The 72,089-nt window shown below is 34.6% G+C and overlaps 1 protein-coding gene across 1 annotated transcript; it reads left to right on the plus strand.

Annotated features, from left to right (window-relative positions):
* Window positions 1-11,402: 11,402 nt before the first annotated feature.
* On the plus strand, window positions 11,403-52,596 carry LOC149792145 (uncharacterized). Its single transcript, XM_089969351.1, has 9 exons — window positions 11,403-11,529; window positions 19,017-19,208; window positions 21,491-21,598; window positions 28,032-28,217; window positions 32,285-32,374; window positions 41,466-41,558; window positions 47,744-47,890; window positions 49,792-49,885; window positions 52,314-52,596. Exons 1-9 carry the CDS (start codon window positions 11,460-11,462, stop codon window positions 52,450-52,452), a joined length of 1,119 nt encoding a protein of 372 aa, XP_089825477.1. The 5' UTR covers window positions 11,403-11,459; the 3' UTR covers window positions 52,453-52,596.
* Window positions 52,597-72,089: the final 19,493 nt, after the last annotated feature.

Genomic DNA, 72,089 nt, shown 5'->3' on the forward strand with positions numbered 1-72,089 from the left:
AGGTGTCAATATTCGTTCCTTCTTAAAATTGGATCAAAATGCCTCAACAGATAGCTTAAGGACATTTGTCTCCTAAGAGGACGTTCCTTTTAAAAGAAGAGCAGTTGTTTTACGGCCAGGTCACATCTCCAGAAAGAGAAGTCCCCGGAAGCAATCGCTTACAACCTTCGCTGACCGTGTGTCTAGTAGCTTCTTTGACTTAGCCGACGGTCGTGATACCGTCCAAACCAGATTTTCCGCGTGTCTTTTAAATTCGATGAAAAATGGAAACCCGTTTCTAAAGGAAATTATTTCAGGCGATTCGCTTCAGTTGTTTCTGCTAATGAAAGAAAACTATGTCACCCAAAAGAAGTCCACATCACCGGTACACACCTGCCTAAGAAAAATAATAGAAAGGGACTGCCTACTCGTTTAGAGAAATATTGGAGCGTGTAGTTTGCCAAATAGTCCAAAACAAACTACCCATCAATGCAAAATAACAGCTGCAATGCTGATAGAGCCCACCCTCAAAAGTCTGGCCGTACCTTTGTAATTCATGGAAGGACAAAAGCTGACTTAGTGCGCTACAATGGATAGATGGAATCTACTAAAAAGATTCCAAAACCATGACATAAAATGCCAATTATCACTGATCCCCGTAACCAAGAATAACGCAACTACACTACCATCTGTTCCTACTCCTGTGGCACGTCAAGAAGTTTCTAAACGCCACAAATCCATAGGTAGCATCAGTAATCAGCGGGTAACGTTTTGAAGAGAATACTGATGGATATTTTTTTATCCAGCATGTACCACAGTCTTACCAATCGTGTAGGAGGTGTTCAAAAATTGTATCGTATTGCCAAAAGCCAACTTTTACCCCAGATATAACGATGGTTGCAATAGGAAGCCACGTAGATGTTACACAAATCTATTCGAAAAGTTTTCAAACGTGGAAGCAAGGTGAAGGGATCGATTATCAATAGCAAGCCGATTTAGACGATTTCTCTAATTTGGCTACCTACAATCGCTGTATTTTGTGTGGTCAACTTCTCTTCCAAATTTGTCTGGTTTGTATTTCCAAAACATGCTCCAAGTTAGTGCTAGCCTTACAATTGGTGTGGAAACAAAGCGGCCTTCACCATCAGACCATCACAAACAGACAAAAACACATAGTTTCTGAACCAATCGGTGCAAAAAGAATTGAAGAAAAAAAGACATGCAAAGTTTTCACCATCAAGTATCCCGAAACGCACTTTCAAAGAACTCATATATAAATACTTCATGCTGCAAGTACATTGACATCTTACTTCTCCTGGTCAGACCTTAAAATCAATCTAACCATCTGAGTATCGGATACGACCCCGAAGGAGTGGTTCCCAACAATTAAAAAATCGTTTTTGGGCTGCTGTTTGGTACGTTCCATACTGATATAACCAAGAAACGTGGACTGGTAACGGAACAGTGAAGCGCACCTTAGACAAAGGATATTTACCAATCTGGACCACCCAATTATTTCGTGTATCTGGAATAGTATGTGGGGACATCCTTTCATATATAGGTCAGAAGACATAAACCGTGAAGTGCTAAAAGGAATTGCAAATGGTCCGAGTTACAATGAATGACCAAAACAGAAGCCGTTGAAAACATTCTCGACCGAAGTTTCTGAACCAATCGGTGCAAAAAGAATTGAAGAAAAAAAAGACATGCAAAGTTTTCACCATCAAGTATCCCGAAACGCACTTTCAAAGAACTCATGTATAAATACTTCATGCTGCAAGTACATTGACATCTTACTTCTCCTGGTCAGACCTTAAAATCAATCTAACCATCTGAGTATCGGATACGACCCCGAAGGAGTGGTTCCCAACAATTAAAAGATCGTTTTTGGGCTACTGTTTGGTACGTTCCATACTGATATAACCAAGAAACGTGGACTGGTAACGGAACAGTGAAGCGCACCTTAGACAAAGGATATTTACCAATCTGGACCACCCAATTATTTCGTGTATCTGGAATAGTATGTGGGGACATCCTTTCATATATAGGTCAGAAGACATAAACCGTGAAGTGCTAAAAGGAATTGCAAATGGTCCGAGTTACAATGAATGACCAAAACAGAAGCCGTTGAAAACATTCTCGACCGAAGAATCCGGAAAATATGCTAACGCCAAAAGAAAGAATTCAAAGTTGGCTGGAAAGGATATTCCCCGAATTTTGATTCTTGGATTTCGATAGCAAGTCATCAACTATACAAAGAAATGACCATCTGCCGTACAACAAAGCAGCGGCGAACTCTCCTTCTCAGAGTTATTATCTTCAAGATCTACAAAGCATTCCCTGCGGATGTGGTGCCGGAAACGTGTGCCTAAAACACAAGTTGTTTTTCTCTGGCATTATGTGTGTTGTATTTAAGTTTCCAACAAAAGCAATTATGGACCATTTCGTCAGCAACTACATCAGTACCTTTTTCCCACTTCTTCTCTGAAATAGCCAGGTAACAACGTGAGCCTTGTTGCCAACGCCAGTCATCCCCAAAACAATACCAACAGTCATAGTTTGGAAACTTCTGCGACCTCAAAAAGCTAATCTGAACGCTGAACCCTGAAATTATCAATAACCAATTTTACTTAACTTTACCCAGTGGAAGTTCCATGGATGTATTTTCTAAGAATACTTTGTGCTGTTTAACGACAAAAATACTTCACTCCATCCAGTGTATAACGAAGTGTATTGGGAAGTTGCTTAGGTTTAAGTCATTCATCCCACTGAAGTCCAGAATGATATTGAGAATCAAACGAATTTAACCCTGGAAATCCTGAACGAACGAATGAAAAAATACATAAATGAAAACCATCCAGTTTGTATGAATTCAAAAGACCAGCCTCAATCAAGCCTCAATTGAACATTTGTACCATGAAGCTTCCTACAGGCTATTATTTAACACTCAACATTTGGTGGAAGCCATTGCGGCTCTTTCCGAAGTCACGTATCGTGTGTACAGGGGAGTCGCTCGACAACGATGACATGGTTTAGGAGAGATGCTGAAAGCTGCGTCTCGTTCGGTGGTTCTCTTCTTAAAACCAATGGCGACACAATGCTTGCACACTTGCAAAGATGCCCCTTTGACGCAAGGAAATATATTCAATTAAACGTCATCATCGACAAAGAAAATTCCAAAGTAGCCTTTTTACGAGGAGACAAAACTGTGTTGCTTAACGCAGGCAAAACGATTTTGGCTCGCCGAGAAGAACCTATAAATACACTGCACACTTCTGAATAAGACATTCTATCCCCATTCTCGCCCCAGCAAGGACAAAGACGAAGGGACGACAAACAGGCTGCAAATTTCATAAATACGTTTCGAGAAAGACAAAGAAAAGAAGATACGCCAGATAATTAGAATGCACTGAGATTCTTGCGAATGTTCCAAATCATATCAGATCTGTCTTCCATGCCACACACCATCATAACAATGAAAATTTTCAATTGATACAATTTCATCCCGTCCCGTTTCTGAATGCCTCAGTCTCCATAAATTGTAAATCAAAGAAAGCCAAAGATCTCGATACCGGCAACTTTCACATGGATACTTACACTTAACGAGTTTAATTAAATAATCTCTTCTACAGAAAAGAAGTCAAAAACACCCACTTGGATGATAGCGTGCATGGGAACGTTACACACCAGGAAGGTTAGCTGACAAACGAAGAAAGACAAAAAATACAATAAGGAATTCAACGAAAAGATAAACGATTAGCGCAGTATAGAATTGATGGATCGTTTGCATTAGGGCATGTGGTTGCAAGACAAGTATCTGTTGAGCAGAGTGGATGTGCGCCTGAGACTATATTGAAGCACAGGCACTCTTCATTTGGCTGATGCTGCCAATTAGAAAACCTTCACTGAGGATGTCCAACTCTACGTGCATCTCGTAGATGTCCTACCTAAAGTGGAAGCGACATAAGTCACACTTTGAGCAGAAAGTCCGCCAAGTATCCGATATGACGATTGGAAGTATAAACTTTCACTATTGCCACTGGATTCCGATCCTAGATCGAAGATCATTTGTTTCTAGGACAATTTCCCGAAAGTGTAATCATTAGCATCGTCAAGAATACAGTCTTCAAAGGATATAGTACTGAAAATCCTTACGAGTTTCGTCACTACGAGGAGTTCCAGATCGAAGTCACCGAGATGGCAAGATCTTGTTTAGTAAATCTTTCGAACAAAAACTGTTTCAACAATAATTATTTGATGTCGCACTTCTCCCTTTCTGAAGCAACGGGACCGTTAGATACAAAAATAGTCACGGCACTTCGTACAACGATTACGTGAAAGGGTACGCGTTGTGGGTCTTTAATTTCATTCCAGACCAAGGCAGGGAGGAAGGGAATCTCCACCCATTCATACCGTCCAACTTCTCGTGGAACTTCAGTTTGCAGAAGCTCCATATTACTCAATGAATGTCATACTGTTGCAGAATTTGATAATACTTTGGAGATCAACAGCCTGAGAGAAGTGGTTCTAAAATATTACAAGCTATGCGAAATATGGAGCTCCTTTGCAGATGGGGGCAAAATGTCTTTGAACCAGAACAGAAAGAAAAAGAAAATATTACAGAAGAAAAACATAATGTGATGTGATGTGATTTTGATTTTTAACTTAGCTTTAACAATTTTTCAGTCATATCGCTACGATGTCTTCAATGTTCAGTTCATAGTGATGTTTAGTGCTGGGACATCATGCCGCAAAAATGTAGCATGATGTCTCACCCAGTCACATTAGTGTTAGGACTGGTCGGCCTGGTGTCAGAAGAAAAAGACAAAGAGGCCTTCATGATGTCCTGATATCCAGAACGAAAATACCATGTAGTCTCCTGTTTTGCTAATCACGTGGCTGAAATAATTACATCGTTGACCCACGAAAATTGGTATGGATGTCAACACGATAATCCCAGTAAGATAAAACACGAAAACGGCTCGATGACGAGCTAAAAAGACAAATTGGGATAGTATGTAAAAGACTCGTTGGGTCTCATATAGGGAGAAAACAATGTTGCATCACTGGTATGGAGACTTGTGCAATTATTCATTACCTAAAATTCCAATGCATTAAAGCTATATTTCCACAGAGTAAGGAGATTCTACGTAGAGCTACTTACGTAACTGGTAAATAGCCAAAGATAAGGTCAGATTTGAATTGACGCCTTTTTAGCGTGTAGAAAGAAAACACGGATGCCTTGAAACTTCATTACGCACAGTACATGCACAGCTTCCTGAAATTCTTTCGTATTCTCTAAAGATGAACTTCCTCATTGGAAACCAAAATATATTCAAGCCTATGTCATCAACACCTAGGATACGTAGTGTCCATCGATGGCAAGAGGCGTAGATAAGTGGGGCCAAATCTTACTCAACAACTTTGTCAACCATGCAAATGTGTTAACGTTTGAAAAATTGTTGACTTCTTGATTTATATTTGAGAGGTTTCTTGCTGTAATTAAAAGTGTTTAATTTCGAAAATTATTGTATGTCATTTTTCACAGACACGGTATGGATATATGCTATTTCACAACTCTCATTATCCCTCAGGGTCAAATTAGCAATTTCGTTCCGAAAACCACAATAATGTATTCCTGTGCTTCCACGATTGAGGAATAGAAAGCGGTCAGCTCTCCAGTCTGTTCGCAAAGTCTGCAGCGAACAGAGGAACGAGCAGAACAATAATAAACAATTGTGCTAGCGACGGGGATTATTTCCGCGCAGTCGTTGAACGCACATATATGCCTTAGACTCGCAGTAACCTCTGGCTGGAGAATGAGAGCACAAGAGAAGAGACGACAACTTTGCTCCTGATTTGGGACAATAAGCCTAATGAATTAAGAAGAACGTCACGTTAACGAATGCCTCACCATAAACAAATAAAATAAACACGGAGAACCCAAATCCAGTTTTACTGGATGGAACAAGAGTCTCACTACCTGAGGGACATAATAAACCAACTATAAAAGAGGAGAACTGGTGATGGAGTGTCCATTACCCCTACTAGCGGTCATATGGAAAATCACTCCTTTGTAAGGTCACCTATGACTAACCAGCAGTCACTTAGCCAAAGGACGGTTGTTGATATGGTGAATTCTTTACCCTTGAAGCAACGCTTAAGAACAGTCTACGATCCAGCGCCACATCTCTGTCACGTCAGTCGGACCTGCAAGTGTTAACTAGCCTATTTAGGGGCTAATACGACACTCTATATTGTTATATACACATTCTCTATCTGGAGAACCTTCGATATCAGTTTGTATTGATCTTTCAAATTTGACACTTTTTACTCCCTTCAAAATTATTCTAAAATGCACCCATGATCTTAAAGTAGTAATAAGTCACTTACATTTCATTTTGGAGAGTTTATCGGAAGTGGTATGTCCACCTTGTACTCACAGTTTATATATTATCCTTGTAGAAAGAATATTTACAAATATAATATTTGACTATTATTGCGAAGGTGGCTTACAATAAATTGGCTAGTAGGAATATCCCAAAATATAGAACGTGCTGCGATTTGACCTTAAGTGATATGCTTGACTTCTGAGATTGTATTTGATTGTTTGTGTATGTCATTTTTGTTTAAAAAAGAGGGTTTCCGTTCCCCAATATTTGTGGTATGGAGTATAGTGTGCTTTGTTTGCAATATTGTTTTGTTTCTAAATGAGTGGAAAGTGTATTTTACGTCTGCGCATTGCTATCTCTTTTCCATGATATATGATGTGTAGTTTGTGTTATATGCATGTTTTCTTGAACGCTAGTGCTTCAAGCATGCAATGCGGTGCGTTCGCCAATCACAATCAAATTTAACCCTTCGATATCGTTAAATAAGAAATCTTTTATATAATTTGGTTGAACGTTATTTAAAAAATATTCATTTAATAATTAGGACATGTAATTTATACTCTGCACATAACATTCCAAAGAGCGTGTACGCACAGAACCGGGGTAGTGTCTTAAGTAGAGTTTTAATCAAGCGTTTTATGGCGATACTTACTGTATCAACATGATTGTACGTGTAGGTCAAATCCCACTCATAGTATGCACCGTGTAGCATATATGTCATGAAATCGGACACAACTGACCCGCATACTATGTGTACATAAACGCGTGAGGAGTGTGGCTCCTGCTCCACAAGCACACAATCATGTAATTAGCACAATTTGTAGGCTTACACTATTCGCACATGCCTTGTTGGCAAAAGAGACGTTAGTCCAGGAATAGATGGATATATTGTCCACCTACTCTCGCGGACCCGCCAACATACAACAATAAGCCCCTTTAACATTTTGATGAAAGACGCATGGTGGAGTTATGCAGCTACATTACTTTGTGTGACAAGTCAAATGTCATCCCAAAGTGGGGAGGGGACATGTCAAAGACGTGAAGGATGAGGAAGAACAGAACATGAAAGGGATATTCACCTTTTAACATTGTAGAAGGTGGAAAAATGATAGAGGCTGTTAATTGGATGGTAGGGACAAGGTATTGTTTTAAAGAAGATAGATTCCATTCTTGATTAGCTATGTAAGACGGGAACAACATAGTCTTTAGACACCTACAGAGGCTTGTAAGGACATTCGTGGATTAAGACGTTGTGATAATCATGGCTACCTAGGCACAGGAAATAAAAGAAAGGACAATAATAAGATAAAAGGGAAACCTTGGTTGAGTAAAAAGTGGAACAAGTTGCAAGAAAACTTCAGAGCTATAAGTCATCCAGACTGAATGCCTGAGAATGAAGAAAAGAAGAAGGTAAAAGCGACGTTGGTAGAAAAAGGAAAGAACATATTGAAGATTCGGTGATCACATAGAATGTACAAACTGAGAAAGCAACGATTGTTTCAGGGCCACTTCCGTGCCTCAAAGCGAATATGATCATTGTCAAAATGTTGTCGTTGTGTTACATATATATGTTTCTTTGTGTAAGTTTTGTTGGTCCCCATAAACCCTATCTTCCTTATATGAAACATTTTGTCCCTATAAACCATTTTGTTTCCATACACATTTCACATATCATTTACCATGCTTACATAGAGTAGCATGCATTGAGGTTAACGCAAATAAAGTTACTAAGCTTTTCCCCAAATGTCCTTCCTATGATAAATTCCCATTGTTCCTATAAATCTGTTCTGCCATTTCAATGATTAATCCCATGGTCTCCAAGTGGCCACACTATACTACTTGTAATCAAGCAACATCAACCTCTACCTTGATGATCTCTCTTTTTCATCTTGCCAATGACAGTAAGGAGCTGTGATCATTAAACACAATAATCGGAGAAGGAGCTGAGCTAATATACACTTCAAAGTGTTGCAAAGACAATGTCAGGACCAAACGTTATTTCTCAATTGTGAAATAATTTCTTAGAAAAATAGCACACTGGATGCTTTACGCTATTTTGGTCTACTTGAATCTATATTCCACCAACATAACATCACTTGCATAAATATATATTTAAAATGATTGACTGAAATTGGGATCTGAAAGAACTGATGTACACTAATGCCTGGCCTTTAATTTATCAAGCGGCTTCTGACAATTTTCAGACCAAATGAATCATAGTTTCTTACTCAACAAATTTGACACCGGTTAAGCAATTATGGAAAAATTGAAACAAAATTTCCGACACTATACAGCCTCACCCAAACATCGCATCAGTTCTTTTGCTAATAGACACAGGGAATTCAATGTCACACAATATGTCCTAGAAATGTGACACAAGTACGCATAACTCACTTTTGGATAAAATAATTGTCAATTTTATATATATGAGTCTGTCAAGGAATTTCTGAATTATTTTTAAGTAATATTTCTATGTGACTTTGTAGATGATGACATCATCCGTTTTAATCATCGCAGCTATCTACCCAAGAGGCAATCATGTTTATTATACTTTGAAAAGCACAAGGCGGACCTTTTATTTCAAACGGCAACAGTTTATCTTGAAAAAGACCATTTGGAGGTCAGAATGTCGAAATTTCCCTTGCTCTTTCCATTTGTGGTTTATGTCAGAATCTTTTCAAAAGTCGAAATTGTTTAGATATGTAGCATTTTCAATTGTATCAATGCAGTGTTCGCACCTGGCAATGGAAACAATTCAGGTTTGGTTGCTATGTAGGCCATTTTATAATCAGTGCACATGAAGGAAGCATGATCTGGTTTCGCTAAAAGAATTCATGGTGACCTACAATCGCATTTAATTGGTTCTCTGAAATCAATCCCCAAAATGCTGAATTTCTTATCTCAAACAAGAGGTTTCATCATGTAAGGACATAGGTTTACAGGCATGGAATCTACAATTTCAACGTCATGGTAAATTCTACTTGTTCATGTAGGAATATCTCGAAACAAGTGCTTATATTTAAGTGAGATCTGTTTTAGTACATTCTTTTCTTGTGGCTGTAGACCGTAAAGTTCCTTGTTCAGATCATTCATACTTTCTGAAGGTTTTTTATTCCTAAATCACTACGGTCCGATTTCATTCCGTTACTTTAATCATATAATGTTGGACAGGTGTACCTAAACTGATTGCATAATTAATCTGGCTATCCTATCATCATACTTCTTTAACATATGTACATGCCAGGTTGTCGTGGGGTTTCTTCTCAACCAAGAAGTATTAATGATGTAATTTAAAGTATTTTCTTACCATAGTACTTAACCAGGAGGTGATTTCGTGGTATGTTCAAGAGAGACAGGAAATTCCGTTCGTTTACATTTTAGCATTTCTTAAACTCTTTATCGAATGAATAGAAAGTAGATACGTTTTTGCAACTTCTCAAGCTTTTGTCAACTTGTATTCAAAGGCAGAAACGTAGTCCATATGATTTATCATGTATCTTAATTTAAAAATATTTTTCTTTAATAACGTCATTGCTCCACGGACTGTGTATCAAAAATCCAGTACATAAAGGATTGAATCCTAAAGATGTTCCAACTGATAAACTAACAGCATAAAAGAGTAAATGAACACTGTCGAGCCAATTTTTTCCAGTATCAAAATAATATGACCAAATCATATTTTGCAAACTTTTATAAAATCTTTTAAAAGTATCTTGGCTTTTATGGTAATAGTAGAAGACTTGAATTGCAAGATACCTAAGTTATGCATTGCTAACAAAGAATTCCATATATTAAATTTGACCTTGATGAGATTGGACAGATTTGACAGGCTTAATTTAGTAAAACAAATGTCATCAAAGACTTTACTGTTGTTTAAGTTTTTATATTCCTCAAATATGCACTATGGTCACGCGCTCGGTCGGCAGGAGTTAGGGAAGTGCACACTGTCACCGTGGTACTAGGCTGGCTTTGGGTATTCAGGATACATTAACTGAGGTTCAAGATAGAATAATTGATGAAATTGGGAGTAATGACAATTTTGGAAGATAGTAATTGTGGTGTTTTAAAATATCTTGAATATTACTGACCAATGGTCTGTTGATTTTCAAACAATTTTCTTCAGTGATGATGAGTAAATAATTTTGATGACCAGTGGAGAATTGAACAGATGTTTCTGATGACAAATGGATATAAGTTTCCGGTACAAAGATTTGCTCACTAAACCTATCTTAAAACATTTTAAAACAACCGTCTGAGAAAATCCAATTGTTATTATTTAAACACTAAACGTTAGAATTTTGGGGGGAATGATTGTAAATAGATTATTGTATGTTTAAATATATTTTACTGGCATAGCTATTAACAGTTGAGATCTTACTACAATAACGTAGCATACATGAATTTTGGATTCTAGTCAATTAAAAAGAGGGTCATGTAATATGTTTAGAAATTAATGCAAACATTATGATTTCAGGGTGCAAAGTAGAAGTTAAGTATTTTAAACATTGTTTTCTTACCAAAGTTTTTAATCTCGCTCTGGAAGATCAAAACGTGGGTCAAAAAGAGGAATTGAGTCAGATGGCCCAATAATTAGGTTTGCCATGCTATTTATGATATCTAGTATGCATCAACAAGAAATATTGCAACAGTTAAGTTTTTGCATTAGATTTTCATAATAAAGGAGAGTGTTTAGAATGACATACTATGTTTTGATGCATCAGACTATGTATTTACAAAGAACAAACAGTACAGTTGTGTTTTAAAATGCCACTTTTCTCCGTTAAAAAAGAATTAGATTAAAAATAGTATGCCTAGAGTTGTTACACATTCAACAAATGCTATTGCAACATAAATGTATATATGTCTACTTTTGAGACTACCTGCATGCATACACTGAATTTTTCGTCATCCTACAATCGATAAGTTATGTTCAAGGAAGTACTCTAGAGTAGTCACTTGATAAAGGTGATATCAATGTCGTTATGACTGCGCGGGCATCATACTTTATACAAGTCCGTTCCCGTCGAGTAAAGAACATCCTGTTTTGGTTTAATACTAAGTTCGCTCGCCATTTTAGACTGCGTTGAAATGACATGTCAGACAATATTAACAATTATAACCGTCTTATGCTCTTTGGAATATAGTGCGTTTATCAAGGGTAAGTAAGATTTTATTTTCATTCCTTACATTTTCTGCTATGTGTAAGTCAATATTCTCTTGTTATTGTACTGTACTACAATGACGAATCCAGCACTGTTTACAAGTGTTCGTATCCTATACTGTTCCTTTTATGTTACATCTATCATTCGTTTAATTACCTGCGTGAAATAGAATTTAATTTCCAGTTAGCACACATTATCATTAAAAATCTCAGTACCTAGAACCGATTATGACTAGATTATACATATATGTATGTATGTATGTATGTATGTATGTATGTATGTATGTATGTATGTATGTATGTATATATATATATATATATATATATATATATATATATATATATATATATATATATATATATATATATATGTATATATATATATAATAATAATAATAATAATGAGGACTTTGTATAGCGCCTAATCCTTAGAAGCTCTAAGCGCTTTACAACTTTAGACAACACCTATAAGATAAGAAACATAATAATATTATTACAAAAACAAACAACAAACAACATGAAATTAGAAAAACATTACAAAAATGAAAAACATGCTGATAATATTTCAGGTAGGAAACATTATTAGGTCTTTAAGTTTTCTCTTGCTGTCGAAATAAGTGAGTTTTGAGAGCCCTCTTGAATGTGATCACGGTGTCTTTGTGTCTAAGTTCAGTGGGCAATTCATTCCACGTTGCTGGGCCCTGGTATGCAAAAGAACGCTGTCCATATGACTTTGTTTTCATACTTGGAATAAAGAGTATACGATTGTCAGAAGAGGAGCGTAAGTATCTTGCTGGTGTGTACACATGAGTGAGGTCAAATAGGTATGTTGGACTAGAGTCCGACAGTGAAATGTAGCACAGAGAACAAATGTTGTGTTTGATTCTGGATCGAATGGATATCCAGTGTATGGTACAGAGCAGCGGGGAGGTGTGCTCTGATCGTGGTACTCTAAGTATGATCTGAGCAGCTGTGTTTTGAACTTTTTGAAGTTTCTGGAGTAGATATTGAGATGAACCAGACAGAATTGAGTTACAATAGTTCAGTCTTGAAAGTACTAATGAACACACAAGTATATACAGATAGACATACATACATATACACACATATATGCACATATACATACACATATATATATATACATATACATATACACACATACATATAAGAAAGTATATAAATATAAATACACACACACACACACACACACATATATATATATATATATATATATATATATATATATATATATAATGGGGATCATCACGTTGACTCTTACTTAGAACACGTGGAAATTATTTATATGATAGACATTAAATGGGTCCGTTTCCCTAATTTGCAGAACAAGCATAATATCAGGTATTGTTCTCAATTTCATGTGTTCCTCTGTATAATGTGTCTATTCAACCAGCCACAACGAATAGGTGTCTGCCATGATTGATCATTCATAAAATCTAAAATGTCTTCTCTCTTGCTCAATAGGATATGAAGTAATGAGTCATTGTCCTGACATAAAAGCTAGTATGAGTCTAAAATATATATTGCATCTATTATTTGTTTTCAAACACGATATTACGTTTATCGTTTATGGCTTGGCAGTATAGTTATATATGTTTGACTCTAACTGTAGTCAATCTTTTGCAGAGTTTACAGTTATATACCATTCTCTTTTGAAACTGAACACATAGTTAAATAGGCAATGTTTACTAAGGTCCAAGTTTTATTGAGAAAATGTTTACCAAGCTTCCAGACAGAAACTGGTTGGAGTGTAGTAAGGACAATTGCATTATGCAAAAGCTCAGGTCTCATTTCAAGTTTAGATGTGCACAATGATTCTTCGCAGCACTGAACTGCCGTTTTAATAGTCCTAGACTGGTTTTGGGATAGAGTGTTCACGTATAGGTGGAAGAAGCCTCCAAGCTGGTTTTTCAAAAGAATACATTGTATGTATGTATGTATGTATGTATGTATGTATGTATGTATGTATGTATGTATGTATGTATGTATGTATGTATGTATGTATGTATGTATGTATGTATGTATGTATGTATGTATGTATGTTTGTATATGTATGATTGTATCCATTCGCTTGCATGGCTATGTATATAGCTAACAATCTGTTGATACAAACGTTCGTAACGGCTCTAATACAAAAGAGTATTGCAGTTTTTTTGGGTCGTTCGGCTCTCCACCAGAAAATGAAATAACGTCCATCTAAAAAATCAAACAAACAAGTAAGGCACACATTGTTTATAAAATATCATTGGGTCCTCTGTGTTTTGCTGATGGGAAAGTCTGCAACTAAGATTTAACAAGAATGAAGTGGAAATGAAGAAATATCCCAAGAGAGGCCTTAAACTAAGTAAACAACTTAGTATTATGAGTGTGCTGTCGGATTAACGTAGTTTTCGAAAATAAATATGGGACGATCACGTAACGCAATTACAATAATCTCTAACAGGTCGCATGTACAAAGGAAATCAGTATACGAAATAAGATCATGCATATACTGGTGAAAAGTGAAACAAAGATTATTATCACATTTGCCAACATCCAAGTCAAGAATATAAATTTTAATTTAAGTTTAACTAATTTCAGTTTTAGCTTTGGACAATAGAGCATAGATAGGTCACATGAATCAGATACGAAGGTTCTTTTCTTGAAATAAAGTTTCGATAACAATTGTTTGACATGCCTGTATTCGTGTCCATTATATTTTTTGTTTAAACTTAAATGTAATAAATATTTACTAAGACAAACGTCCAAAAGAGACACAACATACATTGTAAAATTGCTAATATGCTGCAGGTTACGGCAAAGTGTAAAACTGACATTTAATGCTTAAATGGACATGTCTTTTAAATCTGAAATAAACCTTAACCAAATTAAGGCTACATTTCCTTTTTATCTACTACAATAAGATGTAGACTTCGATCGTCCTTGGATAGATTACTCTTTCTCGTAACCAATCTTTGTTTTAAAATTAGATCTGTACAAGATCAAAAACTAACTTTAATATCAGTCATGCTGAGTTTAATGTAATAATTACTAGAGACTAAAATAGACGAATATTGTGAATACAAATAACGCTAATACAAAAGATGATATATTTATATTTTAATTCGATGAGTGTTTTTCTCGTATTACCAGCATTTAGTGAGGTAAAAGATTTTAAGGAACTAATGTTACGAAATAAACTATGAAAAGGTTTATAAAATTAAATTGAAAACTTGTTGTATCGGATGCATTAATCATGACTGATTTCATTTGCGTTATCTACATTGAATGTTATATTATTAAAGGTGATCACCTGACCTGTGAATATTTTAGAAAATCAAAACTATGTGTATTTAGTCGGAGATAATATAGTTTGATGTCGGTTATTATAATTTTTGAAATGATGGGAAATAGGATGTTGCTATTTTGTTAACTATACCAACGAAACATAATCTTTTTTGAATTAAAGTATTGTTTCCATAATACAAGTAATGCATAAGAATAGTAGGATTGACAGCTTATTACGATAATGAATAAAGTATTGATATCGGGTGCAAAATACTTTACGTCATTGGTTATTGCTGAAGCGTATTCAACAAATGAATTCAATCAAATTGCTAGGCTATGGATTTAGAAATGTATATTATGAACAAGTTGTTAGTTCATGAAACTTAATATATATCTTGTCCAAAAATTATTTTAATATATCATATTTAAAATATATTCGTGCCTCTAGCTAGGAATATTGTTTCCAAGGAGACTTTATTTCGTACTATGGTAATAACCATTGCAAGCGATTAAAAAAAAAAAAAAAAAAAAAAAAAAAAAGACAAAATCATCAATGAATATATAGATTTCATACTTGCACCATAATTTAGAAAAAAATAAGCGCAAAAAAATGATGCCTTCAAAAAAAGTGATATGTAAATAAAGAATACCTCCCTATCGAGGAACACAATTTTTTGGCATAGAATGCAGTAAGTTAAGTGAGAAATAAATTGTATAAACGTGAGGAAACGATCTGTAACGAGCATACAACATGACGTTTTTAAGCTTATATCAACGGGACTCTTTAGCCAGTTCCAAAACCACTGTGAAATGCTTGACATTATTGTTTCAAAGTACGGACCATTTCGAGGCCTGATCATTTTTAACACCAAAATCTATATCAAGGTGTTTTGTTTTTAATGTGCAAACCACTGACATTCGCTGATTTGAATGGGGTTCTGTTTCAGGCCACTAAACAGTAAGTAATAATGATGATCATCCAAGGAAATACAATGCACTTCTGAATTATCTAGAGTTTACCATCATTTACTTTCCTTTCAATGTTAGTGATAATGTCAGGTTTTAGCGTCCCAGTGAAGCTATCGTGGTTAATATCTTTTGATGCAACAATGTCCTTTAACCGTATTCGTGATAGAGTCTACACACTATTGATTTATTGCTCGATCCTATCTAGCAACGCGCCAAAAGTGAAGCGGCCGCTAAGATATCAAACAAAGGCCTTGGTAACATTTTATCAGACTTGCCGCGGGCTCTGCTATCATTTTTATTGCTGTCACACCATCTCAATAAAAACGGTGATTGTGGATATCGGCGCAAACCTATTAAGCATTCATTCTATCGTCAAATAAGATTCACTTTTGCTGGACAAGAGACAGAACTTTATCTCCAGGACGAAAATTTTTGATGTTTTGCCCTGCCTTAAGTGTATTTTTAGTAAATAGGTATGTTGAAAGGAAATGTTTATTTTAACAATTTCAATCGTCCATGGACATCATGTATAAAACCTAAAGAACTAAAACTGGGCAATATACAAAAAAAGGATCTAATACACTAATAGCACGATATATTTCCTGTTCAACAACAAGACCTGTCCTGTGGAAAAAGTTCCAAAATTCGGAAAAAAAAGTTGATAATAATTTTATAATTAGTCACTGTAAAGATGTACATAAGCATCTATTTTTAGATCCTATGCAATTGCACGTTCTTTAATATCTTAAATAGATCCTAATCACGTACATCAAGACCAACTGTAGATAATTATTACAATTTACCGCCATGAAAATATTACAAAAATAGATATACCTAAGACACGTATGATGGCAAATGCATCTTATGTTTTTGATTTGACGAAGTACAAGAGGGAATGAAAATCTTGATGCTCAATCTACCGGTTCCAACTGGCCTTCAAATTCATTACACACCTCGTTTACATTGGAGTTTGACGACACCCATACATAAGTAAAAGTAACTGCCAGAGATCTTGCGATGTTGTTTGTTATTTGATTTTTTTGATATACATATGATTGCGAATGAATATAATGTTTTTGATGCGACGAAGTAAAAGAGCAAATGACAATCTTGGTCTGCAAAAATAATCACAAAACTCGTCTGCATTCGAATATGACGACTCGCCTACATGAGTGAAAGTAACTGCCTGATATCTTGTGAAGTTCTGGGTTATGTTGTGGTTTGAGTGCCTAAAACGAAGTAGGTGGAGTGTAAGATTGGCTATAGTACCGTGTATTTGTAAGGTAACCTATATGAAGCAACATCATTCCTAAGAAACGATAACGCGGTATTAGAATGATTACGAAAACACTTATACAAATCTGGTGGATCTGTTCGCATAAATAACTTTCCGAAACTGTCGTTTCTGCGAACATTATATGCATCAGTTCTCAGAATGAATTACATGTATCCGAATGAATATTTGTCCTTAAAGAAATAAAGCGCTATCCAGTGTACTAGCTTATGAAATGTGTTGTCTGAGTGATTGTCCCACTGTATATTCCTGCAAGGCTGCTGACTTAAACAAATTTAGCGATCGGTATTTCTTTACACAGAAACGAAGACACAATCATGCAAACCAAAAACGTGTTGTGCAGTACTGAACGCATTTTGCTATTGCAGAGAGCAAATCATCAATGTCGCTACCAGGGAGCCAAAGTTTCCAGCATTCCTTAAGGAATTCGTAAGCCTTTTTCAGGTCAATGTAGAACAGCTACTAATAAAGATGGAATCAAATTGACCCTTTCATTATATTTCCAAATGCTCACAGGTGGAACTGCTTTAGCAACAAGCGATCGCTGCGCAATTTTCTGTTAGGTTCTGTCGTCTCTGCAGTCTCAGTCCGACGTGTTTCGCCAGAGAACAATGTCAGTATAAACAACAGCCGTTTATTTATTTTTCAGGGTTAATTTGTGTCAAAAAATGATCCACAATTTCGTATTTGAAAGTTAATATCTCACAATATAAAACAAAAACACAAAAACCATAATGTATTTCCCTCTAACACCAGACGTGTATTTCTATTTATTTTTAAAAGACATACAAGTTGCACATTAGGATTAATGACAACGACATTGTCATAGTTGTATAAATAGAGCAAAGCTCTATTAGAAAGTCTGCAAAATGAAATTGTATTTATTTACATTTGCCACGATCTAGAATCTTACGCAAACTTTTAATTTAAATTTCATTTGTGCAGTCTTCAAGTGTCTAAGTCTCTAAATTAATAAATAAGATTTATTTGAATCTGTGTTTAGCTGTAGTAATCAACTTATGAAAACCCTTTGTGATAATATGTATTGAACATGAGCACTAGCTTTATTCTAGTTACATTTCTTCATCAAATTAAAATGACAATGTTTCGTTTTTTAAGATGGATTTGACACCAAAAACGTATGAAAGGTATATGTTACATTTATCTCATAGGTTTGTAAATGTATTTAATTATGTACTGGATAGACATACTACATCTAGTTTGATCACTGTTTATATTTCATTTAAGTCGGTAGTTCTTAATAGTTATACTAGCTTTACATACATTATGTGCTACTATGGTTTAGTTTCGTCCTTCAGTAAAGGTATATCCCACATAGTTTGAAATGCGAAAGCAAATAGAGTGTAAAACATAATTAAATGATTAAATAAATAACATACGAACGACAGGAGCCACATAAAAATAAAGTATAAATGGATATAGGAGTTCCTAAATAAAAAGTAGCATTTACTAAGCTCATTTTCACTGTCATGCATAATTGATAAATCGTTGATTCAATAAATTTAAATGGTCAGCAAAAATGATAAGAACACATATCCCCTTGTTTTGTCCTAACAGAGACAGAGAGATGGGGATAAAAAAATGTACCTTTTATTCAGATGCGAAATTCGTTATATTGCTATCACAACATCCTTAATCGTATGCACGTGAGACTGTATTAATGCAGAATCTATTAATATTTGTTAGAGATATCTGGCATGTGATACACGGTAAAGATGTAATTATTAATTTGATGTATCAAGTACTACTACAAAAATAGAAGAATAAAAGTCACAAATTTAGACCGTCAATACAAAGAAAGTGTACAACAGTTTTCGTTTTCTTGGTCATTTTTCAAGACTCCTTTTGGTCTTATATAATATATGTTATATTTATTATTATTATTACAATAGTCTTGGAGATGTCTTCTTTTTAGATACGGGCAGTTACTATTCCGACAACCAATCAAAATGGAACGAAGCTTTCGAAATATGTAAAGAAAAACAAGAAAGGTTGCCTAGTGTAAGAATATCAGGACTAGGCCTTCAGTTAGCAGATCAAATTCCCTGGAGTCCTAATGAATGCTTCTGGACTGGAGCCACTTATGAGCATAACACAAATTATACTGGTAAATAAAGACCGTTCTTTCCTATCACTTTATATTAGCATAAAAGGTACGGGTTACATGGAAAAAAAACATTACGTGTGTTACCTTAACTTGTTATTTTACATAAATTGTTCGTATCATATTTTATCTTGATCTTAAGTTTACATTTGTTAAAAGATACGTAGAAATTCTATTAAATAAAATATCAAAGTGAACCATTACAATGCGAAAACATATATCTTATACATGTTCGATGTTCATCCGTATCCTTCGCTAAAATCAAATGTGTCTGAACAAGTGTCGCAAAATGTGAAAAGTGATGAACCTTTTATCGTCATACAGAGCATATTATAATACTATACTCTTACAGTTCAATGATGGCGAAGAAGTCATACCTATTCTAGAAGTTATGTCAGGTATATTGACTTGAAAATATGTCTCGTTTAATTCAAATGACCTACGTACGACACGGTTTAATGAAAGGATATTCAACTGTGAGCTAGTATCGCTTTGATATATGAAGACAGACATAATCAAATGTTAAATTAAATTGGATTTGCATTACATATTAAGAAACAATAGCTCGTTGGAGTTATTTTACCGACTGTGTATTATTAGTTTTCTAGTTATCCATAACACAATTGTAAATCATTACCCGTGTAGCGTTTATGAATGTACTACATGTTTTTATTTTGCATTATGCCTAAAATGTGCATATAACCAATCCTATGAAGAGAGATCCATGCAAGGTCCATTGGACCTATCAAGACAAACACTTGAAATATTCTATATGACTGCATGTTTTGTAATCAATTTTCTATGGTAGAAAGCTGTTTTAAAGAACCCAATCGGTGGTCATTGAGGACTCTCTGGCATCAGAGACTTGTTACGGGGTCAGACCTAAAGGTGTATTTAAGTTCCTAGTGTGTTATACCTAATAAGCCTGAAGAGGAATGCATGTACGCAGACAGTCTTTGAACCTGGATCCACCCTTACCATACTGAAGCTCAGTAAATGAGTATCACATATAAATCTATTATGATACCCTCAAAGGTGTATCTAATGTTCATTAAAAGTGCATTCAGATACGCAACTGGCATCGTCCCCTGGTGTATACTTACAAAAGAGAGACACACCGATTCCTTTTAGAATAATGTTCATATTTCAATTATAAAAGTGTATATGTATTTACTGGACGTGGGATATGCAACTAACTTTAACCCCCGAGATAACACTTGCGGCCACACGATGGGCACTACTGCCGCAAGAGGCGGGTTATAGAGTCAATACATGGATGCGACAGGATACATATTTCAACATGTTAAGAATTAGAAAATGATTTACTGTCTGCTATTGGCCTTAGAAAAAATATGAATTGGACAATCCTTATAAAGTTGTGTGACTGTGTTCTCATAGCAAACTATATATGACACAAACAATACACTAGATTCTGGTGAATAACAGTCACCTGATTTAATTTTTCATTTGGAAATATCAGGGTGAAATTGTAATGCGTGTTTGACATATTAACAGCAAAACATTAATATCACTAAACAATTATTCCACACAAATCAAACGCTTGCTGGTGGCCAAATCGATATAATTTTCATATATTACCATGTGTCATCTTCAAATACATGTGGTGAGAGCATTGTTATACCATGGAATCTGTTTTATACGTTTTCTGTAAATGTATTTCAGGTAAAAATTAATATGGTGATACTTTCCATTTTTAATGGAAGGAATTTGATGTTATATCAGAGTGAACATTTCACCGCAATCCCATTATCCTTGCCATAGTACTTTAATGACAAGTAATTCCTGAATGATTATTTTATGTTTTCCATGTATCTCTCTATCAAAGTTAGCTTAGACTCTCTTCGGAACAAATACAAATGATTCAGATCGCTATCATGACTGTCATATGTAGCAGACTGAGTGAAATGTGATGTCAATGTCATTTCATGTTTCACGCATTGCTTGACATTCAGTTTTCTTACTTGAATGTATAATGTGAGGTGATCCCACTGAAAAGCATGAGAGTATTCGTACAAGTCTTTAAACCTGTCTACAAATCTTCTTAACAAATTCTGAATTTACATCCAAACTAAATTCGAATCAAGGAAGTAAAAAAGTTATGTATAATTTAACATTTTATGTGCATACTTGTATGAAGAGGTGCAAAAAATGCCCATTTAGAGCGAAACGGATACAGATTATTTGTATTGTGTTAGACACATGTAAAAATATGCAAAACTCTCCATCGACTTAAACCGCATATCTTATTTCGTATATACTTTCAGAAGGCACATTTCCAAGTGTTTGCTGTGGAACAGTAAGAAGAGAACTCGATAGACTCAGATTTGAATGTAGCAGATGTCAAGAATATCTAAAGTTTGTTTGCGAATCTGGTAAGAAATAATCTTTAGCTATACCTATTATATAACTTCAAGCATTTCTTTAATTATAATGGTTCTATCTAATACAATAAACTTTGCCAATCTTTTATAAAATTTCCATTTGACATTTGTTCAGAATATTTGTTTTATATTCATAAATAGCCCAAAACAAATACAAATGATTCAGACCCCTATCATAACTGTCATTTGTGGTAGCCTAAGTTAAATGTACTGTCAGTGTCATTTAATGTTTCACTCATTGATGGACATTCACTATTCTTACTTGTATAGTGTGAGGTAACTCCACTGAAAAGCATTGTATAATTATTACAAGTCTTTAAACCTGTCTACAAACCTTCTTACTAAATATGGTGAACTTTACACCCAAACAATTACAAATTTTAATCAACGAATTAAAAACGGTATGTATAATTTTACATTTTATGTTCATACATGTATGAAGAGGTCCAAACATACCCGTTTAGAGTGAATCTGGTACAGATTAGTTCTGTTGTGTTAGACCCATGTACAAAATTTAAAACACGTCATGGACTTAAACAGGATATCTGTTTCGCATATAATTTTAGATGGTACATTTGTAAGTGTTTGTTGTGGAACAATACGAAGACTAGACGGGATACTCATTTTTGAATGTAGCAAATGCCAACAATACGTGCGCTTTGCTATCCATAACAGATATGCTAGTTTAGAAATTAAATATGGAAGCAACTACATCTCGAATTGCATCCCCCAAAAAACACTACGTTTATTAACCGTTACCATATGGTATGGTTTATAATATTATACAGTCCTTACAGTTAACATTTTGTTTCCTTACATTGTCGCAAATGTCAATCAATCAAGGATAGTTTAGTTTATTGGTCGTACAACAATCATCGTTTATAATCAACCCTTTTCAGCATTAGCACCAGTGCCCCTTGTCCCTCAGACAAGGAATCACAAGCTCGAAACCACTGTTTATTTGAGCAACGGAACAGCTCCCTTTTCAATTTATTACATAGCATTATAGGTATGAGTATATATATATAAACTTTTTTATGAAATATTGCCTGAACAAGTTCAATAGCTTAGACTTTGACCATACCTGCAACCTTCATGATCATATTAAGTAGATACAGTGAAATCTAAAACAGAATGTTATCTCTTGCATGTGACAAGGCCATTAGGTACCTATTGATAAAATTTCATAAGAGTTATAAATAAATGACAATGGGTTAGAGTCTTGTGTATCTTTAAAAAACATTTAAATTAAATTTCGTCTAACAATTAAGCAGGAAATTTGAAAACTATTAGACGTTTGTTGTTCAGTAGATTAATTTGATATTCCAGTACCTTTGCCACTACAATCGTTATCCATACCTGGGCCTAATTATCTAGATATAAAATATACATCCTCACAAAGATCCTCCACGTCTCTTGAATGATTTAAATATTTAGAAACAACAGTTTAATGTTACATTGTAACAACATGAAAATATATAATTAAAATTATAATGATATAACAGTAACAGTAACATTGTCCACATAAGTTTAATGATTGTTATATGACTTAGAATTACCAAAGAAATTATTCATCCAGCGAGATGAATTAAGAATATATTTTATGGTATTTTTGGCATAGAGTTCATCCATATTTAATAAAAAGAGGCAACATAATACATATCGGTGCAATGCATATGCCTAGTAACTGAACTGCCACGAGTTGCACATACTGTCTTCCATTTTACCTTGGAAGCTGAGAACTATTTGTCACCAGGCTAAATCCAGTATACACGGTGTAACATTTTTTTGCTTCTACTATTTCACACGATAATGCCATGTTCTAGTATCTTGCGTATTGTAACGAACTAGCCTTGAATATATATATATTGTCGGTACCATCAACATTATGATCATCTATAACTTACTTATTAACACAGTTTCAACCAAAGGTTCAGAAAGCTTTCATACGAAGCACAACTCAAGCTTCTCTGCACTATGTGTGAAAACTGGTTTGTTTAATGCGTGTTGACCCTTAGGTCATCCCTAAAAGCAGGAAAAGCCAATTTCTTTCAACTTCTAAGAATCATCAATTATAAATCATTACGTGTTGTATGGTACAGATCTCGTAATGATAACGTTTTTCAGTTTTCTTTTTCAAAAACAAATACCACTACTAAAATACGATACTATTTATAGACACGTTTCATGTTTTATCTGTGTAGGCAAATTCACGGAAACATTGGAGGGAACCTATTTTATTTACAAATATATGTCTCTCGTTTTTGAAATCACTCATCCGTGTATCAACTGATAAATAAGTGACATATTACTTTTCATGCAGAAGACGTGTATAATATTTTCCTATTATCTAAGGCATTTGACAAAGTTTGGTACAAATGGTTTGTTCATAAACATAAATATATCGAAACTTGAATTTATTTAATTGATTAGTTTACCAATTTTCTCTCCCAAAGAATAAACATGTTGTTCTATAAACAACGACTTACTCTGGTTTAGCTGTTGTGACACAGAGTTTAGTACTAGGATCGATTTTGATTCTTATGTCGATATCGATAAGATTTCTGATGATCAAAGTATGTTCTTCATCCATTGTGCTGACCACAATTAGTTATATTATGTTCATAGAAGTATGCAATAGATGCAATGCGTACGCACAGTTGAGTTACACGAAGTGACTAGGTCAGCTCATTGACTATGAAGCTGCAACCTATTAAAAACTAACTTAACTCTTTAGTGAAATGTACAACGTACCCAGATTGAAGTTCCAAATACAATCACTTGCTTTTGTAGACTGTCATAATCATTTGGGGTTTGCATTTAGTAATTGATATATTTGGAGTCTTCATATTAAAAATATTCATTACAAAGTATATAAATTGCCAAATATAATAATATCTATCAAAATGCTTAAACATACTTTTATTAGAAGTATATTATGCAGATTATAATCGCAGACTTAGATAGAATATAGAATGCTAAAGAGTTAGAAGATGATAAGACAGTTACTTGTCTGACGCGCATCAAGTTTTAGAAATTCGCCTGACTTTTTATCGTAGAAAATCTCACAAAGCTCGTACTTTTAATATTATTATTTAGGTTGATTCCCAGTTTGACTACACAAACTGCCCCTTGCTTCTTTTGCAGAAACGACAGAGACATAGAACAACTGAACATTTATAAATGACAAGGCTTCCCTAGATTAAATGTCATACTTTCTAATAACAACATTGTCTTTAACTTTTGTATTCATATAGGAAAACCCTTCCAAAAATCGTTTAAACGGAAAGCAATCTGGTCAAATTTGAAAACGTATATTACTTCACAAACGTATATCATCAAACACAGATACTACACTCGTAGATAATATTATAGCACTTAAATCTGTATTACAAAAACGTTACAAAAGGAAACAAAATCATATAATGTACAGTTATATTACTTATAAAGCGTTTATCCGGTGACTATGCTATCTGGTGAAATAATATAATTTAATCGTTAATCGTGGCAAAGGTATCATCATAGGTGTTGCTTTAAAATATAGAACTCTTTCATGCTGAGGTATATTTATGAATCATTATCTGGATCTTGACATGTCAATACATTTTATTATTGAAGTGACATACTTTGATTCAGAACATTTATCACAAAAATAATGTTATTGAATTTTATAAGTAAATATAATAAAGAGAAGATGACGGCTTAGCATGCGCAACCATACTATTTGATCAGATTAGAACTTTGTCACATATTTACGCTTTAACTGATTCAGTGGAACTAACTTTGATCAAATGCAGATAGATGATAAAGAAGGATTTTCTTAGTTTCCTCTTAACGGTAACTTGGATAAGTTGTTTCTCATTCACTTATCAAGAAACATAGCGAGTTTTGGTTTCTATTTATAAATTAATCTTTAATCTTCCTCTCTTGTGAGTAGTATGGCAAGATTTATTCTTTGTCAGTTGCAGAGGTTAGGTGCTGTTAAGGAAAGGTAAAATTCTTTTAAAGTATTGTTCATATTATGTGATGTCGTCAAAATGAGTGAAGGGTAATGCGTTTATTATTATTATTATTAGTATTGTTATTATATATATATATATATATATATATATATATATATATATATATATATATATATATATATATAGATACATAGATAGATACAAGCCTTCGTTATTGGCAAATTCTATACAGCTTTTTGTTTTCTAACACAGAACTTACTCTAAAACGACCTGAAAGACTGTCATCAAATATTCACCGATGTTAACTTTAAAGTGACCCCTGTTTTCGTATGATATTTATTTGTGAAATTCAGCGTCACTTTAGAGTCAAACAATGATTATTGCTTTTTAAAAGTAAATTCGCTAACAAACTTTCACATAGTTTCAGAGCAAATGCGAGACAACCGCTTGAATCTTCAAATTGTTCTTTAGCCTTGGTGTAGCAGACATTGGTTTGGAAGTAAATGTCATTGGTTAAGAATATAATATACAATATCGTATTTAGCATATAACTAGCACATATAATAAAAGAGAAATGTAAAATGGCAGATGATATAATATATCTAAGAATTAATGCGTTCATGTTCACAACAGTATTGCATCCATAAACTTTAAACAGTTTATTCTAGTACACCAGAACAAAATTAGAAGATCATGGACAAGTTTAGAAATGAAACACAAACATTACTCCATTTTATATAGGAACGTTGACAAAGCTATATTTAATGACTAAAGTAATTGCGATAAGCTATATTCCTGCATTAGGAAACGGAAGAGATGTAAAGCCTTATATATACAAACTGAAATATAATGCTTCCTCTGCGTGAACGTCTTTTAAAACAATTGACAGTTGCGATAATTCGAATGAAATTTTCGCATGATAAAACTCATCAAGCAGGGTCAATTCTGTTTAAATAGTCAAAGTTTAAAAGTTTAAAAGTACTTAATGATTATACGCATCTAGGCGATTTCTGCTCAAATCGTGCTAGACAAAGAAGCGTGCTCTTCATCAAAACTATTAGACTTAATCTACTAAGAGAAGAAGAAGCTTTAATTTGCCCATAGATATGTAGTTGAAATTATTTTGCTATATTATTACATAAATGTTTGCTTATGTGTATGAAATCTCAAGATGGTAGAATCTGGTTCTAATGGAAGAAAGGTAACATTAATTTACAGGAAAATGAAATTTACGAAAAAATACTCCATTCTATATATTTTACATGCATAATTAGGCTGGCATCCCCAATACGTCACTTTCAATATGCATATGAGTAACATTAGTATCACATATCAGTGGAACTGGACAAGAATTGTCAAGTTTGGTATTTCAATGATGTACTGAGATATTGATGCTGACTCTCCTGACGATATATACACACTTGTCCTTAAAAGTCGGAAGAGAAAATATTTGATTAACTAATACGAATGACATAGTGGTGCCATGAAACGTCCTTTGAAATTATTGCATGAATGGAGTGGTTATCTGTTTATGAAAGGATCGAATTTACGTTATTTAAAATTTTAAAATATTTACCTACTTAGAAGAAAATTTAAAGTAAAACATCCCTAAAATGTCTAGTTGCCTGTTGAAACTAACTGAGAGAATAAAATTTCATATTTGGAAACAAAGTGTACGAAATGTCAGGATAATGTTTGGGTGACGATTTATGTTATCAGTTTGAGTGTTAATTCATCAAAGACTCTAGACGTAGTTTATGTTTTTAAATATCATTAAATTCATCTAAAACTTCTGCGCTAACAACTAGTATTGGATATTTTAAATCCAATAACAGCGAAAACTGAAGACATATGTGTTAACAAGATTAGGAAAGTAAACGAAAGTTAATGAGAGTACCGATCGGTACATATGCTGCTTCACCTTTCTTTAGAACTAATAGTGCCCCATATCACTTTTCTCTCTCTCTTGTTTTATTACTCTTTCAACTCATTTATATTAAATAGCATGGCTTCTTATACGATAAAGCTTTAATTATAATTCCATCATATGCCATTGAGGTCATGCATTGCATATAATTATCAATGATTGGCATACTTTCACTAATTAGGGGGGCCCCGAGAGGCCGAGTGGTCTAAAGCGCTCACCGTTCCGGATCACTGCCATCTAACCTCTGTCTGTGTGGGTTCGAGTCCAAGGCTCTGCTAGCGTGGGTAAGTGGGAAAGCTTGCCAGTAGCTTCTAGTGGGTCGGTGGTTCTTCCCTGGGTTTTCAGGGTTCTTCCTCCACCAGTTATACTGGCCGCCATGTTTAGCTTATCTTGTGCTCACAAATGGCGTTAAACCCTAGAACAACAACAACAATCATTAATTAGGGTCATTACAGATACATTAAGTAAGTAAGCATTCAAACCATACGGCCATATATCATTAACGAATTTCAGTTTCGATGCGTATCTATTTCAGATGTTAGTACAATCTCAGCTTATGAACCACCCCTTAGATATCTCCCATGGACAGATGCATCTAAAGCATGTCATGACCATGGTTTATTCCTCCCAAGTGAAACGAACCCTACTTTTCTTGGAAGAATAAATACTGGACTCTGGTGGATAAATGCTACAAGAATAATCAACCTTTCTCCCAGGACTGGTAGGTTTCTCTTGCAAGTAGCACATGTCTTAGTCAATATAATATCCAAGCTATACTGAGCTTCTGGTGATCGGTAACTAGTGGTAGGTCTAGGATTGAAATATTTTCATGCCCATACAGAACGCTAATCCTCCTCGTAAGCATGGTAGAATCCATTAAAAACATCGACTAAAACTGATTAAAAACATACATTTCTCATTTCGTTTTAGAATCAACGCAGTTACAGTTCTTGAAGTTTTCACTTTGATACCAATTTAACTAAATTTGACAGGAAACTAACGATAAACTGAGAAAATCTTTTAATAACAAACGTTTTTTCAATAGTATTTGTAATATAAAAACTGCATGACATCGCATGAAATAGTTATTATTACAAAGCTTTCTAGTAGTTTTGCCAAGTTCGGAAACACCAAACCTCACACAAATTCAGCGCAGTTTCCACTGCAGGTTTACTGTTATTGTAGCACGGAAACAGCAGATCCCATAACCAAACGCTTTAATTTCCAGTGTTATCGGGCAATTTCTCTTACATACAAACACCTAACTACACAATAGTTCATTCTAGTTTCTGATTATTGAATACTGAATGTGACCTTTTTTGTAACCTTTCGTTTCAAGAAAATAAAAGTTGTAGTGAATGATTTAGAGAATAATGTAAAACCTGTTGGGTAGTATAACTAACAACTTAAGTAACATTAAAGGTTTTGATTTAGCCCTTCAATGAATTGCAGATATTGCTAATATTTTATGTAAACTCATAAAGCTATGTCTTCCAGATGTGAAGTCGTTATTATAGGTGGATCATATCCAAAAAGGTCTAATTCTACTAATTTTTGATGAAATTGAAAATTGATAGACTTAAGAAATTAGACTAAGCACAATGACGAGATAGAAAACACAAGACATTCATTCCTTTCTATAGAAAAGCCACTGAAACAATAATATATCAAAATGTCATGTGCTTTCTTGTTACAAAATTAAACATATTCCATAGGACAGAGTCCTTTGTTTGTGATTATAACCACCACTAATAATGTTTAAAATATTGTATAATTTGTTTGTACAAGCTCCCACTTTAAGTACTGCATATCAAATTTTCAAGTTCAAATAACACACCCTGTGCTGTTGATAGCACGAGTAAATGTATAAATGATAAAATACACCTAATTCAGTCCGTTGGATATTGTTATGATTTTATTATTATTATTATTATTATTATTATTATTATTATTATTATTATCATTATTATTATTATTATTATTATTATTTATATTATTACTACTACTACATTTGGTTAGTGTTTATGCTACAACGTGTTGGCCATTATAATTTTGTACCTGTTCCTAAAACAGCAGAACAAAACAGTGCTAAAACTTGTATATTACGCAGATACACTTTGCATTGAAACGTTCATGCAGATAAATCAGATTTAATTGAATGATTATTCCTCTTGTTTTCTGTTTGTTCGTTCATTGCTACAAGTACTAGATCATCAACATTCATTGAGGTCTTATATTGTCCGTTTTCATGTATGAATTTGATAGAAAAGTACATGTTTCTAGTCAATCTTGATCTTTGTGATCACATAATAGATTTTCTGTTACAGAAATCAGTATAAACATCACCCAAACAGCCATATCTTTCTTTATTGAAATTCAAGATAAATGTAAACTGACCACACAATAGATGTTTAAGTTTTGGTTTTTAAATTGTGTATATTATAAAATATTTTCGCCAATTTTGTTACATTCATCAGGAATCTGCGCGTAAGCGGACCTCTTTAATATGATAGCACAGAAAGGAGGTATATTACGATGGTATACGGGAAGAAAACAGGTTTTCTGATCAAAGAGTAATACATTTATTAAATATACAGCAGAATAAAATCCCGTCTTTAATCGCTGAACGCAATGTAAACAAACATACATCATTCTTTTTTAAAGTATTAACAAAATAATACATAATTTAATTTTGGTAAATCACTTCTAGATAATATAATAAGCAAAAGATTGATTACAACCCATATATTAGTGATATTCAAAGTTACATATCTTGTCAATAAAAAAGGCATATATAAATATTTCAGAGGCAAAGACAAATTTGCCAGTCCAAGCATGTTGTTGTAGGATTACTCGTTTTCGTTGTATTAGATTTACTCTTTGCGTTAGGTCAATATAACTACCAGTTTCTTTGCTACATTATTATTACTACTACTGTTATAAAGAGAAAAGATCAATCAGCATGCTCATTTCCAAATGTTGCGTCGAGTGGGCGGGTTTACTGGAATCATGAATGTTTGTTCCAAATACCCATTTGTAGACACTTTATAAATTATCTAAGGGAACGCCTTCAGATCTTTGCATCGGTATCACTTACGACCGAAATTACCAGTGTTTGGTGAATGTCTGTCATATCTTTGAAGGTAATTGTCTAATTCCACTTTTTTCTGCTCCATGATCTTAAAGGTCGAATTTTGTCAAATGAAAAATTGTGACACTTTTGTTACTTGAATACGGCTGTACACCTGGCATTCTCTTCTTTGGACTCATCGTTACTCTAGAACGCAAAACTTACAGGAATTGGGCTTACGTCAGCACGCAATAAAGCCTCCTATTCATCCTCCATTATGATAGCTTACGGCAATTTGCGAATATGATATTACCAGTTAGCAAGTATTTCAGGTCTTCGTTCTGAAAAGTTACAGGGCAACAAGGATATACCATTGAAACAAGTCATGGTACGGTTGCCTTAATATGAAAACAGTTTCATCTCTGTGTTACAAACGTCTTCAGTTATGCCTTGTGGCACTGGTTTTGGTTCCGAGAAGAGATGCGAGCTTCTAACGAAGCTTTTAACTTCCCAACTCGTCTTGACCGGGCTGGACTTGAAAACACATCATGACATTGAATGCATCTTATCTTAGGCATGCCGCCGTGAACTACCGCATTTCGATTTCGTCCCAATTATTTATGATTGGGTAGGGCTGAAAATGGGTCTCATAGTCAAGAAATCGCTGTGAACCATAACAAGTATCTACCTTAAAAATCTCTTTGCTTCTAGCTGGAAATGAACTAAACTCGTTTTTTGTTTTATCCTGGTGCCTGCTTCCTTGTTCAGTTACGACATCGGCGTCTCTATTTGACATCGCTGTATCGACCAAACGAAGTGCTCTTATGAAATGACAAATGGGTCTCATTAACGGTTAAAATGTCGATGCGATGGTGTTACTGTGGTTTTAACAAAGGCCATCTGTCAGCGAGCTAATCGCCCTCAAAGCAATGTAGGATGTCTTATGATTAATAACTATTTGAATTATCGCCGTCAGTTGCCTCCTCCTCACTAGTCACGAATCCCACATTTTCAGCTCTGCCACATCGTATGCATGCGCATTGTTGTCCACGTTCTAGCTCTCATACAAAGAATAAGTTATAATGATTTGAAATTCACTGTCAATGTCGATAAACTTCATAGGCATTATGACAATGGAAGCTATTGACGGTATGAACCACAGCTGAACGTCCCGCGGTACTGCTGTGTCGACAAGCGCTCTTTCTGCACCATGACTAGTGGCCAATATAATAATAGACGATATATTTCCGATTTTTCTTTATTTCTGTTTCGACTTTAAATGATTATTATTGCGTAATAAATTTTGCCTACCAATGCTTGCTAGTCAAGGGTATGTAACAGACGCAGAGATTGTTGTCAAAACTCCAGTTTTAGAAAGTTAGTTGAAAACATATCAAGATTGTAGCTTAGCGAAAACAGATCCGTGTGGGGTTTACAATTGTCTTTAAAGAGGTTTTTGTTGATCAAGCAACATAAACTATGTATTCATGACCAGAAGGAAAAGAAACTCCCTGCAAGATATGTGTGGCCTTTATAATTCACCCATTCGAAATTATGAGATTTCAAACAAGTCCTTTCTATCTTAGGAAATATTTAGATATTTGCTAATTTGATTATTCTGCACATTCTAGGATGATGTGATTTCCAAAACGGGTAATATTTTATATCATGTATGCTACGCATATAGTTATCGTTCAAATTGTTTTGCTATATTTCAGCTAAGAGTGATGATATGCCTTTATGCTTTTGTAATGCAAAGTTCATGAGTGAGCAATGTCCATCTAATGCGACGACCTTATGTATACCTTGTAAGTATTTTATTAAAAAATATTCTTAGCACCTTGCCATTATATGGCAATTACCATTTTATAATATATTTCATCATGAGATATTCAATTACATCAGTGAGAGAAAATTAATTTGACCACATTGTCGATACCCCTTTAATATCACATATTATTTTCAGTTAGTATGTACATTATGCGTAATGTATATTATTCAGACCTATCTTTTCACATTTATGTCTATTCATTTTTCCTTCTTCTTTTTCTCACCCTAACATGTGTCAAGACTATTTAACCTCTAGTTGCAGTTATGTATTGAATGAGAAACTGTCATCAATATATCCTTTAAATTAACCCGAAACAACAAAAAGCAGGGTTCACGTATTAACTTGTTTATAAATGTTTTCCGCATAGAAATTGTCAATGACTGAACTCACATGACCTGTTATTCTGCATCATGTGTAAACCTACATTATTGTACACATGTTTACAATATTCAACACATTTATGCTGCATGGAATGCCCAACACATGTGCCCAATAGTAGTATAGTGTGTTAGAAATGTGTAAACTCATGTAGTTGCAGCTTTAAGTTTGGGCTAATTCAATTTGTTCCTTCATTAACTAAATCAGCTGCTTCGTGGACTACCACATAACAGCGCCTTTGCAATATTCCGCGTTAGCTTTCTTGTTACAATGTTTCGGATTTAAACTAGCAATAATAGCCGTAAAATGTCATAACATTGCTGGGATCTCCTAGAAAGAGCATGTAATTGACAAGGTATAAACGTGTCTTCTTTAGCCGGTAATAAGAATGGCAAAACATATATTTATAGTTTTACATCCTGAATTTGCCAAAAATGTACTTTCTTAGTTCTGCAAATGAGAACGACATGAACTATATCATGGGTTCTAAAGCTTGATTACACATTTCAAAATTGTACTGTAATTTTGACTATATTCCAAGTGCAATAACATCTTCTTTACTGTATTTAAAATGAAATAATTTTTCCAAAGTGTCTATTTGATAATTACAATTGAGAGAGTTCATACCTTTCCACATTATGGTTCCAAGCATTCCATGAAAGAGCAGAAACACACATGCAGACGAGTCCAGACGCCTCTCTCGCTGCTGAAATCAGATGTACTTCATGAAGAAGTGAGACAAATACATCCAGTTAATGATCATGCAATTTAGTCTAATCGACAAAAATACCAAAGTCCTTTTAATCCTGACTAAATGGAAAAGTTGTTGCAAAGTGCATTAATTCACCATATGACAATATATGTATAATTTAGGTATACCAAAACAATTTCTTTCAAAAGTGATGTCGAGCGTGTAACTAAGTTCAAATGTCGCTGGGCGTAGGTATATGCGCATTATAAGTATTATTGTGTACTGATGAATCTGCGCTTGTGTATTTAGTTAGGAACACATCATAAATTCAATTACTATTTTTACATAAGTGTATTTTTTTCATACAATTAAACTTTTGGTAGAATAAGAAAATGAATATATAATAAAAACTTTGTTGCATTTCAGAAATTATAAACTCGTTTTGTCGAATAAATATACTGCACTCAAAAGGTCATGCAGTATCCATCCAAAGAAACGAAGTTCTATAAGAATACACAAACTTATGCAGACTGAATGACATATGGTGCGTATTGTAAGACAGACTATTGACTGCGTACAGCTATACAATCGGTTAAGCAGCATATGCAACTGTCAGCACAATGATAACGTTGCCTGAATCGAATGTAAACATGAGGAATCACGTCATTGTAAGGTAATATTTCACCGATAACGTGGATAATTTTCTTTTGTCATTTTTAGCTTTGCCAGGAGTGACACTTCAACGTTTTCACTTGACGTTTACAAAATTGTCTTCCAAATCTCTCAGTTCACAGGAATCAAAATATTCCCTGCTTTGATCGTTGGTAAAGTAGCGGACTACATTTTGAGTTTCTGTTTGATGACTGCCGTTAATGGTTTTAACTTGAACCTCTATGTTTTTGATGGGGAAAACTGCTAAGTAAAAGTGTCCTTAATTGTTTGTTTCTTGTTGCATAGATGCGCATACAAGAAAATAAGACAAAGCTTCGGTAGAAAATGATGATTTGAATTTTAGGAACACGTTCTCCACAGCACATCCAGAGATTGTTTTCGAAGACAGGAACTATGAAACTGAGGGACAGGATAGATGTTGTGTTTGATTGCCACTTATTCACTTAAGTCAGGGACTTGTGAAGTGGCAATCCAATAATGAAACCGATGTGAATATCCTTTCCAACTTACATTCTCTTGTTGAAGTGGATGTTTCCAGTACTTTACTTTTTTCGATAAAGAATCTTCAGATATAGTTCACATCGTCCTTTTTCTGTTCACTAGTTATATCTCAGACAGTAAAATGTTCCATTTAACACTTCCCTATTCAAGTGTTTTAATTTATAGCCAAGATGATGGTCCTTTTACAAAAGCAATTCGGTTGTCTAGGTAGGTAAAGAAACTTTGTAATATGAGCTTCTGGTTTGCCTAATGCAATTCCAATCTCAAGTCTTTAACACGATGTCTTGCTTTATGGATACCGTTGACATTCCAAGCAATCGGTGAAACACTGTCATTTTCTTTTCAGGGGTCGCTTCATAAAGTGTATATCAGTTACTGGATTGTCAGGATTGATTTAATTTTTCAAGTGACGTTGGAACACTGGCTTTAGTTTCAGAATTTTGACTGGTGCCATAATGAATGTGTCTTACTTTCGATTATTTTTGAAAATCGTTGTTCAGAAATTCATTCCTTTCTCTGCTCCTCATCGGAGAGATTGACAGCCACTTTGTTTCAAATCCAGTTTAAAGCGCGCACTAACTCTGAACTTGTTTTAGAAGTCAAATGAACTACCAAGCTAATTTTTAAAAGACTTTGAATAAACAATACGAATATTTGTTTTCCATAATTGTACGCTGTTAAAGAGGACACATCAGCTAAATCATCCTGCCCTTGATGATTGATGCCAGCCACTTTGTTTTGACTTTGTAAATATTTCGCCCAATGGGTTTGTCTAAGTTTATGTTATATGTTCATGATTATATAGTATATATTAATATAAGTGTCGCTTGCACAAAGCATGCTTAATAAACGTTACGTTCAAGGTCTGACCTTGTCTGCAAATTATATTTTTTTACATTAGAACTTTCTGCTGTGTCAAAGGACATGTGACAACGTGTATATAAAGGGTCTTTATAAGCAAGGTCTTTATTTCTATTTCATATATGTCGCTAGGAATCTATGACCAGAGTCTTTGTTGTTGTTTTCAGCATAATTTGATAGGAATTATTGATTGAGCTTATTCGTTGTAATTACAAAGTGCTCAATCACTTGTTGCACTAAAACACTAATTTGGGATCATTTGAGCACTCATTCAAAGGCGTTCTGAATTATATCATTCTGAGATGTTCAAGACTACTATAATTCAATCAGACATTCCATACGTTTAGAACAGGACATTGATGCATATTTGAGATATAATTAACTATAGTGTACATTTCGTGTACATGTTCACTTTGTAATATAGACAAATATATTATTTGTTTATTTTATTAAACTTGATAGTTTCGATACTTTCTGTTACTTTGTTTAAGGCTATAGAGCCGTAACAGTAACGTGTACTTCAATGATTCGTCCAACCGCTAGCACGATCTGGCAGACATACACTTTCAAGTTTGGGATTAGCACTCGATACCACTTTTTAACTCCTTAACCTGTGTATGTTCAAGATTTTAGTAAGTGCTATCTAAACTTGTCGTGATGATGGGATGAAATATGGTGCGTTCGCTACTCACTGTTTAAACCTGCTCTTAAATTATTGTCGTATTTGAGAGACGATTTTATTATTGATATAGTTTACACTTACATTATATGTTTGCTTTTTCTGTTGAAGATGCAAGTTTACTAAGTATTGAAGCAGCCGATGTTTGAAACACGTTTTGTTTGTCTTTTGCCATCACTGTAGTTGTGTCTGTCTTGGTGGCGTTTGTTTTGCATTTATTATCGACATGAAATCCCTAAGAATAGGTTTAGCTGTATCGTTAAAAGAGTTTTGGTAAAATAGTAAAATACGTTGCTATAGTTGACCCTATTGTTGAAATATTTTTGTTTGTGACAAATTGGCTTGATCCATTGACGATTGTAACACTTGTTTTAACTGTGATATCTCAATGTCATTAGGATTCCGAGGTTAGTGCGGTATCCGTTGTTTGTTCCACAATTAGGTTCCAGCTATCGATTGTATGGATGAATGTGTCTGCACAAATATACATTTGTGTTGTCTTTCCTTAGAGTTTTCTCCGTCTCCTTATCTCATGCCTTCTCCAACAAGTGGTTCAGCATTCAATCCTATCTAAGGGGAAGCCACTTTCAACGACAGTCCTATCAGACGGCTTTGACATTCTTCTTGTTTAACCATAATTTGTTTCTTTCGACTGTTGGTTATTTTAATTTTCTTCATTTTGGTAAAGGAAGTTACGATGTTTTCCTAATCGTTTAATCTGGATATTAAACAAATGTACCGTTCTCTTTAAACATAAAAAATACACACTCTATTGTATCAATGATTTCTATGGGCACTTGCTGAGTAATGTCTTTTGACAATGAATGATTCAATCTAGTCAGTACGAACAAAACAGATCTGTCACATAATTGTATAAATCCTTTTATTTATAAAATACATGTACTAGGGTTTCGTTTTCTTGTGTGCAACGATACCCGAGTGTGATTGATGTATATTGTACAAAGCTTTCGAAATAGGGAGTTCAGTTCATCCTATGCCACACGTGCGAAGTGCTTTCTATATGAAAAACCGAATACTTCCAGCGCACAGACATATATTGCGGCATCGTATGTGTATGAATGCCTCGGCTTAAGACAAAATATATACGTTATGGAACGTCTTTTAGGACTATTGTACTACCACGTTTATTTTTGTATAGTTTCTATGTAGCTTTGGCTTATGTAGTATCATTCAAATATTTTCGTTTATTGTTTTTGACTTAGCAAGACATTCATATTAGCACTATATAAAGTTGCTTTTTTAAGAAACGTTTAGTACTGTTGGATTCTTGTCGGGCACGGTTGGTTCACTTCTGAACTTGTGCATTGTTTTGTAATTATTGTGTCCATAATGTTATCTGTGTAACTTTCCATATATAACCATATATGACGTGTTATCGTGTATGACCGTGTCATGCATTGTGCACGGTGTTATATGTATTTTCAGTTGAGCAGAGTGATCGGAGTGGTTGAAGTGGTCGGACTGACCAGAGTGACTAGCATGATCAGAGTGATCAAAATTATCGGAGTGATCGGAGTCTTCGTGGTACAAGCTTTAAAGCTAACCATATGAATTGACCGTAACAGCTGTGAAGCTGAACTAGAGCAGCCGTAGAGCTGATTAAATTGTTACTTTTCGAGTAGTAATCGGGTGTTGCTGACCGAGAGTGGTGGGTGCTGATTGCTTGATTGACCAACCTGGAATATTGACTGCTTGATTGACAAGTGTGACTGGTAGCCACATTTGCTGGTGACGGAGTGTATAACTCCATTCATGTACTTTTTTAGCCGGGGGCTAAGCATTAGTGTTTGTAATACCCAGTGTGTTGTTGGGACTGTATAGATAATTTGTACATTTCGCCCTTTGTTTTCATCATTTTCACATTTTCACTATTTGAGTGAATACATTTTTACTATATGAGTGAAATACCTCAGTGTTACTATATGAGTAAGTCACATCAATCTTTCGTTGTGAAATCACTGTGAATCATTTATTCATTGTCCATGTACTGTATAAGATCATTTATTTGTATTTCCATTATTATGTTCGTGCGGATTATGTTAATTAATCCAATATTTGGATATTATACGCACACATTAATCATAATTATATTATATTCAAGTCGTTAGTCATTGAACATTGTAATGTATCACCATCAATCCGAAATCCCACCCGGTTAACTTGTTACAATATCAATGTTTAGCCAAAAGAGGAAGGAGTTCGTTTATTGTCCCTTTCTGGAGTAGGATATTGTATTTGGAAGTTTATGGTGATGTGGCCGTGTTGGATATATATTTTGTTTAGTAACAAGTCACTAAACTGAATCAATCCCACGATTCCTTTTCACACTGGAATTGTTCTTCACCGATTGTACTCATGTCCGATCATCTTTGTCAGATGAACAATCAGATGTTTTCAACTTACTAAAGTGTTACAGTTATTGTTGATATAAATATAGTAGGCTTTGTAACACCGCTGTTCTTGTACGTGTGTCTGAGTGTACGCCACAGCCGCTAAACAAATAAACGTTGTCACCTCTGCAGAAAGAGAAGTTTAGTTTGAAATAGGTTGTTATTGTATCATCAAAGGAAGACACATAGGTGTCAAATCAAATTTGGCAAACGTCATCGTGAACGGAGAAGAAGATGTGTTTTTATGATACATCGTCACATATTGGACCTGTTTTCTGGAGTAAGCGCGCATCGCAACAGTAGTACATCTTTCCAGCAGGATATTTTTCTCTTGGGACTTTCTTTATCTGCCCTTCCTTTTTATTGTGCGTCGTTCCTGCACCACCGACTCTCTTCATTATTTTCCTTGTGGGATATTTGATATCTTGCTTTGTTCTAGCTTTGGTTTTATTATTCCGCTATAAAAGGAACAAATGACACGTCATAAAGAATCATTTACACCAGCATTGAACATGTTTTGGTTTTCGTGGACTGAGGCTCTAATCTCGGATCTACAAGTTACGAAAACGCTTCTTTATGCTTTTCCAAAAGGCCTTTGATTCTCAGCTGTTGAGGATGATATTGAAAGGAAGTCATGTCGAACAATATTTGCTGGATGTTTATATAGTTTTCTTCCTTTAGGATAATGCTACAGGAGGTCTGGAAATGTCAGAATCTCATTTTTGCTGAACAGATTGATACGGAATCTCAAATAAACGGAAGTGATAGTTTTACAGCTATACATCAGTATGTGAGCGCATCGACGGAAGAATAAGTCAACACAGGTTTTCCTTCCTGATTGGCTAACAATTGCAAATGAGATTTATCTTTGAAATTCGTAAACTAAACCACATATGGGTAAAAAGACTAATGGTTTGATGAGGTTTACTTGTTTAAATCTAGTTTGTGTGATATAAACTATATTAGCTTTACGATGATATCCTTTTCGTGTAAACCAAAGTTTAGCTTATATTTTGTCATCCCTTATATGTCATCTAATATGATAAGATTTGATTGAAGTCAAACACGAGATACATTTATCAAATTGATTTGGATTTTCCTTGGTATTGTTTGAGTAATGTGAAAACCGATTGACACTCTTTGTAATATATATATTTAATTGGTTTGGACGATCAAGCAAGAGTAGTTTGTGTTTGAATAAACGTTTGAAAACTTCGATGTCGCCTACATTGCCGGGTCTATTAATCCACATCTTAAAGGGGTGACCACAGTCCTCCCAACTTTGACGATCTAATCTGCCGTCAATCGCGTTCAGAACAATAAGAATGGGGATGATGATGATGATAATATTAATCAGGTTTACGTATTTTTTCCTGTAGTCGTTGCAGCGTTGGTAACTCGAGCAATTTGCCAAAAATAATTATGTTTCATATCTTGTATGAGAATGGACTTCTCTCTTCTGTGCGATATATATTTGTATCTTTGTGTAAAGGTATGTGTATCAGCGCCCCCAACCTTCAATTGTTGGATGGTATTTTGTTTATATCGAAGAACTTTGTGCATGCGCCTGGATAGTATATAAAGGAAATTAGGTGGTATATTTTAGGAGTTTCTGATTAGAAAGATAATAAAATGTTTGTGTGTGTTAATGTCGTAATCAACAAGCTGGTTAATCATTATATGGTGTATGTTGGATTGTATATACAAATTTTAACATAACCATTAACATATGACCATAAAATCATTTAAATCCATGTACACTTTCGACCGCAAAAGCACTTATGACTATACACATTTGACTCTATTAATGTTATTAACCACATAATACCGTCTCATGTTAGACTTATTGACCACTTAACGTACGACTTCTCATATGACCACATATGCCTCGAGCTCCGCTTGTTAACCAATGGATAATTTCAACATAAAATTTACCACTGACCCCAAGGAGGTTCTGCATATATATAATGAAAAGACCATAGTAGTACACCGGGTGTACCCTATAACAATTACATTATAATGTCTGTTTATAAATGTAATCAATATATGTTTCGTTCCTATGTGTGGAACGAATGCCGTTTATTATTAAAAAATCCCCCCCCCAAATAAAACAACATCAGCGAGAACAAAATGAAAAGCAATACACTAACTCTATAGGAATCAAAAAACTTGTTTCTATTCATTATTCGAATGTGAATGATAGCTTTTTCAGGATCTGCAACTGACGTCTTTTGTTTTGCTTGTTTTCAATGGACATATTGACGCACCTGGAAATGTATGAATAAACACAAGTCATGTTATAAAGGTAAAATTTTCATGTACATATGCAACTGTTAGTTTAGATTTAGTGCTTTGGGAAAAAGGTGATGCAAATGTAAAATATAGAATTCTAAACCATGTATGCAAATCTATAGCTGATGCCGGATGATTACAAGAGGTTACTCAAATCAAGATTACTGTCATTGAGCTCTCTCTCTGTCTCTCGCACTTATCCTTTTTATTATTAATCACTGTTATCATGTTGAGTATTTTGTAATACTTGCATTATATAAGGAGTGGGTTACTTTAAGTTGTTAGAACTTATGCCCAAATAGAGTATATCATATTTAAGAAATAACATATGTTCTAAAAATATGATCTTTACTAACACGGTTACCTAACAGGATCGCTGATTTAAGTGGGATAATATGGTAAATTTAGTTTGTGAAGCAGTATTTATACGTCAGATAGAATGGGGTGTTAATAAACGTATATTTAAAATTACTTTTCATAAGGTATGATGTTTATATTACATTAATTTAGCAACGGTTGCATACGTATCTAATAAAGAAATCTTTGTATAGAATTTTTGTATTATTTTTATATATTGCTATAGATTCAAGGTCTGACATCAGCACAACCTCCACTCTTCAACAAAGCTTGCGATTTTTTCACACCAAAACCACAAAAATGATTACCACTGTGACAAGTAAGTTTACGAAATAATGTTAGGAATGGTTTGTGTCATTGAAGAATTCTCTATTATGTATGTATGTATGTATGTATATATGTATTTTTGTATGTATGCATGCATGTATGATGTATGTATGTATGTATGTATGAATGTATGTATGTATGTATGTATGTATGTATGTATGTATGTATGTATGTATGTATGTATGTATGTATGTATGTATGTATGTATGTATGTATGTATGTATGTATGTATGTATGTATATATGTATGTATGCATGCATGCATGCATGGGCGTACGTACGTACGTGTGTATGTAGTTATCCAGGTATATATGTCGAATCTCATATAACTGTCACACAAATGGTTTACCGTTCAAAATGGTAGCATGGAACATTTCCTATTTTCCACCAGACGCTAGCGATTCGTAAAGGCAAAAAAAAAATACGACTTAATTTCTAATGTAAGAACACTGTTCAATTAAGCATAATATTATTGAAGTTTTCATTGTGATGTTTGCGTGAAATAATCTGCTGCATGCTGCACTGTTTGAAATAGAAAAAAATGTTTCATTTGTTGTCATAGTTGTATGTCCGACAATTGTTTCTTGTGTTTTGTTAAGAATAATTATTCATCGGATTCCATTGTCTAACATTCCTTGATCTTTTCTAAATATACATACAATTATTTTTAATTTGATATTACAATGTATTTGCATGATCAATGCTTATATTTAAACATTAACACGTGTTAACAACAACTATTCCAGAAATTACATTTAAACTTATGCAAACGTTATGTAGACGTTATTAACTTCGCATGACGCATGGATCCTTCTCACAACCCAATCCAGTTTTTTTTCAATAGCTATACATACTAATTCTAAACAAAGGTGGGGGTGGTAAACGCGCTTAAATTTTCATTCACATCAACAGATCTTCAAAAGATATACTTCAAAGTGTTTCTTGAATAAAGAAAAAGAAATGCAATCACTGGAAATATAGACAGTGTCAAGATTGCATAATATGAAGTGACGCAAACGGAGGTTTGATCTGGGTTGCAATGGATGTTTTGGTCTGGTATATGTTCAGTGAGTCTCTTTATACTTCGTAGAAACCTAGGAGCGACGTAGTTAAGTGATCAGTATATCTCAACAGCGTTACTTTCCTCCTATCTTCACGCTTTCTATTCATGTTCCTTCTAACCAAAACGTCACCCCCCCAGACCGAGGATATTTTGATCCACCACTTCCTTTTTCTCATCGCGGATTAAAAGTTAATTTCTTTGTCTTTACCCCGGTTCATACTTTTCTGCCATGATGGCTCCACGCTCTGTTTTTCAGCATTGTGTCCATCGCGACGTGCTCGCTGGCTTCGACTCCACGTTGCTGAATGGTGGACATACTGTCTTTTCTTATATCATATTGGATTAGAGTTGTATTCCAAATATATAATTTTTCGCAACAAGAAAAATCTCTGATACACATCAGAAAGTGAACATATTTTAATATCATGAACATATCTACAAGGTTGGCAACGATGTGGTCTCAAACTCGACTTCTACTGATCACGGTCATCGTGTCATCGACGCACATTACGCTTCCTAGATAAGGACGAAATATAGTTATAGCGGTCATATAACCATTTATTTTTTTTTTACTTCATCATCGTTTCTAGATTATTCATTATCAAAACAATTCACTAAATGTTCTAAGGATATCCAAGACTTCGCTGATAAAGGAAATACATATACTATTGTCTCACCCTATGCAGTATGTTCACTGTAATTTCACATTAGTGAATCGAATCGATCTTGCATTTCTTCTCATATAGTCGATGTTAACGTTTCCCAAAAGCGGTGATCAATACAAATCGAATTACTCCACAATGTGATCGCTTGGAAAGTAGACGACAAAGAAATGAATTTATGTTTGATGTCATATGCATAAATGTTTTAGATTTTGATGAGGAAATTAATTTTTAGCACAGAAGACATGATTACATGAAGTTGTGAACGCAATGTGTTTCGGAAGTAATGAAGCTCCCATGTATCCATGTTTTCTTGTTTCACAGATAATAGTAAATCAATATTTCAATCTTTTACTGTTTGAAGCAACATATTTTGGCTTGCCCTCAAGAAGGCATTCTTCAGATTTTATTTCGCGATGATGACATTTTGGAGAAAATCTTTTCCTTGCGTCAAAATTTTCATCTTGCAAAGAATGCAATCCTCGAGTCACCATCAGTTTAAGACTGGGTCACCAAACGTTGATTTAAACAAATGTCTTTAACCATGTATTCGTTTACGAGCGACTTCTTAGTACACAGGATAAAGAACTTACAAAATATTAATCGTTTTCAAAAATGTAGTTCCACCGAGGCTTTTCCTTTCGAGAATACAATATTCTGTCCCAGATCATTTTCGATACTAATAATGACACTGTGTATTGACAGGCAAATAATGAGGATAAAAACTTATAGTGAAATGCGTTTCAACCCTCATCGTAGCAGACATGGCCGACTCCACTTTGAAAGGAATCACTCTAAGTTAGGATGCATGCATGTTTCCCACTGTGTTATAATCCACTACATCGATGTACACAAACATCATATTCATTCAAACTCATTCATTCGCTCAGTTAGACAGGGCATTTGATGTACTTTCAAATGTCATTCATTGTTGCATTTGATGGCGGTCTTGAAATCCTTAATGGTTATTCCAAATAGAATTCAAGACAAAAATCAATAAACAAAGTTTTCTCATTCGAAAAATACATGACCAGACGGTGGGAAATTTAATGGTACTCGATCTTGATACGTTTGCAATGTCTGACCAGGGCTCTGCTAAACTGTTTGTCAAAAATGGAACAAATGCTGACCTCTAAAACAATACACTCAATTATAAAATGGTCCAAGAATAATCCAAGAATTAGAAATAAAATGTTCTAAATGAATCCGAGTTGGAGTCCTGATGCAAATCCATGATTGAGGACGATCACTTATGCAATAATCAGTGTTGTCGATGTGTCAACAGTTCCTTGCTAAAACACTTTAAATTATATTCCAATTTTGAATTCCGAATAAAATTTTAATAAATGTTTTGTCCAAGAATTTAAATATTTACTGGGAGAAGAATTAATATTTCTCCCATATGAGGGTCACATAATCATGTTTCTAGAACAACATATAAGCTTTATACATGCCTAACATCATGTACTCCCAGTATGGCCTTGATTCAAACCAATGACTTTACTCTGAGAAAGAATTAAAAGGAAGTTGTTTACTTCAACTCAATGATTTCTGAATCAAGGTCAGGAACTAGGTCAGGATTAGAAAAAAATTGATATTATTACGAAACACATTCAGGTCAAACTGAACTGAATTTCTGGAAATTGAATTTCTGGAAAATGTCGAATCCAGTAAACAAAATTACATTCCAAAAGCATGTAATAAATACAAACTTTTAAAACTAACAAACAAACAATTAAATGAAATCAAATATAAATTAAATCAAATATACATAACAGTCGACCATTAAAGTGTTTTGATTTTCGCCTTTGGATTTATGTGGGATTTCTATAAAAGCTACTTTTCAATGCTCTTTGTGATCCAGTTGGATGGCCTGAGTTAATCTGACCGTGAAACGGCACAAAGCGTTGTCGGAGAACACATCGATGTAACTGACAATGGGGAAAGATAAGAAACGTTGGTTCTTAATAACTCGATTGTTCAACTTTCTAAGAAATTAATTGAGGTCAAACGAATGAGTTGTTACTGCTCTAGTGTGGGTGACTGGCGTTGGTCGCAAGGCTCCCGTTATTTCAGGAATATTTAATGGAAGTATGGTGTAGAAGGTAACGAAGCAACTGTTGAGTAACATTGTTTGTCTCCATGCAGCAAACTCAAAGTGGTGATTCGGCTTAGATGACACAATACACCACAAATATATATATATCAGCAAAATACGATTGGCGTTTTAGTCACAGGATATCGGGACCAAACCGACATGGGTGGCTGTTATATATCTTGAGGAGAAGAATTATGACAGCATCCGCTGCTGCTGCTGTGTTGATCGGCATGATGGTCACTTCGTTTTATGATCTATAACTTGCGACGGGTCGATCCAAGAATCTAACCTCGGGGACGTCGTTTCCGAGGCACATTTACTTCCTCCACTCGGCTATTTCTTACTTTACTGGTTCTTCGATCAATACATGTCAACTTTTCTTGTCACTCGTTGTAACTCAGTCAACTGGAAATGACATTTAACACTTCGTTGTTCATATCTTCCAATTTATAGATGGGAGGATGACGGCCATGCACTCGTCCAGTAACACGAACAAATTCAGTGGTCAAATGAGGTTTATAACTTTAGCCGAATGCGTGTTTGGTTATTCAAATGCACACCCAAACTCCCGTTATTAAGAGACTCCGTTTCTTGACGAACGGTAGGTGATGTTCCAAACAGTTACTCAAACACAGTAACTTTGTCGGAGGTAACATATTCAGGGCTGCATTCGAAGCTTTGAAGGTGAGATTAACTGTAAGCTTTGAATAATAGCGATAAGACGTCGGTGTATTTGAAAGTGTGTTGATAGATAAAATGTTTCACGTGCGGTTTTTTAAAGTGATTTGGAAACGTACCACGATGCTGGCTTTGGTTCTGAGATTCCCCGTGGTGAAAAAATGGATGTCTATTTTCTTCAATTCATTTGGAAAGCTTGGTTTTGCCATCGAGAAGGGTGACGACTGTCTTATTTCAGCATTAGTTCAAGGCTCGCATTTACTCGACGCTAGTGTTTGAAGTGAAAGGGAGGACCGGGGAAAATTCGGAAACGATGAGTTTTGAACACCCCGACTACCGTCAGGATAGGCAGATTTTTAGCATTTGCAACTTAAAAAAGATTGTGCATCAGGACTCTCTTTAAGAAGTCTCGCGTTGTCCACTGATGCTAATCTTGGTTTCTTTGGGCTATTAAACTGACTGACCCGTCCAATGTGCCAAAGCAGTATGATCCGCGGGTAGTGGTGGCGGCAAATGGATAACATTTTCTTGCTTTCTTTTGTCATTTCCGGTGAAAACATCGTCTCTTTAGCCCATGTTTTGAGTTTTTCCCTTTGGGCAGTTGGCGAATGGGTCAACATGGACGCTACAATCTTACTAGGAATTGAGCCTACGACGTTTGAAAACTTCTCGTGCGTCTACTTTCTCTGACATCATGTTTGTTACCTTTTTGATTATGGGATCTGCCAGTTGGTACAAGGCAATTTAGTGCTAGTCAAAAAAGAGTTTGGTTTGATGAGGACTGAATGGTTGCGCTTTACGATTGTAAAACGTCTTTGAGACCGACCTCTAAGACAAGGCATGCACTTGTGGAGTTGTCTTGCGACTGAAGTCATGCATGGCACAAAACAATTGGCTGGAAGATGAAATTGAAAGGTGACGATTCTGAGACATCGCTTTTTAGAGATGTTATAGTTGTTTTTTTTTAAAAAAAGGAAGAATCAGGTGGTGGAGTTATATGTACCAAAGAAATCGCAAAAGATCGGGTGTGGTGAGCTTGAAATTGACGGGTAAAGGAGTACTTGATTGCTCACCCGGTACTTCGGACTTGAACTCCTCAACCACAACTTTCTCTTGAACGTGATAATCGATATGAGAGTTACTGGGTGACTTTCCATGGAGACAGACTCTCATGGTCTGGGGCAGATATGGAAGGTGTTGATTGGGGCTCTTAAAACAGCTGGGAAGGATTTAGGCCAAGACTTCAGCTTGAAGTTGAGCGACAATACGAGCGCATATACGTAGGTATACAGATACGTCTGGACGGTCCGATTTCCTTCATCCAGATCTTGTGATCGAAGAGTACGGGAAATAATTATTTTATTAATTTTCTTTGAGGGTGCCTCCGTGTAAAGTGGTTATTGTATGTCGGTGTAGGAAAATATGATAACTATACGGTTCCATTATTGTACCTTGTATTAGGTAATGAACAAAAATGTGTATTTATTAACTTTCTGTTATAATGTAGCATGCACATATAGTCAAAACATGATTAACATTAATTGAGTTTAATATCGAAACATTTAAATTTTCCTTTTTGAGATAAGGAGGAGTGGTATAAAAAGGGAAGTTGAATACAAATATTTCCCTTCAGAATATTTAAAATAATATATGTATTTTTCAATTTTTTTACTATAGAAACAAACAGCGGCATAAGATCCAGTCAATCCACAAAGCAGACACAAATCCACACGATTACCAGCAGCAACATTTTAATGACACCTACTCTACATCACGGAGTCAAGAATTCAACAAATATAACTGTTGAAGAGGGGAGTGTGATTAGTAAGCATTAATGATTTGGAAAAACAGCTGATAAACATGTAACATCAGTCACTGATGTTTATATTTCCATGATCTACAAGAATTCGTTTCAAAACAGCCATGAGAAGAAACGATCAATTATAATTTTATTTAGCAATAAATAAGTTTTTTTTGAGCCGTCAGATACTTTACAAATTGTACTACTGATATAGGTTTACGATGTCAAAACCCATATATTTAGATTTATGTTTTTAAAATACTTGTCCACAGACTTAACTTTGGGTGATTCTTAAATCGTCACTATCCAAAAGTAGAAATCAAATCAAGTAAAAAAGTGTATGGTTCGCACGAATAAATTGCGAGACTCTAATTTAATTCCTGTTTACACATTGATTATAATCCAATGCATTCTTTCATAGTCATACGTGTAAATTTGGCACAATACACACACACAGACACATTTACACAAACACCTATATAGATATATGTATGTGTGTGTATTGCGCATATGTTCTCAATATTTTTATATTTCATATATATGCATAAAACGTCTAAAAAAGAAAATCAGTGTTGCCAAACAACAAAGATGTCATATGTATTGTTTCTTAGTTTTTTTCAAATAATATAGTCTCTGTATGTCTGTATTTTTGGACTTGTAAATGTGTATGCCTCTTATGATACAAGTAGATTAAATCAACATGAATTTTATGAATAAATTAGATTAATTTCATTTGTCACATATTTGCCTATCAAACGTTTCAAAGAAATCATATTTTATGTTTTACTGGCACTAGTGGCTTTTGGTCGAGAAATCATTTTCATAATTTACTGAATTAATATATCTTACAGACTACAATGAGGTCAAAAGACAATGATTACAATATGACTAAGTAATATTCTGTTTTAATTGCACAATATACTATATCGCCAGGAGCAAATTTATATATGTGAGAGATTGAAGGGGCTAAACCGAAAAATTTTAACCCACTGTTCCTGAACGCTTGAATGCTTATTCTTCTGTACAAAATATATTTCTTTATCAACATTTTATTTTGAGAGTATACTTAATTGGAGTTCTCTGTTAGTTTTATCAGCATGTATCAGTCCTCTAAGATATGAGTTGCTGATTTTTTGGAAATGATTTTACCTTAAGGATCTCAGCTTTTAATATCGTTAAGGTACTCTGTTGATACAGAAAGATTACAAGACATTCAACTCAACTAATCGATAATAATAAATTCCGTAAAGATTATTATGAGTGAAACAATAACGTCGTCTTTATAAGTTCTCTGTCTCTCTGTCTCTCTGTCTCTCTCTTTATTGCCTAAAAAATATAACCAAGCAAAGATTTCATTCTCATACCAGGGAGCATTTTTGTTTCAACATGAATTTAGACAAATTGTTATATAAGCAAACGTGTATAAACTGTTTGAGAAAGTTTTGATAATATGTATTTTCACTGAACTACCTTGGTTTTAGAACTGTATATAAAAGTGACATTTCAGACACTCGTCTTTGTATGTGTGCCTTTGTTTGTTAAAGACATGTTGAAAGTCTAATAAGCATGTGAATACAAACATGCAGCTATAGTGCTGATTTAAATTTGAAAATCAAAATATTATTTATTAACTAGCTAATATCATATTTAGTGTGCTACATTAATAATTCCTGACATAATATTTTAATACGAAGGCCTTGCAAATAATATTAATAATAAGATTATTACCAATTATCATTATTTTTGTTCTTCTGTTCTTCGTGTTCTTGTTGATCTTCCTCATATTCTGATTAGTATTATCATTATTAGTAGTAGTAGCATTAGTGGTTGTGGTAGTAGCAATTTTATCACCCGGATTATTCATATTTGTGAAGAATTTATTAAGTTACATTATTTAATATTTTTTTAAATGATTTATTTACAGCTAACTGGTTTCCCTACTGGGGCATTATTGGTGGTCTTTCGGTTCTTTTGACTATCTCAACAATTTCAGTTATAATACTTGTGATTAAGTTAAGGTAAGTTTTATGTGTGTCTCAACTGTTAGAAAACCTGAGCACTTTATGTTCTCATAAGGACTTATGTGTTTGGTTGTTTGAATCAGGCATACAATATCGTGGCAGAGAGGAACCATTTTGCGTAGAAAATAGTTCAGACTATCATCGTGACGGACAGAATATGTATCTCTGACGATTCACTGATTAAACGTTTAATATAATGACTATATAATGTTATATTACATTGCTTTCCGTTACGGAAACGTTACTTTGTCCTTTAGTAAAGATCTGTGTGGGACTGTATGCCTTTCGTGATGTGCCATTAGGCAAGGAAACTTTCATGTACAATTCGACGGCATTGGATGTTTACGGATATAATATTTAGTCGATGGATAAAGAGCTCACAGAATGTAACAACGCGTAAAATATAATGACACAATTGTTTAAATACCTTGTGAACTTGGAGAGTCATGGAGACTAGAGAAACGAATGAAAATATCACATACACTGCCACAAAATCGAAACTAAAATTAGATATTCAGGAGCAAGTAAGGGGGATGGAACAAATTTTACATGAAATTCGAACGATACCTGTGTCTCAAATTTCATTAAGTTAATGGGTTAAGTATTCCGAATCTACAATCAGCATTAGTTTGCTTCTTTTCACTTTGTAATTTATATAAGTGATGACTACTGAGATTCGAAACATGTTAACAATGAATGACCCTTAAGAGAAGATAAGGGAGATAAACGATAAAATGGCTAAAACGCATGTAGATTAAGTTCAGTATAACTTCATTACGCAAACTGGATAATGACATTCCTTTACATCATGTTCATGTTGGATTAGGGAGTTTTATTGTCGGTGTAGCTTTATTCTTTATGTCAGCATGTATTCATAAATTTTTGTGTATAAAAATCATACCTACCATTGCATATGTTTGTAACCGTTTTTTATGAAACATTAAATATAAAATCAATTTTGTCTATTCAATATCATTAAGATATATGTCAGATGTATATTTTATATATTTACTATCTATAAATGACTTCTATTTCACGACTCTTGTTTTATTTGTTTCAAATAAATAACGGTTGCGTCTAAAGATTATCTTTTGTATAGAGGCTTATGTTGTGTTTAATACTAGTAAGAAGCAAAGAATTCTAAACAAAATTCATCATGATTACATGATCGTCATCCTATTCTTGCTTGGAAATGATGATGACCTTGAAACTAAGATAACATGTTGAGCCTTTATTGTCAAATAAGTGGCAGTATTAATAAACGTGATATGCTTAACAATTCTGTGACTGAACAATGTAACTTCGATATCAAACAAAATATTGTCACTTGTTCCAGCTGGGAAACTAACTGGTCTAAGGCGCATGCCTTTAGAAATCACATATATTTCATCTCAGTCCGTGTGGTTTCGTGTTTCGGCTTCTAAATCTTAGACATGTAAGAAAGCGCGTCGGCGGTTCTAACTTTGTTTTTTTTTCTAGCCGCCCTGTATATAGAACGTATTATGTGCTGAAAAAAATGGCATTAACTCACACAGCCATGAGGCCACTTCGAGTAGAATTAGCCTTGCAAACGATTGTAGTTAGTTCTTTTTTGGTTTTGCAAGCACCTTGTTACTTGGTACAAATGAAAGTATTTGCTTGAATGCGTGTTGCCGTGCACAACCCTTCCTACTAATACGATCAAACATCATCAGCACTATCACCATCGTCATCAACATCCTCATTCAAATTTACGAGAATGCTGATATCAATAATAATAATAATAATAATAATAATAATAATAATAATAATAATAATAATAATAGTACAATTACTACTACTATACTAATAATAATAATAATAATAATAATAATAATAATAATAATGATAATAATAATAATAATACATGATGTGTCATATGCTAGACATAGAAATGTGCATAAACGTTACAAGACGCTAAAAGTGTAAGAATGTCCCTTGTCTGTATTGTATCACAGTCTTTTTAGTTTCTTGTTTGACATTCAGTTTTAAGAGCATTATATTTCACAACGTTTGCGTTTGCAACCAAACTAGCTAGAAAGTGTATGAGTATTATTCATATACAACACAACAGAGTTACCATTTAAATGTGTACGCTTTTGTCTTTAGTGCAAAAGGAAAACAATCACGGTATGTACAGAATACACAAATATGAACACAAGAATACATATAACACTCAATCAACCCACCCCGACTCAGTTAGAATATTACTAAACTACACCATTCGATGTATCTTTGATAATAACCCATAAAGCTAGTCAAGTATTAAGCTTACCTTCATATATTCTTCATAAGTATGTATGTATATGTGTCTTTGTCTGTGTGAGTGTTTGTAATAGATGTTTGTCTTTTTTTTCTTAATAAAAAACGCATCACACTTCGATACAATTGCTTTGCACTATTCCAGACAGACTCGAAGACAACTCGCTGATACGTGCAAGAGGAACTGTTATAATATGCAGCAGCTTGATGATGTGAATTCTTACCAGACTCTTGATCACAGCAATCGTGATTCCAGAAACGCATATGACACATTGACGCGTTAATTGTCTGACAGAAAAGGTGCCCATCAATGTATTAAGCCTACATCGTTGGGTATATTTGTTTAGATTAAGCAATGATAACGTTTATCTTTAATAAAACTACACGCTTGACATTTTGCTTTAATCCAAAGTATATGCTAGATATCATTTACTTGTTTTTTTTCTATTAAAATATATCCCACCCGACCTGACTACATCTGTTTGTCAGTCTGTCTGTCTCTCTCGAAGCATTTCACTACAAAACCAAAATCAATAAACTTGATTTTTGCCAAGGTTAATATCACATTACCAACAACAAACAATACAGTAATTCATATATATATATATATATATATATATATATATATATATATATATATATATATATATATATATATATATATATATATATATATATATATATATATATATATATATATATATATATATATATATATATATATATATATATTTATTTATTTATTTATTTATTTATTTATTTGTTTATTTATTTATATATACATTCATTCGGTCTGATCATTCATGTCCGCAATTTAGACCAGATCTTACACAAATGTCTCATTGATGATGAAATACGTCTGGTTAATGTCTTTGCAATCAGTTGTTGATGTCACTTCTCAGTGACTGATAAAATATATCAGAATAGTAATCTTGTTATACAGACCTTTAGTGGTATTCCCTAATCACTATAAGTGGTTATAGTCATTGTCTTAACTTGCGTATTTTCCATTTGCTACGCAAACTGTATCAGAACCCTTTGGGCAACCCAAGAGTGAAGAAGTTTAAAATATCTGAATAACGTTGAGGCCATATTTCCACTCGAGATTTTCTCGGTCTGCTCCATTTGAAAACAACGTTAAAATCGAAACTTCGTTGAGTGTAATACTTCAGGTTATTGAATATATATACGGGATAGCGAGCATTGTTTAAAACGTGGCAGGTTTTGTCGCAAAGAGTGATATCATCAACTAACTTAAGGTTTTATATGAAATTGATCCTAAGGTTATTTCTAGTTTAGAATTGTCTTTACAATTTAGCATATCATTGGTATATACAAGGTGGAAAAATGCAGAATGCACCCCCTGAATGAAATAAGTTCAATATGTTTATACTGAGTGCTAGAAAATAATGAAAGTAACTAACAAACCCGTATACGGACGCTTCCAATCTCCAATCGGTAAGCTCCGCTCAATCAGTTATAGTTGCTTTGGCTCACAATCTCTTCTCAAAAGTAGTAGCAACAACATATTCATAATAAAGTATTCCTGACAATATTTATAACATATTCCTATTTGATTGCATGAATGTTATGGATCATGTGTTAAAGAAAGGCTATACTAATTACATTATAATTTTCGATGATGAAAGTCAACGGAAAGCTGCAGAACGTTACTGACGGTCTATAAAGAAGTAAGACATTTCGTTTGAAGAGGACATACCAACAGACGCTTTATATTATTGCAATGTTGGGAATGTTCATTCATGTACTCTGAATTTCAAGTATGGCGTCAATATTTTAAAAATAAACGTTAGACTTTCATATGTTTTCACAAGTTTGATTTATATCATACATGAATTATTGCATATATGAATTAAACAAGCATATATTTGTTTCAATTTAAGATAATTTGATATTAGTGTCAGTTAATAATTTACTATGTTATGGAAAATCATTTTATGGTAAAATAAGTAAATATCCAGGTTTATAGAGAGTTGCCTGAGAAATTGTAGGAAATGTCTTACAATTTTAAGGACAAAAGTGTTTTTACAAGGTTACCACTGATTCGCCAGTAAATTTAAATAATATCAGATCCATGAAAAACGATCATTTATCATAACCTATTTGAAAAAGAGAAACAATAATGGCACGGTGAAATAAACAAACATAGTCCTTTAGAAACTGGACATATTGGTATCCACTTTCCATTGTTTACTAATTATTGTCACTTGTTCGTCTTACTTCATTTAGTACAATTCATTGTAGCGCGCCTTATGTTAGTTTCTAGAGATAAGATTCAGCTGAAGTCCTCATGAGAAAAATACAACAAATACTCAGACATAGCTTGCTGTTATTTACATCATCAGACCTAATAAAGTCAAAATAGGTATTTTATTTGTTTCACATATTCATGAAATTAAAGTATCAAACGATTCCGCAATAAATATTTTAAAATAAAATAAAATTAAAAATTTATTCAAGAGACTTTTTCCATTTTTCTTCTGCGTAATCTTTCAAAATCCTTCGCAATGTAATATAAACTTAATCAATCGTTATCACGACTCTGTGATATTGAAAAAAGTATTATAGAAGAGTGAAAAGCAACAAACGTCGTAACATTCAGCAAATCATGTATTTCCCTAGGGTACAAAGTGAGAAAGTAAAACAAAATAACTTAAGGTATTGCGAACAAATGCCAAATAATCCAGGAATTACAGTTCTGATGATTAAAGTTCTGAATAACATTTAGTGGAAAATCCGAATTAAATCCAACGCTGGAAGTGTTGATGTGCCTGTGATGATCCGTGTAATGCTGATGTGCCAACAGCATTTCTTTGGATTCCAATAATTCTTTCCAAGAAGAAATGCTTGTTTGAAATTTCACTATAAATTTAAGTCTAATGTTATATTTGATGAGCATTTTTTGTTTCTTGTGAATGAATCATTTGAAAATTTCAACCCAAATTAACTATTTGACACAATATAAATACAATTGCTTCTGTCCAGACCTTAAAACACAACTAATAATCTCTAGAAAAGCAAGATTAGATATAAATCTACTTGACCTAAGGTCAGAATTGTCTTTTTTCGGCAAAAAGTATTGCCTAATGGAAAATAAAGTGCGCTAAACACAATGTCCTTGGCACAGCCAAGATAATAATTCAAACAGTTAACCGATACTCATAATAAATTATTAGCTATGTATTTGGTGTTTACAGATTTAAAAAAATAATAATTCATGTCGAATAGAAAATTTTCTTGATTTGGAAAAGGTTACGTTTCAGAAACAGTCTTCAAAAACAATTACTGAAATAAAAATAAAGAAATTAAGAACTAACTAACATAGGGTGCAAATGAAATATACACAAAACCTGCCTTCATACACAAAAGGAAAGATTCATGCAATGCAGTTTCATTTTTGCTATTAGTAAAACACACGTGATAAAAGATCACCTAAGATGAAATTTTATGAACGATACAAAGTATATATGCAGCAATACATTTCTATACACTTGAAATTGAATATGCTATTAGCCTGTCTTTTCCCTTAACTTGCATGCTGTCATTATTGTATTAGAATTAACTGAGGCGACAGGAGGACAATGAGACTTACCGTTGACAATGGAGGAAACTATGTAGGGAACATTGGAATTTAACATGGGAAGAACACTTAGTAGACAATGAGAATTTTCATTGGTGACGACATCATCATGAACACTATGATAAAATGGCAACAGTGGCTGAGATTAGTCGGACCGGAACTTAGTAAGAGTATTGGAGTCAACCTTAATATGGATCACTCCTGGTAGGTGGGGAAAATGCTATTGAAAATATGTATCGGCACTAACGGGTCTTATAGGAATAGAATGATTTTGTAGGGACGATAGTGTTTAGGAGGGCAAACAAAGCATACAAAAACAAATAAACAAATACTTACACAACACAAGGACAAATAATGTTTTGGCAATTACTATATCGTTAAGAGGCGTTAAAGTGTCCCATGAAACGACTGTTTGGATTTTAAACTAAAACAATAATAAAACGAAGCATCGCATTTGTCATCTTCCCTCCCTTAAACTTCGAGTGACATCGAGGCAGTCCATATGGATTCTATTCAGACAGTCTTGCCTCTCCACCTAAATCAATCTCTTCTGAATAGTTGCATCTGTTATCTTCGTGATAGCCCAGAAGAATTCTAATTGTGACGTTATATGCTCTATATATATGTGCGCAGTGAATCGATGCAACATAGTTTGATTATCGCGAAACCTAAGAAGACGATGCATTTGTGCGCTGGAGACGAGAAGTAATGCCAAGGTAGTTACCAAAATAAAAACGGTTTTACTTCAAGAGAAATTGATTTGTATTGTGGTCATTTAACAGCAAAAGCAAGAAGGGGAAATGAGAAATTGAGAAGGAGACGAAGAGAAGAGAAAGTGTGAAGGGGAGACGAGGAACTTTTGACAGAGTTAACATATCTGCAACTAATGAATCAGACGCCTTTAACTCGATGTAAGAGAACATAAGAAAACCTCCTGGGCCAAACATTTCAACCCAATAATCACTACGTCTACGTTGACTAGCCGTCTGAGTCCATCGGCATAACCGATCACTACTAAATCATCCACAGTAGCCAGTGCAGAAGTAGGACTTGTATCTGATAATGGTAAAAGGCAGTTAAAGCTCATAATGCTTCATTCACGCTTTCTTTCTTCATTGGAGTCATTTTACTAGCACGGGTTCTTACTGGTCGTCACATTATTTTCGTCTTCATTTATTTTTTTTTATTGACGGCTATGGGCTCTTTTTGTTCATTTTCTGAGGCTTATTCTTCATATTTGGGATACTTCATCTTCAACCGATTTTTTTCTTTGATTCGATGTTTTCTTCCTAGGGCACTCCTGAACATAATAACAGGCTTCTCTACCCTTTTCTTTCTTCGTCCAAGTCTTACTTTAACGTCGTGAAAAGTGTGTAGTCCATTGCATATTCTTCTGATAGATATCGCAGTTATCTTAACTTTTATCTCGAAAGGAGGAAATATAGTTCGTTCTTTTCTCCGAAGTAAACCTTCGTATGACGCATATCAAGGATTTGACTAGATCTGTGTTGTCTTTTGCATCGTCTTGACCTTTTATGAACTGAATGATTACTCGGAATCAAAGACACTCACTCTATATAGCAAGACCATTTGCGTATGAAATTTAGTCCAAAATTATTTTGCAATCAAGATGAAAGGACAGCACGATTTCAACGAAATAGGATAAGAAATTATGAGGCCAAGAAGTCTTGGCTCAAACGCATGCCAGAGTTTATGAAGACGATATGTGAGTTAGCCTGAGTCAAGACCTTGAACTTCTGTTCCAAGACCAAGAGATGAAGATTAAACATCTCAAGTCCGAAGTAACGCTGGAGAAATAAGAAGGTTGCACCACAAACTGTATTCGTCAAGACCATACACGTCTGTTCCCAGACCGAGAGGTCTGCCAAATGAAACTTTACCAGTATCACCCTAAAAGTATTACCACATTCGAGAGTAGGAAAAAGGCTCTTCTAGATAATTTAGAAAAACTACTTACATTTCCAAGATGATGAATACACATCTCAAGTCGAAGTAACGCTGGAGAAATCAGAAGGTTGCACAAACAATTGTATTCGTCTGATTCTATGTTAACTACACTGAAACATGATGTCAAACGATCTTTTAAGATTATACATTCATCACTTTGAAATATCCCGTGTGGATTTAGGTCAATCGCCCAGCTTAACACCTTCCAAATCCGTCGATACAATTCAGTACATTCACCAATGCAACGACCAATTTCACATCACACATGGCAAAGCTACACTGTACATGAGCCACGTTTCCCCTCCGAAGGTGGGCGATTCACACTAAAAATACATTATTGATGACGAATTTCGCAGCACCATACGCAGCCTGGACGAAATTAAGAACGATTAGCCTGAGCCAACGTCGTGGCACACACGTATGCCAAAAAAACGATATGGTATAATGGAAAAGAGACTAGGCAATCATTCGAAAATCAGACCGAGACAAATAACAAAGAGAAGCAGAACAGCACTTTGAAAATGTGCAGACCTCTGGCGTTTTATGGCGACGACTTCCTGGACGGAAAATACTCTCACGTCTATCAGCACGAATAACATTTCAATGTCATTACCAGTACCAACGGATTCATCGGATACACGTATTATTGTGAAAAATCAGACTATGGGTTTAACAGTCGGGAGCAGCACATCGATGCAAAGAGGTCAATGATCGTTACAGAGACTGCCATATCTATGCCAAGTTGATGGCTCACAATATCTTGGGAAATGATGGAATATTTATTCTGAGATAATATTCATAATAAGGTACAAAAAGATCCCAAATCTACATGAGACAAGTATAGTTTAAGATTCACTGAGTTATTTAGCCATTGTGGAAAATTTCAAGAACTATTCATGAGCACGGAGTAATCGATCCTTTGAAGGAAGCCTGTACCATCGTCAATTTAAATTTCCAACAAAGAGACAAACAATTATGTACCATTTCCTCAGTACATGCACCTGTACCGTTTCCTAATCCTTCCCTGAAACAGTCTAGTACCAACCGGAGTCTTGCTGACAACGCTATCACCCCCCGCAACAACAGCAGCAGTCATCTTTTGGAAACTTCTGTGACCTCGAATAACTACTCAGAAAGCAGAGACATCAACTTATTGCAAAACAATTTTACTAACCTTAACCCAACGTAAGTTCTATGAATGTGTTTCCTAACAACACTTTGTGATGCTCTGCAACTAAATACCTTAGGCCATCCAACTTGATCACGAAGTGTATTGGGAAGTCTCTTATGTTGAAGTCGTTCATCCCACTCAAGTCCAGAATCAAACGCGGTTTGCCGTGGGAGTCCTACATGAACAAGTGCAACCATACATGAATGAAAACGATCCGGTTTGCACCAGTCCAAGTGACCAGCACCAGCCAATAAAAAGTGAGCATTTTTAGCATGAAAAGTTCCGCAGAGTACTATTATAACGCTCAACATCTGGAGGATGCGATTGCGACTCTTTCCGACGCCACGTATATTGTGTACCAAGGAGTCGCTCGACACCGATGACATAGTTTATTCCTTGTCCTTGTAGTAAGAATATTAATAACTATAATGTTTGACGGTAATTACGAAAGTGGCTAAAATTAAATTGGCTAGTAAGAATATCCAGAAATAGACAACATTGCATGATTTGACCTTAAGTGTTATGTTTAACTTCAGAGATTGTTTGTGAGTGAATGATATGTGTTTCATTTCAAAAAATGAGATTTCAAAACCACAATATGTTTTCGTATGGAGAATAGTTTGCTTTGCTTGCAATATTGTTTTGTTTCTTAAAGAGTGGAAAGTTTATTTTAGGTTTGCGCATTATCCTTTTTTATCCAAGGTTTATGATGTGTTGTTGTTGTTGTTGTGGGGTTTAACGCCATTTGTCAGCACGATAGGCTATACATGGCGGCCAGTATTAATGGTGGAGGAAGAACCCGGAAAACCCCGGAAAGAACCACCGACCCACGAGAAGCTACTGGCAAGCTTTCTCACATGCCCACATTGGCTGAATCTTAGACTCGAACCGCCGCAGACAGAGGTGAGATGGCAGTGATCCGTAACGAAGAGCGCTTTAGACCACTCGGCCACTCGGGGCCCCGTAGTTTGTGTTATATATATATATATATATATATATATATATATATATATATATATATAATTTATTAATGAATAGAGATAAACAGTTTTAGTAACATTTATATTATGTATATTTATTTTATAATTTACATATATATATATATATATATATATATATATATATATATATATATATATATATATATATATATATATGTATCTTTTCCTGCAGGGTAGTGCTTGAAGCATACAATGCGGAGCGTTCTCCAATTGGAATAAAATTTAACCATTTCGATGCCTTTCAAAAAGCAAAGTTTTATATACGATGGTTGAACACTATTTAAATAATAATCATTTTATAATTAGGACATGTATATACTAAGCACACAATTGCAAAGAGCATGTACGCATTTAACAGTTGGTGTCCTGAGTGGGGTATCAATCAAGTATTGTATGGATCTTACGTACCGTTTGGCATAGATGTCATGAAATCGGACACAGTTGACCAGCATATTATGTATGCATAAGCGCGTGATGAGTGTGGCTCTTGCTTCACAAACTCACAATCAAGTAATTAGCAAAATTTGTAGGCTTACACTATTCGCAAATGCCTTGTTGGCGAAATAAACGTTAGTCCAGGAATATATTGATGTATTGTTCAGCTACCCTCGCTGATCCGTCAACACACTACAATAAGCCCCTTGAATGAATTGAAGAAAGAACCATGGTGGAGGTATCCAAACATATTACACTGGTTGACTGTCATCCCAAAATTGGTTGGGGACTTGTCAAGGATGTGATGGATGAGGAAGAAACGAAAATGAAGGGTTATTCACCTTTTAACAGTATAGAGTGGGAAAATATAGAGGCGGTTGTTTGGACAGTAGGACCAAGGTATTGTTTTAAAGAATATAGTACATACTCTATTAGTTTAACCCAGCCCTAAATTCTCTAAGACGGGAACACAGGTTCTAAAGATGCTTGTAAGGAAAGTCAAGGATACAAAAGTAGTGCTGATCATGGCAAAGTAAATAAAAGGAAGGAAAATAACCGGAAACCAAGGTTGAGTAACAACTGGGTCAAGTTGCAGGATGGAATGAAGGAAAGTGACGCTGGTAGACAAAGTAAAGAATCGATTGTATATATGGAGATCACAGAGAATGTACAAAATGAGAAAGAAAAAAAAAAGATTGTTTATGGCCCACTTCCATACCTCAAAACAATATAATCATTGACAAACATCAGTTTTTGTTTTGCATATTTATTTGTTTGTTTGTGTATACTTTGTCTGTCCCTATAAACCATTTTTTCCTGATATAAACCCCTTCGCCCTTATAAGCCATTTTGTTCATGTAAACATTTCACATATCATTTACCATACTTCCTTAGAGATGCGTGTACTGAGGTCAACTCCAATTCTGTATTCTTAGGTCCCGCCCGTTTTTTCCCTACAAACGTTTCGCGCATCATTTTCCATACCTACATAGAATAGCGCGCATCGAAATCAACTCGATCACTGCTAATAAGTCTCCGTCCGATTGAAGTCAGCTACTTCTAAAACGGCAGCAGATCTTTCTAGGATCTAGTACCAAAATTGGCCTTCTATGTTAAATTCCAATTGTTCCTATAAATCGTTATTACCATTTCAATGTAAGTCCCATTGTCACCAAGTGACTCAACTCTACTACTTGTAGTATTTGTAATCAAACAACAAATATTTACCTTAATAATCTCTCTTTTTCATCTTGCCTATGAAAGTAAAGGGGTTATACTCATCAAACACAATAATCAGAGAAGGAGCTGAGATAACATGCACATCAAAGTGTTGCAAAGACAATATCAAGACCAAACGTTCCTTCTCAATTGTGAAATAATTTATGTGGTGCTTGTTAAGTTTCTTCGAAAGGTAGCACACTGGACGGTTTTCCTATTTTTGTCTACTTCAGTCTATACTCAACCAACCCAACGTCGCTTGCGTCAATACATATTTGAAGTGATTCACTGACATTTGGAAAGAAATGATGCACTCTTATGTCTGACATTTAATTTATCAAACGCCTCTTGACAATTTTTCAGACCAAATGAAATGATGGAGAAATTTCACTCAATGTTCCGATACTATCAAGCCACACCCGAACATCGCAAAAGTTATTAGGCTAACAGACAAACGGATTTAAGGCTTAGCTTTGCCGTTACCAATGTCACACGATATGTCCTAGTTATGTAATACAAGCACGCAAAATTCACTTTTGGATACAATACTTGTCAATTTTATATATGTGAGTCTGTCAAAGAATTTGCGAATTATTTATAAGTAATTTTTGCAAGGTGACTTTGTAGATGATGACATCAGCCATGTAATCATCGCATCTATCTATCCAAGAGGTACTCATGTTCATTATACTTTGAAAAGCACAAGGCGGACCTTTCATTTCAAACTTCAACAAAATGTATTGATAACGTCTATCTCGAGTCATGAAATAACAGGGTGAACTTGTGATGCGTGTTTGACATTTTAACTGCAAAATATTAAAATCACTAAACAATTATTCCACACAAATCAAAAGCTTGATGGTGGCCAAATCGATATAATATTCATATATTTTCATATTTCATCTTCAAATACATGAGTTGATAGCATTATTATACCATGGAAGCTGTTTAGATTGCTTGTTGGAAATACATTTCAGGTAAAAATTAATATGATAATAATTTCTATTTTTAATGGAATGAATTTGATGTTGCATCAAAGTGAACATTTCACCGCAATCCCCATGTCGTCGCTATAATACCTGAATGCTAATACAATGTTTCCATGTAGCTGTAGCTCTCTATTAGAGTTTGCTCAGAATCTCTCCAGAACAAATACACATGATCCAGGCCTCTATCATAACTTTCATTGGTGGTAGCCTAAGTTTAATGTACTGTCAAAGTCATTTTATGTTTTACTCATTGATTAACATTCATTATTTTTAGTTGTATAGTGTGAGGTAACCCCACTGAAAATCATGGTAGAATTCTTACAATTCTTTAAACCTGTTTACAAATCTTCTTACCATAAACGGTGAACTTTACACATAAATAATTAGAAATTTGAATCAAAGATTTAACAACGGTAGCTATGATTTTACACTTTATGTTCATACATGAATGAAGAGGTGCAAAAATGCCCGGTTAAGATATACTCTTTTACAATACATATTATATCACTTCAAATATTTGTTTAATAATGATTATATCTAATCTAATACACTTTGCAAATCGTTTATAACATTTCCTTTTTACATTTGTTTCTGCATATGTGTTTTCTATTCAGCAATTATAGTGATTATTTAGTAATTTTATTCATTACAGTTTACCCACAATGTCTTAAAGGTGTCTTTGCTATCCCTAACATTTATACTAGTTTAGAACTTAAATAAGGGAGCAGCCACATGTCTAATCCCATCCTACCTAAAACCAACATTTTTATTAAACGTTACCATATGGTATGGCTTTTAATATAATAAAGTCATTACAATTAACGTTTTATTTCCGTGCATTGTCGAAAATGTAAATCAATCATAGCTAGGATCGTTTATTGGACCTACAACCATCATCGTTTATAATCAACGCTTTTCAGCATCAGCACCAGTGTCCACCGTCACTCGGACAATGAATCAAGTGTGAAACCACTGTTTATTTGAGCAACGGTACAGCTCGCTTTTAAATGATTAATCTGTCTCCAAAATGTAAGAAACGCTATGTCATAGTTGTAATATATATATATATATATATATATATATATATATATATATATATATATATATATATATTGCAGACCAAATTATATATATATATATATATATATATATATATATATATATATATATATATATATATATATATATATATATATATATAATTTGGTCTGCAATATTGTCTGATAAAATTCAATAGCTTAGACTTTGACCATAAGATCCGTTTTAAGACTAGATCGTGTGAGCAAGACCTGCAACCTTCATGAGCCAAAGCACATATGAAGTTAATACAGATAAATCTAAAACAAGATGTTTTCTCTGGCATGTGACTAGATCATGAGGTCTTTTTTGATAAAATAGCGTAATCATTATGAACAAATGCCAACAGAGTAGGTCCTACTTTAGCGTTAAAAAACATTTAAATTCCATTTCGTCTGAACATTATCTAGTAAATTTGAATACAATTTGTACGATTGTTGTTCAGTAGCGTAACATGATATTAGAGTAACTTTGTCAGTACAATCATTATTCATACCTGTCATAATTATCGGGATATAACATTTGCATCCTCACAGAGATCCTCCATGTCTCTTGAATGACTGAAATATTTAGAAACAATAGTTTAATGTAACCTTTTATCACAATAAACGAAACGTGAAAATAAACAACTAAATTAAAATGATTGAGCTGTACCAGTAAAATTGTCCACATAATTTTAATATTGTTTTTATATGACTTAACATTACAAAAGAAAGTAACCACTGATCGAGATGAATGAAAATTAGATTATATAGTATATGTGGCATAGCGTTCATCCATATTTAATATCGGTGCAATGCATATACATAGAGTGGATGAAGCTAATATACAGGGTTTATTTCATGGATAGATATTGATTCTTATATCAATATCGATGAGATTTATGGTGAAGAAATTATGCTTTGCATCCAGTTTGCTGACCACAGTTACTTTCTTATGTTTATAAAAGTATGGTATATATCCAATGCGTACCCACTCTCCTGTTGGCCAGCTTAATTGATTGGGTCAACTCATTGGCTATGACGCTACAACCCAACACAAACTAACTTAACTCTTTAGTGAAAAGTATAACAAACCAAACTGAAGTTCCAAATAAAATCACTTGCGCTTGTTGAATGATTCTGGAGTCTGCATATTGAAAATATTCATTACAAAGTATATAAAATGCCGAATATTGTAATATTTATGAAAATGCTTAAGCATACTTTTCTTAGCATGTAATATAAATATATTATGCATATTATGTTTACGGACTCAGATATGATAAAAAAGCTAAAGCGTTCGAAGCTGTTAGGACAGTTACTTGTCCGACACCCAATACATTTGAGAAATTGGCCGAACATATTCTCGTAGAAAGAAAGAAGAAAATCCCACAAAACTTGTACCTTTCATATTATTATTGAGGTTGATTCCCAGTTTCACTACACGAACTGCCTCCTGATTTCTTGGCATAAACGACATAGGTAAAGAACAATTAAACATTTGTAACCGACAATGCTTCCCTAGATTAAATTCCGGACTTGTTATAACAACGTTGTCCTTAAATTTTGTATTCTTGTCTGGAAAACCCTAAACAAAATCTTTTAACACGAAATCAAAATGCTAAAATTTTATTAAAAATATTTCACTGCATAAAGCTATCCTTCTAATTATCGTTCTGGCGACTACAAATACAAAGTTATTCATACCAATGTCAATAACCAATACAACAACCTTAAACAAAAGATCTGTATGTTAATTACTGGATAGTCAATTCATTGTGCGATTGTGGGGTAGAATAAACAAATGCACATCTTTATATTTTCAGTTTTACTCGACACACAGTTCAAATGTACACCCTAATGCTCAATCTTAAGGAGCTGTTTTCCAACATCCCTACAAAGACGTTACTCTTCGGCTATCTGGAACTCGAAACTCAACAAAATGTGAATAGTTGAAATTGTTTTCATGGACACTTAAGGGCACATGGTGTTTTCACTAATGCTTATTCGTAATATTCCAAATATCAAGCGAACTTTTTCGGACATTACAATCAATAATTTCCCTTTTATGTTAGTGTAATGTCATATTACAAAAATCCTTCTAAAATTTGATAATACATTTGTTTCCTTGCCTTACTTTGTGATTTAATTCTTTAATGTTCCTTTTTATGCTTCATCTTTATGTTTTAGTGCATCTTTCTTAGTTCTGGTTTGTATATTCTTGCAATTTTGCAACTTGTCAAGTTTGAATAATGTTTATCACTGTCATTAAGAAGCAATGCTACTAAAATAAGTAACAGAAAAGAGGGAAGACAAACCTGTAGGAAAATGTAACAAATAATACAATACAAAGAGAGTAATGAAAAAAGAACTAACAATATTGCAAATGAAATTTTTTAAAAAGTCAAGAATTATATACATAGTCCTAGTAATAAAACATCCTGAATAAATTTATGTTGAGGTCCCAAATAGATAAAAACGGAAGACGATGCCGTGTCTGTTATAGCATATGAAATACTGATGTGTCAACAGTCTATTGTTGAATCATAGAAATAGTATTCCAGGTCTGAATTCAGTATAAATTCCAGCGAATGTCTTTATCAGATCACTTTTGTATTAGCAGAGAAAATAATAACTTGAATTCAATAATTTGTAGCAAATATAAATCAGCCCAAATTCGTCAAATGATAATACAACTTAAAGTGCTAGATATTAAAGCGCGACTGGTAGAATCATCATTGTCACTAGATAATATAGTTCTTTGCTTGACCTGAGGTCAAAATTAGCATTTTCTAAAAACAACTATTATATATTGGAAATGACCTCCTAGAATGATCTAATGAGACTTGTTTATTTACAACATAATAGCCCAAAAAATTAACTTAGGAGTCTTTGAAACCCTGACCCAAATCAAGATATTTGCTCCTTGTTTGCCTGAATAAATGTACTGTTCATATAAGTACGTCCAGATATATACTAATGAAGCAATTAGTAATTGTTTACATAAATAAACCAGAACGTCAGTTAGGTCAAGCAGTACAAGCAGTAGTGAACTCACTGTTGGACAAGTACAAGTCCAGCATACAATGTTACATTACAATGACATGTAATGAAGTAAAAACGATTAAAACTAACAAACAAACATGTAACTTAAATACAAACAGCACTTTCCCTCATAAAGAAACAATTGTTTAAAAATTAAGGCTTTCTTTTTATCATAGGTCGAATATAGATGTGATTTAAAAAATATAAGATGAAATCTTATAATGACACAAAATATACACGAAGTAATATATTTTCTATTCACATGAAAGTTCATTTGCTATTACATTATCATTTTTCTTGATGTACCTGATGTCAATATTATATTTCTGCAGTAAAAGATTCTACCTTAATAATCTCTGATTTTTGTTAATCCTCTTTAAATGAAATTAAGGGGTCTGTGATCACTAGGCACAATAAACTGAGAAGCAGCTGTACTAATGTAAACTAAAAGTGTTGTAATGCCGATACCAAGGAAAACACATTCCTTCTCCATTGCGAAAAAAGTGTGCTTATTTAAATTCTTAGAAAAATAGAACACTGGAAGATCAGCACTATTGGTATCTTCTTGAAGCAATGGTTCTCCAACTTCAACATCACTTGCATCAACATACAGTCTAAATGATGAAATGAAACGTTTTGCTGTAAGATCTGGTGCGCTCTTAATTATGGTCTTTAATTTATCAAAAGCCTCCCAACATTTTTCAGCCAATGAAAATTGGTTATCGCGCTGAATAAATATGTCAGGAGGTCTGCAAATAGAGAAATATTGAAACAACATTTCCGATAGTATCCGGCGTTTCCGAAAAGTCGCATCAGTTATTATTTTCCTTATAGTCGCCAGGAATTCAGATATAGCACTGACCATAGTATCTATAGCTTTAACTTATCCATGTCCCACGATATTTCCTAGCAATGTTTCACAAGCACGGCAAAACTCAATTTTGCATAAATTGCCTCATTGACTCTGTCAACGAATTTGCGAATTGTTTCTAAATGATCTTTCCAGGTGTCGTTGTAGATGATGACAGCAATGGTCCAAGCATCACACGTATGTAGACCAGATGCAGTTATGATAATTAAACGTTGAAAAGCACTTAGCGAACATATCATCTCTAACGACATCATTTTATATTGATAAGCTACGTCTGGAGTCATGCATGCTGAAATTTCCGTTGCCCTTTCTGCAAGTGGAGTTTGACAAAATCACGTGCTGGGCTACCTGTCCCAACATGCTGGTAATCCTTCATTTTATTTACATACCGGGAGTAATATTATTCTAATTTAACTCATTTGTTTTTCTTCTTAACTTTTAAGAGCCATAACATATAATCGGTAGAAAATGTTGAAGAATGAGTAAGAGAGCGGAACCCTATTAGCAGACCAAATAATTATTTTCATTGTAGTTCTGTCAAACCGTAATTTCACTTTTGACTTCAGTTGCTGAATATCGAATTCAAGCATAATTGGCTGGGGAATTCCAGAAATAAAGTTTGGCCATTTATCAAAATGGAGAAATTTTAGAAGGCCTCACATTTGGTGAAAAACACTTGATCGACGCTTTTACTATCGTTTTAGTTTTCGTATTCCTCAAATTAATTACGTCTGGGAATCTTCTTGATACACTTATCATGGACAAAAGGTAGTGATTGCCTTACTTATTATTAGGTAACAGACCTACACAGTCTTCCATTTTTCCGCTTAATGGTTCGTAAAATGCAGGAATAGTTTGCAGATGAGCCTAAGGTATTTTCTGACTGAGTTTTCTAACCAATAGACAAGTATGACAAGATCTGAAATGTTTGAAAACATCACTATTAATGTTGGCCAATGGCAGTGATTCAATGTCTTGTGATAAGTCTCTTAATTCCCTACATGGTGAACCAAATGAGTCTCATGAGTCAGACTACACAATTTCATGTCTGTATGATTTTGAAACTACAATTTGATAGTTCACTGACCACTCTTTACCAGCAGGTTCTTCGGGTGGTCTCCCTTTCTCATAAGAATCCCATTGTTAATGAAATAACATACAGTTACTTCATTGGCTTCAGTTTCACTAGTGGCTTTTTGAAACAGCTAGGAGATCTAAGGATCTTTTTCCTGTTTGGCGACAAGTGATTGTCGTTTGCCACCCTGATTAGAATAAAGAGAATGAGTAGTTAATAGGGGATCATTGCGATCAATACCCTTTGATTGATCCGAACGAGGAGTAAAAATGACCTCATCATTTAAAGTCTGATCAACACACGTGTCATCTAAAGGAATAACAAAACTTCACCACAGTCTTTAGATAATATAATTCTCCGTTTGACTTGAGGTCAAAATTAGCATTTTCTAAAAACAACCATTACCTAATAACTTTCAAGAATGATCTAATGGGACCTGTTTATTTACAAAAGGATAACATGTCAAATTCACTTAGGAATCTCCAAAACCCTGACCCAAATTAACATATTTACTCCTTGTGTACCTGAATAAAAATTTTAATAATAAGCTCATAAACATAGAGAATAATGAAGTTATTTTTACACGTTTTCATAAATGAAACAAAACGTTAATCGGGTCAAGTAGAAATTAATTCAGTTTTTGACAAGGTCAAATCCAGAATACAATGTTACATTACAATATCATGTAATGAAATAACACAATTCAAACTAACAAACAAATTAAATATATAACAATTTGAACATCAAAAATGTCGGCTTAAAAATATATATTCTCAAAACTGGTGGGATGAGCCTTACGTGCGTGATCAACTGATATGACTAATTGTTTCAGGGGAATGATATAAAGGAGACTATTTGTTTGCATGCGAAATGGTGTGTCCTCTACTTTAGGGCCTTTATATATGATACGTTACGTCCTTCATCTTACAAACAATATTTATTTTTTATACTGTGACTGGTGTCTTTAATTCTTTGATTAGTTTTGGATTTAATTCTTAATACCTTAATTTCTTTTCCCTCATTTTTCACTTTGTATTATGTTGAAACAAAGTATTTGTTAAAGTTTGCAATAAGTGTTTGGTTTTACTCTTTTCTGTTACTTGTTTTAATAGCATAAATTTGCAACAAAATGTCGAAAATCATAAGAGTGGAAATCTCCTTTTCTCTCGGAAATTATTCGAAGCCTAATAATATTTTAGTCATGTATGAGACATTTTATACGCAAATATATGATCAAAGTTATCAAAGCTGCAACATACGTATGATATGAACAGAAATAAATTGCCGGACAAACTCCTTATTATTGTATATTCTTAGCAGCAGCATTGTTGACTACGATCAATTGTAATGTTTCTCTGACCAATAATTCCAATGAAAACTATCAATCAGTCAATCAATCAATACATCTCTGCGCCGTCTGGTGCTTGAGGCGACAGCAAGGGAGCACCATTTTGGTCTGTCGGCTGCTGTTATGGGGGCGGTCTGCAGGGTGAGGCCTCTGGTCTTGAGTTCTCGCTCCACGGTACGGCGCCAGGTCTCTTTGGGTCTGCCACGGTTTCTTTTCCACTGTGGAGTCCATCTCAGTGCCACCGTTGGTAGTGAGTCAGGGGGCATTCTGCAGACTTGGCCGAGCCATCACCATCGACGAGGTGCAATGATCTCAGCGATGGTGTTTGCGCCCGCTCTGTACCGGAGTTCCTCATTCGAGATCATGTTTGGCCAGAAGATCCTCATGATCCGTCGCAGGCATTTGGTCTGGAAGACTTCGAGCTTGCGTTCTATGTTAGCAGTGATCTTCCAACACTCTGACCCGTACAAAAGGACGCTCAGCACGTTGCTCTTGAAGATACGGATCTTTGCGTGGGCGCTGAGGCTTGTTGACCTCCAGATGGGCTTCATCGTTGCGAAGGCCTGGTTGGCCTTGCTGATTCTTGTGGTGATTTCCCTTGTGCAATCTCCGTGGCGACCTTGCTGCCCAGGTACGTGAATTCGTCTACTTCTTGCAGGGGCTGGGCATTGATGGTGATTAGGTCGCCCACTCTAGTGTTCTTCCTCAAGACTTGTGTCTTCCCTATGTTGACTCGAAGACCTATGGTGCTTGATGTCTGTACCAACTGTTGTGTCTTCTGTTGGATATCCTGGTGTCTGCTTGCCAGCAACCCGATGTTGTCGGCATAATCCAGGTCATCCAGCATTGAGGTCAGCGTCCACTGTATTCCTTGCCTCCTGCCCTCTGTGGTGCGGTGCATGATCCAGTAATGGCCAGTGAGAAGAGAATCGGCGAGAGAATGCTTGCTTCACTCCAGTTTCCACCTTGAATGGCTCAGTGAGTAGGTTGTTGTGGATGACTCTGCACTCAAAGTTCTCGTACAGGGACCTGATGACGTTGACAAGTTTCTGGGGGATGCCATAATGTCGTAGGATCTTCCACAGAGAGGCTCGGTGCAGGCTGTCGAAGTCCTTCTCAAAGTCCACAAAGACCACATAAAGGGATCCCTTCCACTCATGGAACTGCTCAAGGATCTGTCTCAGAACGAAGATGTGGTCGATGCAGGATTTGCGCTTCCTAAAGCCTGCCTGTTCCTGGCGTAGAATGCCGTCCACAGCTATTGTGATGCGTTGGAGAATGATGCGACTGAAAATCTTACTGGTGATGGATAGTAAGGAGATTCCTCGCCAGTTGTTGCAGTTCCCCAGATCTCCTTTCTTGGGAAGTTTGACGATGATTCCTGTTTTCCAGTCATTTGGTGCTTCTTCACTATCCCAGATCTTTTGGAGACTCTGGCAAAGAATCTGCGGTGTCTTTGTGTCTTCTGCCTTCAGCATCTCGGGGCATATTCTATCATTGCCAGGTGCCTTCCCATTCTTCAGCTTGTGGATGGCCTGCTTGACCTCCTCAACAGTGATGTCGTCACAGTTGATGTCAAGGGCCTCCTCTGCTTCAGGAATGTCAGCGAGTACTGGTGGGTCTGGGCGATTCAGTATGGACTCAAAGTGTTGCTTCCATCTCTTTAGCTTCTCCTCCTCCACTGTGACATGAGTTCCATCTTCATCTCTCACTGGAAGGTCGTCGTGCTGGCCGTAATCGCCCTTCAGCTTTTTGGTGTTCTGGTACACCGTCTTCATGTCTTTCTGTTCTGCTGCTGCCTCTGCCTCCTTTGCCATTCTCTCTGTGTATTCTCTCCTGTCTCTCCTTGCTGATTTCTTCACCTCCTTGTCTTTGTCTCTATACTCCTTCGAAAGTCTCTCTTTCAGTCTTGGTGACTTGGCATCCAAAAGTCTCTTCTTAATCTGTCTTCTCTCGCCAATGCTCGTCCACGTCTCTCCTGATGTCATACGCACTATTAAAAACAATATTAGGTTGTCTAAGTTTATTTTTTCTATCTCGGTGGTTTACTTAGAGTAAAGATATGATGGAAAAAGCCAGTGACAACGTATTATCCACACATACGGTAGGTACTTTATGTCTTTATAGTAACATTTATATAT

This window comes from Sinohyriopsis cumingii, chromosome 9, assembly GCF_028554795.1.
Source record: "Sinohyriopsis cumingii isolate HCF-2022 chromosome 9, ASM2855479v2, whole genome shotgun sequence".
NCBI lineage: Eukaryota > Metazoa > Mollusca > Bivalvia > Unionida > Unionidae > Sinohyriopsis > Sinohyriopsis cumingii.

What these genes read in the sequence shown, in the direction of transcription:
- LOC149792145 (XM_089969351.1), top strand. Translation starts at nt 11,460, where the DNA reads ATGACATGTCAGACAATATTAACAATTATAACCGTCTTATGCTCTTTG. An exon ending in AAAGTTTGTTTGCGAATCTG is followed by an intron (nt 21,599 to 28,031) that starts GTAAGAAATAAT and finishes TATCTATTTCAG; the next exon opens with ATGTTAGTACAATCTCAGCT. An exon ending in TGAAGAGGGGAGTGTGATTA is followed by an intron (nt 47,891 to 49,791) that starts GTAAGCATTAAT and finishes ATTTATTTACAG; the next exon opens with CTAACTGGTTTCCCTACTGG.